Below are 64,993 nucleotides of genomic sequence, written 5' to 3'. Positions count from 1 at the left end.
GTGGTAAACACCACCTTGGCCTGTTGGCCATTATTGGAGGCAATAAGTGCCCTTTTTAGCCATCCATTATGATCCATATACTGTTATTGTTAGTAGGCTAATTGCAACATAAAAAATAACACCTCAAAAAAGACAAAAAAGCTGAAAAAATCAAAAAAATAAAAAAAATAATGAAAAAATCAAAAAAATCATCGATTTTTTATTTTTTTTTATTTTTTTTTTAAAGTCAAAAAAATCGCCAACCCTGGCATTTAGATTACCTTGGCACTGAGATCAGACTTGAGACGTTTCATGGCGTCAAGGTTGTGAAGGGAAAGTGTAACAAGGCCTTCGTTTGAGTGAATGATGTTCGTGGGGAAGCTGCTGTTTGCAGGCTGGTCCAACTCAGCCATCAATTCCGAGATCTGCTCCTTGAGCGTGCGGAATGTGTGTAGACGATGTTTCTGTGGAAGTGATTATGATATCATTCCACTGAATTCAATGAAATATCATTAAGTCTCCAATATTTTCTAAGAAAATAAATAAAGTGAAATAAGAAAATTCGAAAATAATTCATATGTAAGAAACAAGATATTATTTTGCAGTAATTGAAAAATAGAATTAGAACATTGCAATAAGTATATAAATCTTTCTACCAGTGCAATAATACATTAATTTAGTTTACCTGAAATTGTAATGGCAACTTTGTTCAAATTCAATGGCAAACTTGCAAAACCACTTTGGGATAATTTCAAATCAATCACGGCACCTTTGAAAGCAATGAAAATATTTCCAATCAAAGTTCTTGTTTACCACTTGCAGCCCTCACCTTCTCCTGCGTCAGAGTGTTGATTCTGCGCTGTACGCTGGCAATTTCCTCTTTGCTTGGCACCGTGCCAGCACAAGGAGACGAGACCTCTTCCAGCAACTCAGAACACAATTCCTTTAAGCAAAGTACAGATGAAGTTCTAGACCAAAACTCAATTTGATTGTTTTACACTATTGTAACATGAGAAAAATTTAGTTGAGCTTATTAAATTTATGCAGAATTAGTTACTTATCAATTTAGAACAGGAACAATTTTAATCAGACTAGAGTTGATGGCAAGGACAACTAAACCATAAGAATCATAAAAACAAATATGAATGTGGCTGTATACAGCAATGTCAGAAATTGAAACATGTTAATTTGGGTAAAAAAGTCTTTAGAATATTTCTGATAATAAAAATGTTATGTGACAATTAGTTACCTAATTAATAATTTATTAAAAAATAATCACCTCTTCTTCTTTGAGCAGCTTTTGTAGATGTTTGCGTCTGCTGGAGACCTCCTGCCTGAGGGACTGGAGGCGATGGCTCAGGTGCTGATCCATTTGCAGGAGGGAGAGGCTGTCATTGGTGTAAAGCTCGTCTGCATATACTCCCAGTTCCTGTAGGGAAAACAAATGCTAATGACAGTGTATATAGCATTGATTGAAAAACAATCCATATCTTGGCATGGGAATAGAAAGAACTGAATTTCCCATGGAAATCCACGAGAAATTTTAATTATAATTTTATTATTTTCAGAGATTATATCCACTTAAGGCTCATCACCTGTGGATGGCATTATTGAGTAGACTTCCAAATGAAGAGTATGATTCAAGCAAACATGTCATATATAGGTTTTAAATTACAAAAAAACTAAATACAAATAATGAATATTAGCAAGGTAATAAAATTACTAGTGTTGTTAATGTAATCTAAAACATTTAGACCCCTTTTTATTTAGCTTAGCAAAAAAAAATAATTATAACATAGTAAAAATACTCAACATGAATCACACAATTTGAGAATGTTATCAAACATACCTTTGATAATGTGAAGACTTCTTTTGATTTTTCTTCAACTTCATCAATGAGCATCTTCTTGTGAGCCTTCTCCTCAGCATAAAACTCTCTAACGCGATTCTGTTAAAAGTAGAAAAAATCAATAATAACATATGCAAAGATGAGTGTACAAGTTAAATTTTTAATACATACGTATTATAACAAGAATTCAAATTTAGAAATGTTCAATGAAAAGCTACCACTGTTTAATTAATTGAAGTCTGTTGGAAATTAGTATTGTTAGTTGAAAAGACAAGTTAGTCCCTTGATCACAAAAACTTTCAATGCACACACAGTAATGAATAAACTGTAGTTCAGTCAGAAGACACACACACACAGCTGAAAGCTAAATTCTGTACCTTGAGATCAGCAATTCGTTTGAGCTGATCCGATGTAGAAAATCCAACTTCATTCCATAGCTGATGTAGCTTGGTAAGCAGGCACTGCATATCCTCCATGTAGGATGCCTGCTGTTCCAACAGGGACTCATTGAGTCCTTCATCCCCAACCCTACTGAATGATGCTGACATTTTCTTACATTAATTCCAATTGATTCACTCCAAATATTTCAAACCTCAAATAGCTTGTCCTTTTAAGTTTATTTCCTTAGGAAAGAAAAATAACATTGTCATATTCAATGGGGAATTTGTCTACTTATCATATTAAGTGGTTATTAGCATAATGAAAGTGACACCTTTCAAGTCAGGATAAAGCAATTTGAAGCCACATATGTGTGATATGTTTTATGAATTCTGAATTTAATTTTTGTACAAATATCTAATGTAAAATCATTACAGTGATGATTAAATTGCAGTCATTTTGAATGCAAAAAGTCAAAAGTAAAAAATAACCAGCCTTCAGGGTTGGCATATACCGTGAACCGGGGCTACTCGGGACGGGCGGAGTAACTCGGGACAGTCCTCCAACATGGCGTAAAACTGTTTTAGTAGCAAAACTAATTGGAATATTGTATAACTAAATATAGTGGCATAAACATCAACATTTTTCCTATCTATGTAGTATAAAGGAAGTTCAAAATTACTACATTTACTAGCTTTGCAAAATTCCTGAAAAAAATGGTAAAAAACAATATTTTTAAAAGTTACTTCTGCTAAGGTCTGTAGTAAAAAAAATATTTTGTGCACCAGGCATCATAGAATGAAAAGTAATTGACCTAAACTATGATTTATTTCTCCAAAACATGATGGTTGTCACTAAAACATTGCTTTCTGTTTCAGGTATGTTTTTCATGATCTTTTTTTATAGTAAATTCACTTAACCCAATTAAAATGATGTGAAATTACAAGCCGTTCTGTAAGCTTACAGATACAGAAAAAATGCTATAAGGCTGCTGATATGAAGCTTGCAGTGGACAAGGTAGTTGAAATGCTCAATGGCCTGTTCTTGGATACGGTAATATCGCATCAATAATAGGGTAGGTAATTAATGTATATGGTAATTTCTTATCAATAAGGGAAAAACAAGTAAAAATCACAGAAAATTTCATTTATTCTACCTCTACATCATCTACAATGAAAGAGGAGGACTTCAGAGTACTGTTAGTAATGTATGAGTACACTCTGCATGCTTCAAATGTTTTAAAATTAAGTTTTATTCCAAGTGTCCCAAGTAGCCCCATTTGACGGGGCTACTCGGGACACTTTTTTTGCTAATGGCACCTTACGAATAGCATATGGATTTTTTTTGGAGAAGCCATGCCATAGCCCTTGCAAAGAGTTTTGAAATGAGCCTAAACTTGTTTATGAAATGTTTCATGGTAAGAAGTTATGAATGAAAAATGTTCGAAATTGTCCCGAGTAGCCCCAGTTGACAGTACCATCCAACAGGTAAAAAATTGATGATTTGGAGTGTTTTTTGTTAATAAATGAAACATTTCATAAACGTATTTGGGCTCATTTTGAAGGTCTTTGTGAAGGCTGAAAAAATTTTCTTCTCTGAAAAAATTTTATATGCCATTTGTAAGGTGCCAGACACAAATAAAAGCATCCTGAATTACCCCTGGGAATCTAGGGTGCAGAGGGTGGAGGCAGCGTTGCCAATATATGGGTTTCTAAGCCCAAAGTGTTGCCAACCATTTTCAAGATGCATCACCAGGTAATTTTTAATGAAAAGCCATTTACTCTGAGTAATGAAAAACTATTTACAAGCCACGAACTTATTTACAAGGTTGCATGCACGTGTTACCCCAAATAACTAATTTTACCCTAAAAACAGTCTGATTGTACAGCAAGTGTCAACTGAACATGTGATAAATGATAATGCAGTCTGACCGCTCTAATGTGACTGCAACTATGCAATTGTAAACTTGTTGTTTACATTTGCCTAGGGTATTTTGGCGGGAACTCATCGCAACTGATTTCCGGGCAAGCTTCACTGCATCCTGATCTATCCAACGTACCAGAAAACTTACTTTTTTCTAAATAGTTGGCTGAAGACTGACAAATATATTAAAAGCAAGAATTTCAATCTAAATATGTTGGCAAGATCTTCTGAAGGCATAAATTGTGCTACTGAAGCATTGCCAAAGATCTTGCAAAGTTGCAATATTCATCCACTCTCTGCACAGTGGCTGGAAATGGGGTAATTCAAAACACTTGAAATAAAACTTAATTTAAAATGTTTGAAGCATGCAAAGTGTACTGGTTCATTAGTAACAGTACTCCAACGCCCTCCTCTTCCTTTGTAGACAATGTAGGCCTTGTTGTAGAATAAAGGACATTTTCTGCAATTTCTACTTTTTTTTCCTTTATCGATATGAAATTACTATATCAATCCATTACTGTATTATTGATGTGATATTACCATATCACTGTCCATATGTCCATATCCATCAACATACCATTGAGCATTGACAATGACCTTGTCCATTGCAAGCTAAAGCCTCATATCAGCAGCCATATACTATAGCATTTCTTCTGCATCTGTAAGCTAAAAGGAGTGGGCTTGTAATTTAATGCCATTTTAATTGGGTCAAGTGAATTCACTATAACAAATATTTTTTTCAATATTAAAAGAATTGAAAAAATAATTTTTGTCAGCTACAAATCTTATAACTGATATTTGACACACTTATACCTGTCTAATTGATCTGAAATTTTGCACACATGTGCGAAGTCAGAGGTAATGCACGAATAAGTTAATAGAATAAATAATTTTGAAAAAATCAATATATTAAAAAAATTTATATATTAAAAAATTGAAAAGTAATTTTTTAATATTCAAAAATTAAATGAGAAATTCATTGTACGCACATCTGTAAGATTGGAGACATTGGATTCTTTGGAAGTGTTGTCTTTCAAAAGTAATTTTTAAACGTATATTATTTTAGTTATACTATCATATTTCTTATTATCTTTTGATAGTTAATGTGAGTGACAGAGCGCGCATTTTCTCATCAACAAAAACATGAAGTCACAAACGGAGAGACAGACTGACAGACGGAGACGGATGGACACGACAAAGGCAATTCAGAGGAAATAAATTTTTTTGTGCACATAGTGATAGTTATATTTTGGAACTAAACTGAGCAAGTTAATACAGTGGAATTGAAATTACTTGATTGATCTTCAACACACGAACCATCTATTACTTATTAGCCTATTCAAGTCCCATTCTGAATTTATTAGGGTAAATGCGGTATATTCCGACATCATGGGTAATTCCGACACCTCTCTAGTTTTTCCTTTATATTAAGCTTTGTCTTAGTTCCACGCATTCGTTGATGGTTGAAATAGTGACGTCATACCTTTGCGCACCAAACTATTGCCAAAACACTAGGTTTGGGCCTTCTGGAAGGAAAATATTGAGATCCAAAGAGAGACAGTGCATGCCACCCAGTGAGATCATCGAAAAATGTGTCAAAGTTGATAGTTACCTTGCTCTACCAAATAGTGATAAACTGTTGTGTGTAGAAAGAATATTATGGTTTGATACTTTTAAATACGTCTGTGAATATATTAGGAATCCTTTAAGTATACTTGTATTTGCTGATTTGAAGTGGTTAAATAAATTAATAGATGATTAAGTTAAGAAACGGATTTAGACACATAAAAACTAATTCCGACACAACTTGAATTGGACACACACAGCTCGTTCCAAGCTGTGTGCAAAAATTAAAATTTTCTTAATTAAAAGCAGCTTAATAGCTGTTAATTAAAAGCATAATTAAGTATTGTTCAATATTCAATAGTACACAATAGTGTTCTAATTCAAAGCCCTGTATTATTCCAAATTTCCAATACAGCTCACACAGCAATCGGAATTCGAACACAAGGATGTCGGAATTACGTATTAGTACTTAGTAGAGTTTGAAGCGCGGCCGGAATTCGTCTCACAACGTGCCGACTGCCGAATTTAGTCACACACAGCGTTGGAATATAGGGATTTGGTAGGTTTGCATTCTAAAGGCTTTTAAATAAATATGGCAACACTTTGTGACGTTTCATTGTTGCTGGCGCGTAGTGCGGTGTTGCGAGAGTCACATAAAGCGAAGAGAACTTGAGTAACGCATACAGTTATTTTTTTACAGTTTTTCATTATTCGATGTGTCCTTAATGTGTCGGAATATAGTACCACGTTTACCCTACTTAATGAATCCAATGGTAAGGCAACACAAATTTCAGAATTTATTGCAATTTCTTGCAATTAATGACTCAATGTAGTAAACCTAGAGTGCAGTCTGCATTCTGCAATACTGTCTGAGACACTGTGACAGACTGACAGTCTGTGTAGTGTCAACTGTCTAGTTGAAAACTTGAAGCATTTGTGATTTGATTGAGTGTTAATTGCTTGGTATTTTTTTGCTTATAATAGGTTCTAAATACATTGGGATGCATTCCAGAGGCCAGCATTGCCCAAGACCAGCATATCTTTCATCCTCCTTTCCGTGCGTAAGCCTGCTAAAGGGCAGAGTAGACTAAGGGATTATATGTTAAAAGCCAATAGTACAAATCCCCTTCATGGAAATTAACCAGCAAGCTAATGAGAAGTAAGCCACCAATACAATCGCTCTACGCCGTATTGAAAACCGTCCAACAGCTCTATCCCATGCCGTCTAACCTAATCAAGATTTTCGGTAAGAAACTCCCTACGCCATACTGCTGTTGATACACAGCCAGCACTCCAGCCCGTCCATTCGTCGCAGCTGTTTTCCCCTGGCATAACTCTACCTCCACGCATACCCCATCTCCCCGCCTTTTTTCACTGACTGCCGGACAGCTTTTCTTAGTTTCTGCTCACTTAATTGCATTACGCTATGAAAAGAGGATCTATAGGAGTTGTAAACTAACCTAACCTAACTTAACCTAACCTAATTCCCATGGTCAGGAAGATGTGCCAGGTGCACGGGAATTTATTTTGTCATTTTAACGACCTGCGCGGTGCGCCGTACTACGTTGGTAAAAAAATGCGCCATGCGCCGTACTTTAGAAAGCTAAAATAGTTCTACTATTTTAGTCGACAGACGACAATATACGCGAGTATATTGACTACGCGAGTTGAACTGACAATAATAAAATGTAAGACATGTCCGGGTTACTTCGGACTCTTCCGGTTGTCCGCCTTGTCGGATACGGAACGTACAGTAATCATAAACTGCGGCTGTTATACATACGAAATGTAAACAGACGGTGTTCAGTGTTGCCATATGACTTTGGAAAAAATTTCTTCTAAAATAAAGATGGCCAGGATTGCGCAAACAGGTGCACAAAGATAATCAATTTTCATTACATTGCGCCAACTGTGCACACGGCTGTGCACTGCACAGCAATAGCTTAAAAAAAGTGAAAATGCCCGGAACAATTCACCGAAAACATACATCATTCTGAGTGTGGCCTAATTCGGATAAGCATCAAAGGACTGCGAGAAAAGCCTCCAGTTAGTCAGGGGATAATGGTGGAGAGTCGGGGTAAGTGTGGGGGGAAGAAGATGCTGGGGGATAGTAAGGCAGGGAAACAGTGACGCTCAGAAAATGTTTCCATCACCATAAGATTGATAAACTTATGGGCGGGCAGTTATGGCTTTAAAAAACTGCTACGTTATCTAGCTAGTCCTAGTACCTAGTAGAAACTGAAAGGCGATATTTAAATGTACCGTACAATGCAATTGAATGGCAGATAATGAGATAGGCTACCTAAATTTCTGGAACCTAAGATTTCAATTTGTGAAATTATACAGTATATAGCTATTTTTGAATGATTGAACAGACACAACAAGATGTAAGAGACTTTGTAGCACGCCGTTCACAGTTCACACAAATAAATTTCCACACCCAGAAAACCGCCATACAATTTATACCTGCCTCGTAATACCAACGAACAAACTCTGAGGTACGATTGGTTATTGCTGTGAGGTCACGTCTTTCAGACACGAATAGTAGTGAAGAAGACGTTGACCGTGTTTGATTATAGAGAACAAAATAAATTCTTCCTTACTAGCAAATATCACTAGTAGTTATATGCGTTTTCATTTTTTATGTGAGTTTTATCTGTACCTGATGTTTATTCCATTTTCAATTAATATTATCATGTATCGTGCAGATAGTTGCAAACAAATTTGTTAGAACAAAGTTAATTTAATTTATTTAAATTGCACAAAGCTATTTCAGCATGTATGTAGGATAATGCTGGTATCCATGATTGGGTTCAAAGGTCTCAAAAAGTACGAGTCTAAGAGAGTCTGTTCAGCCACTACGATTGTGCATTACTGTGAATATCGCAACAAAAGTTTAATTATTAAATAAATATTTGAAACAATCGATAATATTAAAGTTGTCCTGTAACCATAATAGACCTAAAGCGGCACACTTGCCGCATTATAAAAATTATAGCATGCATTGAGTTCGCGATTCACTTCCAGATTCTCATGAGTTGCAATGCAGTTTATTTTACCTGGCATACGTGAGACCTGACGAGATCGAGGAATAAACTAATGCTTTTAATAAGCAAATTTCTGACATTTAAATGTTCGTTGACAGCCTTGGCATTTTCAATTGCAGATGAGTTTGAACCAGTTAACCAATCCTACCTGCAATCCGATGAACCTGTGAAGGTTAAAACTAGTGTGGAGTTGAAATATGAAATATCGCATCGCGGACCTTTTCAAGATTATGTTCTGACATCCTCATAAAATTTCTCATAAGCTGCTCCAATCATTGAGCCGTGAAACACGCATCTTTCGCACAAATATAAAAAGAAAAACAATTCAATTCCATTTCGAAATGGGGCAAATCAAAAACTTAGAGATGATGTTCTTTAGAAGTCTTGTTTATTACAAGAGTTNAAATACAATTTTAATCATCCAAGTAAAGTTGCATGAGTACTACCACTGAATTAGTTTAGATTCGAACCCCCGATGCAGTCAAATCTCTCTTATTCAACCAGCCTGAATCATCTTACTGCACAGATTTGAATCCTATTTCTGAAGCGATCTGATGTTATACTGGAGTAATTTGAACTCTCCTACTGTATCGGTTTGAATCATACTCCTAAACCAGTATAAATCTTCATTACAAACTTTTTTGAACGCTATAGTGAAGCAGTTGATATCCACTAGCTGAAGTTCGGGTTTGTCTCGAGAGTAAACGTTGAACTTGGTGAGGCCATCAACACGAGTCCATGTGCGAACTAATCATCAGTTGGGATCAGTAAATTCCAAATATTAAAGTTGCAATCAAACATAGTAATTTATTTAATGTGAATACAATTTCAATTTGTTTTTCGTAGTCAATAAAAAAAGATCCTGCTGATAAATCGAAGTACTCGATATCAACACTCTGTCTCTTATACACATCTAGATGTGTATAAGAGACAGATATATTTAGGTCTCCCATCGTTTGATCGTGTTCACAAGCAGAAATTGCTTGTGTTCAGTTCAAGACTATAGTAATATGCCCGGTAATTTTTAATTTCTTCTAGGGAATAATATATTCAAGTCTCCTATCGTTTGATCACGTTAACTAGAAGAAATCGTTTGTGTTCAGTTTAAGATTATAGTATCAAGCTCAGTAACTTTCTTACGAGACTTCTCTGTAACTTCACTTCTTGCTTGTATGTTAATTTGGCACACTTGTGTAAAATTGGAGACCATGCATGATTCAATTGACAGAATAAATAATTTTATAAATTAAAAATAAACAATTTTTTTCATTATTAAAAAAAGTAAAAAAATAATTTCGTCTGCTACAAATGTTATAATCCATATATGACACAATTTGACCTGTCTGTTCAATTGATCTGAAATTTTGCACAATGGCAAAGTCAGAGACAATGCATGAATCAATTGACAGAACAAATAATTTTGAAAATTTACAAAATTTTGATATCTTAAAAAATGTTGAAAAATAATTTCAATATTCAAATATATAACTCAGTACTCACTGCAGTGAGTGACAGAGAGCGCATTTTCTCGTCGACAAAATAGCGCCTTTTTTCCACAAATGAGAAAATGCGCTAAAAAATAATATATGATGTTCATCCTCGCGTCTGATTTCGATTGAAGTAATTGATTGTATGAAAGTAATAGGATCACATTCATCAAGTGATCCTTCAAGTGTGTGCTTGCGCCTCAAATAAAAATAAGTTGTAATTTAATTACTGGTTTATAGCTCTAGTAAATTGTTGGAAGAGACTTAATGAACCCTATTTATCGTCACTCACCATCTTTCATCTCAAAACAATTCTTGCAATAGTGCTGCGAAATGCGAAGGACGCTGAACTAGAACATGTCGAGCTGAGAAAGAATAATTCGATGGGAAACTAGAGTTGAATTGATTTTGGATTGGTCCAACGAAATAAACTTGAGAATTCTAACATAAACCACAATTTCTGGTGGCAATGTCCTGAAGCAGCAAAGGTGAACGCAAATTATATTTAGCAACGAGTCTGAAGCTGCCTTGCCACCCAAAAATTACATTGCCGCCGCCGTATTGCATAGTTGCTAACTAACATTTTAGTTTTCATTCCTTTTACAAGCGTGAAAATTTGCGATTTCATGAATGCCCGAGCCATGTATCATTTAAGTATGTTTACCTTGATACGGTACTGGATTTGTATAAATAAACTATAAACAAATTGCAAAATCTTTCATGTCGTTAGTAGGGCGAAAATTAATACTTTGAAATATATTTTGCTACGCCATCTAGGAAATGTTGAACTAATTCTTTTTCAGCCTGCATTGATCTTCTTGATCAATGTCTGCCAAAAAATAATCGAAAATTACCTTGTCGATTGAAGATCGATGCCCGACGTCTGTGATCGGCAGAAAACACAGCTAGGACGGTCGAGCGAGGCGGAGCGGTCGCTGAGGAGACAAGGAACTGCAAGGCATGCCAGCAGATCATCAAGGACGTTGCCATGATTTGTTCACTTGACATTTGAACACAACTATTTCAGGCCAGGGAACGGCCGAGGTCTTGTGGCGTGTGCGTCTCTTATTGCAGTTAAGGATATTTTTATGCCACTTGCAATTACGGTTGTTGTAAAGAACCTACGTCTAGCCGGTGCTGGCAATCTGCTTAATACTTAATTTATATAATTTATATTTAAAATATGAAAGGTTATAATTGCAGAAATTTTTTATTTTATAATATTTTCAAATAGAGGAGCTATTTTCATACACTAGTAGGTAGTATCAACGGTTCATCATTGTACGTAATTATTGTGATAAGTTGATGTCAAGCTTTCCATTAAACCGTTAATTTCGGTGGCGTTTTATAGTGAAATTGTGATTTGGATTACGACGGCACTGCCCAGCTATCATAAATGGCTGTTTGATCGTTGATGTTTGACTCGTGAGTCGTGGCCGTCTTCATAATCAAACAAATAATTAAATGCATTATACAAATGCTTGGAAGCTGAATAGCTGCAATTGATCCCTGATTAATCATGGACAACGGACAATAAAAATTGGACATTGTTGTCATATTACATGCAGGCACGCAATTTCACCACCGACTTATTTAGTTGAAATATTCCCATTCTATTACAATTATTCAGAACGACATTTAACTGTGAGAGCGAAATTCTCAAGTAAATCTATTGTAGTAATTAATAAGTTGATTAGGCTATTAAATAAAAACCTATTAGAGTTAACAGCACTGTGAAGCCCATGCCTAGGCTCTGTTTGATCACCAACGTGATAAACTCATTGAGAACACTTTGACACTTTGAAGGGTTTTGATGTCTTCTGATAGAGTTTTTGGCCAATATTACTTCTGGTTATGGTAAAAAATCACGCCAAATTTTTGGGAGCAAAAAATATGGGTGAGCTTATATATTTTGGCTGTTTAACAATAAAGACTCCAAAATCCACTATCAGACCTGGTGAATATGGTCCAATAGTGCGCGATTCGTATCCAGTATAAGACCTGTTGAACATGATCCAATAGACGTGCGGTGACCGTCTCCCTTATCAGACGTGATGAACATGGTCTAATAGACCTGCGGTGTTCGTCTCCACGATCAGACCTGATGAACATGGTCCAATAGACCTGCGCGATTCGTATCCAGTATCAGACCTGTTGAACATGATCCAATAGACGTGCGGTGACCGTCTCCACGATCAGACCTGATGAACATGGTCCAATAGACCTGTTCGTCTCCACGATCAGACCTGATGAACATGGTCCAATAGACCTGCGCGATTCGTATCCAGTATCAGACCTGTTGAACATGATCCAATAGACGTGCGGTGACCGTCTCCACGATCAGACCTGATGAACATGGTCCAATAGACCTGTGGTGATCGTATCCACGATCAGACCTGATGAACATGGTCCAATAGACCTGTGGTGACATGATCCAATAGACGTGCGGTGACCGTCTCCACGATCAGACCTGATGAACATGGTCCAATAGACCTGTGGTGATCGTATCCACGATCAGACCTGATGAACATGGTCCAATAGACCTGTGGTGATCGTATCCACGATCAGACCTGGCAAACGAACACGCAAGCGGAAACGTCTTCGCAAGATTGCCTCCATGACATTAGGTCCAAACGAATTTAGATAAGCAGCGAGGTCATCAGATGTCAGAAAAAGCCTTGTGGCTGAATCATGAAGCGATGTTCAAAAAAGTGTGCAACTAATAAAAAATTATTTATATTAAAGTTAGATAATGAGGAGTTTTATTAGATTGTAGAGAATATGTGTGATATAAGGTTAAAATATAAAAAAACATCGTATAACAATTTTCTTTGATACACAGTACAATAATTTGAATCGGGATTTATATTTGATTGCATTTGGACAACTGGGTTATACTTCAAATACATATTTTCACTTGATAAAATAATATTTTTATTGAAAATAAATATCTAATGATAAAGTTGCTCGTTGAAATAACTCGACGCGTGTTTTGGAAAATTTCTATGCTGGTGTATTATATTTAAATTTCCCAGTGAAATTTTTGTTAAACACCACTTCATTGATTTTTGAACCATTGCAACTCCTTTCTCTTAACCAGATTAGCCACATTTACCTACTAAACCAGTTTAACAATTTTACTTTACAATTTTAAACTGCTTAATGGGCTTGTTTTACTCCTCACACTCAACCAGTTTAGGCTTTTTTACTCCCATTCGCGCAGAACCAGTCTGAACCCTCCTTGTGAACCAGCTTTAAAACCCCCTTAATAGAACAAGTTTGCCCTCTCCCACTGAAGTTATTTATCCCATCATGAAATACAATTTTAATCATCCAAGTAAAGTTGCATGAGTACTACCACTTAATTAGTTTAGATTCGAACCCCCGATGCAGTCAAATCTCTCTTATTCAACCAGCCTGAATCATCTTACTGCACAGATTTGAATCCTATTTCTGAAGCGATCTGATGTTATACTGGAGTAATTTGAACTCTCCTACTGTATCGGTTTGAATCATACTACTAAACCAGTATAAATCTTCATTACAAACTTTTTTGAACGCTATAGTGAAGCAGTTGATATCCACTAGCTGAAGTTCGGGTTTGTCTCGAGAGTAAACGTTGAACTTGGTGAGGCCATCAACACGAGTCCATGTGCGAACTAATCATCAGTTGGGATCAGTAAGTTCCAATTAATAAATTATTATTATTAAAGTTGCAATCAAACATAGTAATTTATATAGTGTGAATACAATTTCAATTTGTTTTTCGTAGTCAATAAAAAAAGATCCTGCTGATAAATCGAAGTACTCGATATCAACACTCACGCACATATGCATGTGTGACAGTCAAACGGTAATCGTTAACAATAACGAATTTTAACTTGTCACCTGCTGATAACATAGGCAAAAATGACAGACATTACCCCACATTGGCTAAAAACACTCACAAAAATAATGGACCTCCACCTCTCATTGTTGAAACTACAAAAAATTCTTATTTTAGAAATTACAGTCCACTAGATCAAATTCGACTACGTGACCTACGACAGAACCTTGCCAATTCAACTCGGAATGTTGTACCATTCTAATTTTCGTTGTATTTTCGGAACACAAAACTAATAATAGAGAAAAAGACATAAGGTCCTAACTCGTGTAACCAACCAGCATGGTGCAATTCAAGTAGGTCGGACTGACCGAAAACTCAGGTATGCAAAACTATGGGTTTTCCTTAGACTATACTAAGTTTATTTCTGTACGACTCATCATAATTGCGCAAGACATAAAAAAAAGTAACGCCCGTGCCTGCAAAAGAACGACCTTCGATGGCAGCTCGTCTGGGACTTTTGACCTATCGGACTACGGCATGGAACAACTCGTCGTTTATTTTACAAGTGATGGAGAAAAACCAACGCGCGACACAAGCATGAATTAATGTGCAGCTGAATGGTCCTTGGATCAGGCTTGACCAGGAAGGATCGGGCACCCTATGTACGGCTCACGGCGTCGAAATTTCCGTGGTGGATAGATTGAACTACACGCGACCTTACTGTTTGTTTGAAAGTAAACCGATGTAAGGGAGCTGGTAAGGCGAGCACCTATGGAACTTTCACTACATGGTGTTCTAGTACGCAGAGAAGTAAATAAATATTTTATTCATACTAGAGAAATAAAATTATTTTCGTGCGGGACAGTGAGAAATTTTTGGTGAGCAATGAAAGCGTGGGGAGTAGCTACGCAAAATCTGCACCTGTAACGCCTCGCGCTGCGGCCTTGGCATTCGCGGCACAGGCGCCGAGATGCCTTCTGAAAAACTTTGCCTTTTGAAACCCTCCATCGCTCCAAATAATGCGTCTATTGACTCATTTTCTGGGCCATTCTCAGCTGAATCTATTGCACTTATTACCTTTTAAGCTGAGAAGACTGTTAAGGGGTTTGAAAACCTTGCCGATTCTAAACACATTCAAATAGTTGGCGTATAAGTCCGCCATTTACCTTCACAATAAAGGGAGGCTGGAATTTATCCGGAAACGCTCATGAAGCCACATTGATGGGACTTAATATGAAGGTTGTAACCTTGCATGGCGTCGCAGCTGCGCATTCCACATTCAACAACCGAACTTCAAGAGGCACATAAAAAGCAAGAATTTTTGACGCAACTCCAATCACGCTGTCATGTTTGTTTTTTGGATCAACCTTCGCCATTCGTGACGCTCATCCAGTTCAGCCTTCACACTGAAATTCATAGGAAAATCATGCGATGACGATCAGTTCTTGGAACCCGGAGTCCATCGCATAATTGGGGAAGTGTTTTGGTAAAATATATTTATTTTCACAGCTCCCGCAACTTATTATACGAATTCCACGCCGCGAGTTTTGTCGACAGTTGCTAACTAAACAACATATTTCGAAGAAATTAGAAAGAATCACAAAGAATGCCAAAAAATCGCAGATCTTGCTCCTATATTGACCATCCTTTAGCGTCATAAAAATCAATTACATCAATAATACACGTTTTTTTATTGAAGGTTCAGTACCCTGAGTTTTAATTTGTTCATGTGTTGTGAGATAATACCGACAGTCAATCGCATATAAAATAAAAGTTATTGCTGGTGTTCCATGAGTGTCGACCAAAATTTGGTTATAAGCGCATGAGCAAATGAATGTCGCCATGTTGTTTTAACAATCCACTGAGATCATTTAATAACATTGAATATACATAGAGATTTAAAAAATGTATTGAAGGGGTTAAGGTTATGAAGTTTATTGAAAGTGAACGTCCAGAAACAATGCATCGAATCACACATTTTTGTTAAATTTAATGAACTAAGTGGCAACGATGTGTGTCAGAATTGCGCAATTAACACTGAATATAGTGAATGCAAATAAATGTGATATGACATACATATGAAAATACATTCATTTCTTCGAAATACTGAACAAAGTGAAACTGTTGTAAAATGAAATTATTCAGCAAAATTAATTGTTTCCAGCAACAGTATGGCTTAATGTATGAGGTGAAATTTCGTTCATGTCTATGGTATAGCTGAGTCTATGGAATAGCATTTCACTAATATTAATAATAGCTGATAGTGGGGGTGGCATTTCACTAACATAATTACGGAAGCATATCATATAAACCAGTAATCAGGCATAAAAAAATTCCATCATTCTAACCGCAGCGGCATTCCAGGAGCGCGGGAGGCAGGCAGACATATAGAACAACCCCAGTAAAATGTCAATTTCTTTTACAAAAAATTACTCGGTTTCCCGAACGTTCCAGAACAGGATTTCACCACAGCTAGTTCGCAATTGATTTTAATTTCGTCAAAACTATTGCATATGATTTATACAAATTTTTAATGAATATTTGTGTTAAATATTATGAGGAAAATAGTTTTTTTATTCCTTTATTAGTGGATTTCGGTGACTTGGCCATCAGACACTAAATCCCTTTCAAGGCACCCATGCTACGGCCACTTCCGCACGCGCTGGTTACGCTATATAAGCCACTGCGCCCGTTGCAGTGGCCAGTTCTCTACAGTGTCGAGTCCAGCAACATACAGCATCATGATCAAATTTTTGGTAAGACATTAAGCTCGTTTACTATGCATGTATACATATGCCATGTAAGGCAATATGGCATATAAAGAAGTGTGCTGCACAAGGTTATATTTCATTATTTATCAACAAATTATGTAATTCAATAAGCAGCGGTTGTATTTAAATAATCGACAAATTTTACATGTTATTGAAGGTTATTAAATTTGCGGTTTTCTTGCATATTACGTACATAAAATAGTTACTATTATGCAATATGGAAATCAAAAAGATCGTTCCATTGCGGAAGAACATAGCAGTATGATCGGAGGCCTCGCTCGAAGGCCAATAACGGTTCAAATCTCAAAGAAATAATGAAACCCAGAGTAGTTGGCCGAACCGTAGAAAATATAACTCAGTACTAACTGAAGTGAGTGACAGAGAGCGCATTTTCTCGTCGACGAAAACGTGAAGTCACGGACGGACGGACGGACGGACGGACGGACAGCCGGACGGACAGCCGGACGGACAGACGGACATGGCGAGTACAATATAGTGATTTTTTTTCATAAATGAGAAAATGCTCTAAAAATTATTGGGCCTATATGTAAATTTTCAATCTCCTGTTTTTGAACTCTCGAGAGAAAAAATTTTCAAAATGTGTTGAGACCGTCTCATATTTTGAGCGTTTTCATCATTAGGTATGAACTTCAAGAACAACACCAACATCGACATCATATTTGATGATTACAGATATGAATGAAAATGATGAAATATTTTGATGCTTTTCCATCTTCAAGACTCAATAATACGAACAAGTTTCAAGATCGATCAAAGATGGAACGGGTAAATTTTTCTGCATAAAAAACGTGACAATATCAACAACACACGCAAATACAAGGAAAGCTGACTGACAAGCTATAGGAAATAAGTGTTAATTAGCTCGAAACAGATTCGAGGCAGTGACGAATCGCGTGTACCAAGTAAGGATAAAGTGTTAACATAACAAATGTGAAAGCAATTTAGTTTATTATTAACAATCTGTCTTCAATGATGTGCAGGTTGCTCTCTGTTTGGTGTCAGCCTGCGTGGCGAGACCCCAGTTCGTTTTCTTGGTCGCCGACCAACAGGGCGGACTATCACCAATTCAACCATCAGCTGATCAGATCCAGGCTCTCCTGTCCAATCTCCAGTCTCAGTCCACTTCTGCTGCTGCTGCTGCTCCTGCCACTGCCACTGACTCTGCTGCTGCCCCAGCTGCCGCTGAAGCTGCACCTGCTGCTGCTGTCGAAGCTGCACCTGCTGCCGCTGCTGCTCCAGCTGCTGAAGTCGTTCCTACTGCAAACCCCGCTGCCAACGCCGTGGATCCTCAGTTCCAGTCCTTCATCTTCCCCGATGACGAACCCGCTGTCGTTGCCGCTAAACAAGCTCATTTCGCCGCCGTTATGAAGGCCCGGGGTGGTGCCGCGGCTGTTGAGGCCAACGGGGCTGAGGCCAATGGAGCAGAAGCTAACGGGGCTGAGGCCAATGGAGCAGAAGCTAACGGTAAAGCCAACGGGGCTGAGGCCAACGGCGAGGCCAATGGAGCTGAGGCAGAGGCCGCTGAGGCCGAGGCTGAAGCTGGGGAAGCCGCAGAGGCGGAAGCTGGAGCTGAAGCTGAAGCCGGAGCTGAAGCTGAAGCCGGAGAAGCAGGTGAAGCCGGAGAAGCCGCAGAAGCTGGAGAGGCTGAAGCCGAAGCTGAAGCCGGTGCTGCATGATTCGACATACCTGTGATATTATTTAACAACGAATTGTAGATAAAAATAGCTGTAAGTAGCCACGGCTTTTTTGTAAATGTTGCTTAAAAAGCGACGCTCCAAAGACGCAACACTCCCTGTATTAATTTTTAATTCAGCAGCTCACAGGCGCCATTAAAAACTTGAACATTCAATTCTAGGTGTGAACATTCAGCTCGTGTCTGCGCAATGTAAAATCAAACGTCCTTCAGCTCATTGTGCCTGAGCAGACCTATCCTTCCTCTGTATGTAAGCCTTGTTAAAAGTCGTGTGCTTTCTGGCATTATGCGATCGAATAAATTATGTAGAGACTTTTGTTCTATTTTTGCTCCCGCTTCTTGAGTTCACAACTTGGAACTTGCTCGGATAGCTCATGAACGCTCTGGGATGAGGCTATGCATTCTGAACACTCAATATGAAATAAAAATACTGCACGCGAATTAGAGTTCTGAATTCATGAACGCAATTTGACTGCGTTTATGACAACGAGTTCCGCCTAACTCTAATTCAGGCCGAGTCTTTCAAACACTCGGATTTCCTAGTTAACCGCGATTTAACTCAAATCTTTCGATTCAGTTTTTTTTTTACAATCGACGAATTTTGTTTTTAGTTTTGCCTCTTGAGTTTGAAAATGAAACTTTCTGCAATCTTTCATTATCTGAGAAAATGTTAATTTTTAAAAGGAATTTATTTTAAATTTTTCGAACGTTAAAGGCATTTAAAAGCCAATATCCCCATATATTTGATTGTGGGTGTACATGTATCTGGATTGATGAATGGATAAAATATGCGTATACGATCGATTACTTCAATATTATTTAAGCGATGACAAAATGGCATGGAATAAGTTAGAGGACTGATTGAAATGCGCAACTGAGGCGAGTATCGCGATAATCATATGCATATATTTCAATAAATATTTCAGCTCTAAGCCAAAGACGAGGGTGCGACCTCGAGCTTTGACATTTGGGAGCTGGAGCACAAAATTCTTGGCATTATCCCAAATGTTTCCTTCTTGGCCTCAAGTCTATTGTTGAACTTTACTTCAATCTTTTACCCGTTGACTGGCATTCACTCGACCGATGGCAATAGTTCTGGACCAGCTCATATGCACTGGACACCAATGATTTCCCCACTACACTGAGCTATTGAAAAATAAACAACTGCTATTGCTTACAGCCACTCATTTCTCTCACCGATTTACTGAAAATGAAACAACTGCTATTGTTGACAGACAATAGTTTCCCCCCGCCGATGTACTAAGAATGAAATAACTGCTATTTCTGACAGCCAGTAATATCCAGATTGATCTACCGAGAAAATGAAACATCAACTACTGAAACGAACATACTAAATATCTTTCAAGATCGTGCATACGCGAAAATAAAAACTCGTTCTTAAATCATGCATTCATTTATAGAAGCGATGAATTTGGAAAATGTCCCTGTTCTAATGTTACCATTAGATATCTTACCATTAATAACTTAATATTGATATTTATTTTGAATTAAGGTGTGAAATTCACGTTGGAAGTAATGTTGAAAATCTACATATACAATTGGATTTGGATCTAAAATCAAATTCAAGTTCTGAAACTCGTGGACCTGATAACACTTTATGGCCATTTTGCCAGATAATGAAATTTTGCAAGACATCTACCAAGAATTAGAGAAGCTCTGCAGTAATTGAGCTCTGCACAATTCCTTCATTCATCGTAGATATAATTGCATAGTATTACTCGTATTATAATGGAGGAAAAACCAAATTTATTTTGTTTGGACGTACGCACTACGCAGGTAGTTGAACAGTCCAAGGCCATCTTAACTTAATTTTGGCCCTCAATTACGATTCAGTTGAAGAAGGCTGATTTCATTATTAAATTTATAACAGGAATAATAATGCTTATTTGACGTACATTTTAGCCTTCAATTTACTGTTTCAGACCCGCAAAAACTTGCTTGGCAGCCTCACTCCGGAGCTCAAGGCTGAGATGACATAAGCGTGGGCATCCACGTGCGATTCAACAATTATACTATGAACATGTAAACAATTTCGCGCCCGACCTAAGCCATATCTTGATACCTAATTCCCAGTATCTGAATGACACTAATTTTTTAACGACATTTATCTACATATTTTGGGTAGGATGACATTTTTAGCTGCAACTCATATATTGAAATATTTAGATTCCTAATAAAATTAGACAATGACACATTGATACTTAATTTTTTATTTTGAGAAAAGGGTCGTTGATAAAACAAAACATTACGCGATCAGATGTAATGCCATGTATATACATATAGAGGTATAGCGGTGTCAGCGTTTATTAGGCCGTAGGCCTGTCGCCGATTCTTAACATCGCAGAACATTCACAGCATTTTGCGGTCTCGAACTCGCAACTTACTGCTTGAATTCTTCAGTGCTTTAACCGCCCGGCCTCCTCGCCGATTCTGACCAGAAACTGGCGCACGGAGCTGGTATCAAACAGCGCCTCTCTGCTCCAATCTTGGAACTCTGAACTTTAAACACGGGTCCACCATATGAACTGAATAATATTACCAAAATTTATCACTGTTAGGGAAAATTTTTGAGTTTATATACGTGAAACAAATTTAAATGAAGTACATCGTTAATGCATTGTTTGGAGTAATGCAATTTAATAAACGAGTGAATCATACGTTAGCTGGTGGACTAAAGCTTGTTCGGGAAACGAAATTTCATCATCTACGTAGGTGCCAGAAAATGCTAACCGCTTCCATTCAAGTTGCATGTGTTTGTGTACACTAAATACCAATCCCCTCCAAAAACAAACATACTTATACACAAGCAAACCATCAGCTTTATGGCTGACCTAAAACCTGGAAAATACAGAAAAAAGGCATAAAAATGCATAGCGAATGAATGGAAATTGTAAATTGTACGTACCTATTTATCGTACCATTACGAAAGCTCTCAATAATTGTGATCAGATCTCAAAGGAGCATAAAAGAGCGACACGTATCCACGCTACGCAGGTTAGACTCCGGCACATATAATCATTAATTTAAACACTTAGAAAAATAATTCGAGCTAATAAATTAACCTGTAAATGCACCAGGAACACCAGACTGTACTGCCGAAGAGCTTGTATGTGACCCGAACTCATATCTCGCACTGTCCTTGCTGTTGAATGTCTTAATTTATTGTATAAAACCTTCAAACTCGTTGATCATAAATCTCTGAGGTATATGTAATCGAATTATCCTGAATTCGCCTACTCATTTCGGACGTCATCAATTTCACTATTAAATGATTATAAAAAAATTCAGTCGGTAATTCAACAATTCTCAAGCACCAATAACATTCGTGCTATTTTCTGAATGATAAAAATTTAGTAAATGGCAAAAACACTTTTATGTTTGAATCGTGCCATCAAATATTGTGAATTTTGTTTAGAATGCCCAGGGGGTAACCATTAACCAATCACGCCCTAGCGTCGTATTCTGGACAACGTCGTGGGGCGAAAATCTGCTAAGGAGTAATTGCTGCCAAGTTCTTCTATAGAAATCGATTCGTATAATGTAATCAATATTTCACAGTGTAACTTTAGAAACTTTAAAACCGAATTATCGTTTACTCACAATATTATTTTGATNAAGTAGACATCCATGTAGGGAAGGTGAAACATAAAAATAACTGTGTAAAAATAACTGTAAGCAAACTGAAACATGAAAAAATACCTGTAAGTGGCAACTGGTAACAACTTAACAAGAAACAACTAACATGTTGACACTAGTAACAGGCTGAGGTTGACAACATTACACCGAAATATTTCGTACAGTTTTATTCTGTAATTTATATTATGTATGTATCATGCTGGTTTTTATATAATATTTAATAAAATTATAATAAAATAATAGTAAAGATTTTACTTAATTACTGTTAAGTAAAATCTAAAGGCTTTATCTATAAATGTAGCGGTAGCGCTGTAGCGGCAAAACCTCGTATCGCTACTTAAATATGTAGCATGCGCTACCGCTACCGCTACATTGCCTTACATGTAGCGCCGCTACCGCTACATGTAGCGCGCTACTGCCCACCTCTGCCGGCAGGGTGGCAGTTTTTTTACGTAGAATAGATTGTAGAAACTGAATAGAAAATTCAAAATTGTCCCCGTTAGTAATGTTGAATTTAATCAGCATTATTTTCATAATAGAGGCATATAAGTTGAAAGAATTTTAATGCCTTAACAAAAATGAAACAAAGTGACCAACAACGCTGTCATGCATCGGTGCGCCGGTGGTGGCATTTACAAGTGTGCAGTGATTTCGGTCATGCCATTCGCGGGAAAATGTGTAGAAATTTTTGGAATGGAGCATTTTTTTAAATCTCAAAATCCAATATATCAATAGCAAAACATCCGTACATTCATGCTGCATTACAGGACAAAAATTTCGATATATATGTAGGTTTAGGCGAGCCACTATAGCGCTTATACACGAGGCCATATCACCATAATCAGCGGTGGTAATAAAGTATTTGGGAGCTGACCGCCACTATACTGGTCCACAACAGCAGAGCCTTGTGTAATAATCTGATGAAAATAATCCAGCTTTTCAAACCAATTCATTATGAAATGTGGTAATTTAGAATGTTATTTATGAGTATCAATTTTATTTATTAAAATAAACCTCGAATATTTGAATCTCACATCGATAGATATTGAATAGATCTAGAGAGGGTAAATAGATATTGGATTTCATACTTTTTTCACCAATGCAAAGTTTCCCTGGCGGGACCTCGCGGTTCCGACCCGCCGAGCCTCGTTATGGCGACACACAGAGACGGTCCTTGAACTTCTCGGGTTTGATCGACGTTGTCGCAGTTTCCGTCTTATAAGCCATGCTTTTGTGCATCATGTATAAATAGAATTTATTTATACGCGTGCGATTAACGACCAGAGAATTCGTTGATTTAAATTATCAAAGAGTCGGACAATTCTTCAGATGACATTGGTAGATCGAAAGGCATATATCGGGAAGTAGTTTTAGTTTATTAACGACGTTTCGAATGTAACGAACATTCATTTTCAAGTTACAAAGTAAAAAATATAACTCAGTACTCACTGCAGTGAGTGACAGAGAGCGCATTTTCTCGTCGACGAAAACTTGAGGTCACGGACGAACGGACAGACGGACATGGCGAGCACAATAGTGCATTTTTTCCATAAATGAGAAAATGCGCTAAAAAGCATACAAATACATATAGAATGAATGAAAATTGTAAATTGTACCTATTTATCGTACCATTACGAAAGCTCTCAATAATTGTGATCATATCTCAAAGGAACATAAAAGAGCGACACGTATCCATGCTACGCAGGTGAGACTCCGGCACATATAATCATTAATTTAAACACTTAGAAAAATAATTCGAGCTAATAAATTAACCTGTAACTTTGATATTATGCACCAGGAACACCAGACTGTAACTTTGATATTATGCACCAGGAACACCAGACTGTAACTTTGATATTATGCACCAGGAACACCAGACTGTGTACTGCTGAAGAGCTTGTAGAGACTCGAACTTATTTCTCGCACTGTCCTTATTTTTGAATGTCTTAATTAATTTTATAAAAACTTCAAACTCGTTGATCATAAATCTCTGAGGTATATGTAACCGAATTATCCTGAATTCGCTTACTCATTTCGGACGTCATCAATTTCACTATTAAATGATTATAAAAATATTCAGTCGGTAATTCAACAATTCTCAAGCACGAATAACATTCGCGCTATTTTCTGAATGATAAAAAATTTAGTAAATGGCAAAAACACTTGTATGTTTGAATCGTGCCATCAAATATTGTGAATTTTGTTTAGAATGCCCAGGGGGTAACCATTAACCAATCACGCCCTAGCGTCGTATTCTGGACAACGTCGTGGGGGCGAAAATCTGCTAAGGAGTAATTGCTGCCAAGTTCTTCTATAGAATTCATTCGTATAATGTAATCAATATTTCACAGTGTAGCTTTAAAAACTTTAATAAAACTGAATTATCGTTTGCTCACAATATTGTTTTGATATTGTTGTATGCTATTTGTCATGCCAATGCTATACTACGTCATGTCATTGTTCAAACGACCATCACTGATACAGGTGTTGACCGGCGTCATCATTCTTCAACCCTCTATAAATTCGGTGAGCTTCCCAGTCTTTACTCCAATCTACACAAAACATATTCAAACAATTAATTAGGGAAGAGGGACGGCCGCGGCGAAATCCAACCAAAATCTCAACCACCATTAGAAAACCCCTCTTCCTCAAGCTCTACCCGGCACGCAGAGCTAAGCAGCGCTACTTTGAAATGTAGCGGTAGCTACCGCTACCGCTACAGTAAAATGTAGCACCGCTACATTAGCCGCTACAATGGCCAAAATTATTAGAAATCTTTAAATATTCATTGTTCTGCTATTGGGATTCACTCATAAACATTTAATGATAATAAAACATTTTCAGAACATATCAATGCAACTTTATCGCAATTAACCTAACCGAACTAGTACGGGTTAGACACAGTAAATAAAAGTTACATTTATTTTTATGTTTTACTTTCCCTACATGGATGACTACTTTAATCTACCAATCTAAAAAATTATCCACATATACTATAAAAATATAACTCAGTACTCACTGCAGTGAGTGGCAGAGAGCGCATTTTCTCGTCGACGAGAACATGAAGTCACGGACGGACAGACAGACGGACAGACGGACATGGCGAGCAAAACAGTGCATTTTTTCATAAACGAGAAAATGCGCTAAAAATCGGTCTTTTATTTGTATATATATGTGGATTATTTTTGAGATTGGTAGGTTAAAATAGACATCCATGTAGGGAAGGTGAAGCATAAAAATAACTGTGTAAAAATAACTGTAAGCAAACTGAAACATGAAAAATACCTGTAAGTGGTAACTGGTAACAACTTAACAAGTAACAACTAACATGTTGACACTAGTAACAGGCTGAGGTTGACAACATTACACCGAAATATTTCGTACAGTTTTATTTTTCGATCTACCAATGTCATCTGAAGAATTGTCCGACTCTTTGATAATTTAAATCAACGAATTCTCTGGTCGTTAATCGCACGCGTATAAATAAACTAATTCTGCCATCCAAAACTAAATAGAATTTACAGCCCCTTTCTCGATATCATGCAGGCAAAGAAGCTGCGGTAGAAATATTCTTCGCAAAACTCCCGCCTGTGTCAGTGTTGCAGTTAAGATGGATGTCACACTACAAGCGGAAGTTAATTTTATCTTCGTTATTCCCGCAAATGGTTAAAAAAACTTTAAAATCAGAACAGTTTGCTTCGTTGATGGTGCTCGTGTTCGGCTAGAATTTGGAAAAAAATGGGGGAACATTTCGAAGAACACTTTTTCACCTTGAAGAATGGAACACACATTTAACACAGAATTTCTAGTTATGTAAAGAATACTACATTGTAAAGTATAAACATTTTATACGTTATGAACCCACACAACTCTAAAGGATTTTCCTAAGATTCTATATGAAAAAATTTTCATTATTTTATTTGCTCTAATATTCCACCAACTGAAAGGATTCATTCTCATTCTGCGCTTTGCAGGCGACCTGATTGCCGCTGATCAAACAGAACCTGTGCCCAATAAAAATCATCACATTGATATGTTTATTATGGAACAAAATGTCCACAGCTATCGCCGACCCCAGTAAAATATGTCAGCCAGAACAAATGGATTTTTTAAGCCCGTAACAAAGACGCTATTTTATGACCTTTCCTTTTCTGTTAGCCAAGATCGCTGAGCCAACGAAATGCAGCTCCTAATGGGAGTCTTTTATCTTCCGTCACAGAGCGAACCTCGAGCTGCTCTGCTGCCAGATTTGCAAAGAGAGGACCAAAAGGTCAGCCTCGGGTCTGTACAAAGAGGTGCTGGAACGGTCAGGTCTCATACGGGTTATACATGTGGGGTGCCCGGACAGGTGCACTTACATGCCGCGGGTCCGTACAAAGAGGTGCTGGAGCGGTCAGCTCTCATACGGGTTATACATGTGGGGTGCCCGGACAGGTGCACTTACATGCCACGGGTCTAAACATACGGATGTTAGAGTGGTCAGGTCTCATACAGGTTATACATGTGGGGTGCCCGGACAGGTGCACCTACATACCGCGGGTCTGTACAAAGAGGTGCTGGTGAGGTCAGGTCTCACACAGGTTATACATGTGTGGTGCACTGGTGCCCGGACAGATGCACCTACATGCCACGGGTCTAAATAGACGGTGCTGGTGCGGTCAAGTCTCATACAGGTTATACATGTGTGGAGCTTTCGCTGGCGTACGAGCACTGCGGACCGGTACGTGTAAGACGCAACATTGGCTTAATTTTGCTGATGTGTAGAAAACGGAACGGAAATTACGTCATCTATGAGGATCTTGATGCAATGCAATTTGCTGTGCGGAGCTCAAAGGGGTCGTTTAGATTCAATTATTGCCATCTTCTTTCAGCGACTTGGCCTTTCTGGTAAATTAAGGAACATTGGCGGGAATAAGTGATGTCAACCTCTATGATCTATGAGGGTATGACTGAGAACTCGAAGTTTGTTCATAGCACGAAAAAATCAAATTCATTCTTGTCACACGTGAATTGAATGCTAAAGTTGATAAAAAAATGATTTTGTTTGCTGTAGTAAAACTGTAGGAAAATTTTTCATATAGTTTTTTTGGAGAAAGTAGAAATTCAAAAAGTGAAAATTTTTTCTGCTAAGTCCACTTTCCCCAGAAACTCTAAAAGGAAGATGCTACGTTTTTTTCGGAAACTCTTTTAATGGAAGCCTCATCGACCATCGTCGGTGATATGTAAGTCCCCTTCCCCCAGAAGGGGACTTATAGGGGACTTCCCGCAGAAGGGGACTTCCAGAAGGGGACTTCCAAAGTCCAGACAAGAGGTCCAGACAAGACAAAGTCCAGACAGAAGTCCAGACAAGAAGGGGACTTCCCCTTCCAGGGGACTTCCCCCAGAAGGGGACTTTCTCTGATAAGTCCCCTTCCTCCAGGAACTCTAAAAGGAAGATGCCACGTTTTTTTTCGGAAACTCTTTTAATGGAAGTCTCATCGACCATCGTCGATGCATGAGTCGGGTCCTTCATTTATTTTGGACGCTTGGAATATCTTATTTTAGGTGCTCGTGTGGGGCAGACGGTGGGGTATTGCACCTGCGCTTGACATTCAGAAACGAGACGCAGGGTCAAGGTCTATACGCTCACCATAACGATTGCATGGGCTTTGTTTAACTGGCATGGATATTCATAAATAATATATCCATCGATCCGACAAAAAATGTATGGGTATCAACGTTTTTTCACTTCACGGTGAAACCTCATGATCAGCCAGAAGTGTGATGATCCACACGTCATACAATTACGGAGTTTACGTTTGCATTCCCGTATATACAGTCTTTGGTAAAACAGAGTATGGGGAAATGTTCATTTTGCTTGCATCAATCTAAGCCTGAACTGCTGCGAGATTAAGGTAAGGCCTTTTTTCTCTTTTGCTTTCGGATGATTTAATTCATTTCGATACTTCCTAGATTTAAAGACTGCGTGTCAAACGCGCGACATCCCAGTTGAATCTCACACCCCTGTGACATTTCATTGAATTATTACCACGGTTGTATTGGTTGATACTGTATTATTCGATAGAAGAATTAAATTCATTTTAGAATGCAATGTTTACACTTGTCGGGACGTTTACCATAACACGACCATGTTAATCGTTTTTTACAAATTGCCGGCTCATTTGGACAGTATTTAGTGTTTCTTGAGTACCTTGGTTTATTCACATAAAATGAACCATGCAGCTTGCTAATAACAGTGCCTGGATTCTATACGATAAAGAAATTATCTACACGGATACTCTTCAGAAACTATAGCGCTTCCTGTTTACGCAGCGGCATCAATCTCAGGCCACGCTCTCAAGGAAACAACTTCCCTGATATAATCTCGAAGGTGTTGGTCGTGGCCTTCGAGGTCTACACCGAGAGGCGATCGAACAATGAAAAAAATCTTGTATATATAATTGATTTAACTTTGATTGATCTGCTTAACACGCATAGTACACTATAAATGCAAGGATTGCACTCAATCAATATGGATATTGAGCTCATTCAATACATTTTCATTGTGCAATCAATGCAAGCATAGCAATCAATCAGTACATATATAGCACTCAAGCGTTAATACAGTATATTTTTAGAAAATTCGGCTGTAATTGAGAATTTCAAATAACACTTTCTTTCTTGACGAGCTAGAACATATAATCCCCAACTCAAATTATTAGAAAGGCTATAACAGAATCTTGCTCAGTCACAAACTACTCACGCAAGTTTGAAGTAACTGAATCGACAAAATGAAGAGGCGAAAATTTACGAAAAAATAACGTTGAACTAGTCTTGCAAATGTATACACTATACGATGTATTTCATATGCGTTCAAAATATCAAATCTCAACTCAATATAAAGGAGTAAAAAGAGGCGATCGAGTGCTTCAAAGCTTGCTTCAGTCTCCCATCTTTATTCCTCTCTCATATGGAGCAATTGGGAATGTGAAGATATGCGAAAACCTCAACTAAGTTGGTTTCATGTTGTTACGGAGAGAAACATTTGAGTCTGTAACCTTCTGAGTAATTGTTCCATTAATATACCTCGCGCGCGGTCTAGATTTCAAAAGTGTCAATTTAAGATCAGTTTTTATCAATCGCATTAAAATTATTTAATGTGAATTGCTCAATGGATCCTCTAGAGAAAATTCTACTTGCGCAAACGGCAACTCAATCGTAGATTTAAGGTGTCCACACTCCTTCTTGTCATCGCTATCAGTTAACCTTTGTCATCAGCAAGTGCTTACATCATGTAGAGCCCCGTTAGATCCTCTCACTGAGGAAGATCAGTCATTTTTTAAACCCTGAAATATAGGTGGGGCTAAATCAAGTAAGCGTTCGTATGCAGAGATGCAGCCAGCAATTACATATTCACCTTCTCGACGATTCAAATTGGACAAGGATAATTAAAATGCATATTGTTATAATAAATTCATCCACCAACCTTCATAATGAACACATGCGTTCAAGATCAGTGGACGGTTCGTCGGTTCCTGTGATATAAAATGAACTTTGTACGCAAAGCTGAGGTTTTCCTTCAAGTTCTTCCTGCGTAAAGAAGACCTGCTGTTATGTTGAAATAATCACTTCAAGGAAATAGATCCGCAATAATGCCGGATATATCTTGGTGCTGCTTCATTGACTTCTTTTGCTCATTAAGATAGCAAATTCTACCATCAGACAAACTAAGCGTGACAGCACTGACGTGCATGGTTGAATTAATACATTATTTCAACCATGACTGACATGTACCTTTGACAGCTAACACATGACGACCAAAATTCACGATAAAATGTCTACCGTCCACTCATGACGCGTACTAAGATTCGGACGCTCGACGTTGCTGATAAAGCCGCCTGCAAAAACTAAAGCTTGGCACAATTGTAAGCCTTCGACGTTTTTGATCATTCAAATTTGACTCGCTTCCGTTTCCTAGTGTCTGTTTAGAGGTCGATGAACATTTTATGTGATGTCAATAAAGACATTAAAACGAAGTTAGTCTAGTCTGAAATCTGCATCCATGACAGAAATATGGAAAAAATGTTTTAATTAAACTTTTAGTGGGTTTGCCAGAATGAATGTTAACCTTACAATGTTGAGTTCTATGGTGAATCGACTAATAAAACAAGTATCTTATTTCCTGACAAACTTGTATCTTGCATCAAAAATGTATGTATTAGATGAAAATTATCTAGAATTCACGCATGTATGGTATATATTTATTTACAATATATCTGTCGATTGGTATTGTATAAATATTGATTACTCGTTAATCCAGTTCATTTGAAAGCCAAAATTTTCATATATCTAATTCACTGATAAAGAACCAGAAAGTAATACTTGAAAATATTAACACAATACCATTTTATTCATGATCTTTTTTATGAGCTCAATATAACCAGCGCTCATGCAGAGTTCGCGCGCTGCTAACCCATGGCATTTGTGTAGCAGGCGTGATGACATTAAAACTACAATCAAGGCGTTTTTTAGGATGTGTCGCTCTGACTCAGTTATTGATGAAGACAAAAATAAACACGGCTCGTATTGTTGCCCTACGTCGCTACACTCAGAAAATTAGTGATACTTGTTCAAATACCGATGCACTTTTTGCGCGTGCATGGGTTTTTCTGACCCAGTTCAGCACGGCTATAAAGTGCGTATACGTGCAACGTACAGAATGTCTGTCACTATTTGTACATGTTAATACTTTAATTTTCTGACAGATTATGATTCAGGACAGGATTAATATTCACCAAACGCTTAAGACGAGCTTAAAGCATTCGATCGTAGTCGCCTTCAAAAAGCGACAGTTATTGTTTTATGGGTCGAAAATAGTAAAAAAAAAAGAGTTCCTCTAGTGCCTCTTATTAGCTGCTATTCAATGCCGGAGATACATACGAGTATGAACATATTAAGAAATGTATAGAGCTAATCTGAATTTATGAAGCGGTTTCTTTCAAAAGATTATTAAATTGATGGCATCGGAGTGGTTATGTGTTTGAACGAAGATTGTCAGGTCTCGGTCTATGATATTTGGAATTAAGAGCTTCCGGTTAAAGTGCTTAATCTGAACAACACTAGTCATGAAGTGGACTCAAATCATAGATAGATTGTCATGCATGCACACATGTATGACTATCATAGTGAATCTGAAGCTTTTTATTAGCACACACGTGTATGACACACGTGTATGACTACGACTTTGAACGCATTCAAGAACTGACGATACAAGGTAATGAAGTCGTATCTTGAAATGCCTAGCACCTCACGGACCGAATAAAAGTCCAGTAGATATTTATATTTAACCAACGTAAGTTTTGAAAAGATCTGGTCACATGGCCGGTTAATAGATCTTTTGTGAACAAGTCACGAAAAGTACATGAATCGGCAACAGGCCATGAGCCTATTTCTTCTGCGCCGAAACATGTATGCTATACTATGCTATACTATGCAATACTATACTATACTATACTATACTATACTATACTATACTATACTATACTATACTATACTATACTATACTATACTATACTATACTATACTATACCATACTATACTGTACTATGACTAATTATCCGCTTATGATATTTTAATGCTTGTGCATCAGCCATTCTGATATTTTATATTAAAATCCTCCGTGGGCGGTTGACCGCTCGCCCCACAAGGTGCGGATGAGATCGTGGAGACGATGTCAAAATTCGGTGGGCTTTAAGATTAAGAAAAAATTGAGCGGATTAGAACTGCATGATAAATAAATCTTCATTGTGATTGTTCCAGGAAATTTGTTGTCCAACCGAAAGATTTTATATTGTATGAAGAGACCGGCCTCAAGGCAATAATAGCCTGGCAATACATATATGCTACAACGTATAGCATGGTGATATGGCATTTAAAAATTGCGTTTTTGCAATTTTTTGAGCAACTCGCAAGGGTCACAAATTTCTTGCTTTCATTAAATTTTTTCCTTCCATTAAATTTCTTGCTTCTATTAAATTTCTTGCTTCCATTAAATTTCTCGCTTTCAATAAATCACTTTCATTAAATTTCTTACTTAAATTTCTTGCTTTTATAAAATGTATCATTTTCTACCATTGAGACACCAAAATATTGAGCGGGTTCGGCTATACTAACATCTCATCTCAACATAATCACTACGACGATAAAAAGGGTAAACTTTTCACGACTGAATTTTTGATCGTTAACAAATGACCTGCCGAAAATGTAGAGATGACAATAAAAACGAAGAGAAATCGAGGCTCGAAACGCATGGCTGACCTGCGACACGTCCAGAACACGTCGCGTTTATTGGGACACTTCCGCTCAATCATATAATTGATTCTCCACTGAAAAATATGCTGATGAAGGCTGGCGGTTTAAATGAATTAGAAATACATTTCTAAAAACTTGAACTTTGTGTTAGAAAATTGAGAGAAAATATACCCGTTATTAAATTACAGCATAAAATAAAATAAATATTTTACTGAAAATCATGAGCGGACTCAAAACTGAAAAGAACTGCTACGATGGACCAAGTTATTCGTAATAAATATACTTAGAATGTTCATCTTTTTGCAGCTGGGTGCTTTTTATATATAGAGGCCATACGAACACATATTCACTATTGTTTTTATGAGATCTTGACTGAAATTTTATTTTAATTGGAGGAATAGAGTATGGTAAAAATTTGAAAATTTGGAGTGATAGGGTGAGCTCGGAAACAAATTTTACTTTAGCGTTTCTTGGTCATAAAGAAAAATTAAATTCTGAATATAGTTATAACAAATTTCCTTCAAACTTCGAAACTAGAGTTTAATGAGAGAGTTGTTCTATGAGTTGGTTCGAAAAAACTTTAATTTAATTAACATTACGCCTACTTAAAAACAGAAATTTTTAACGGGATTCAGAAAGCTGGGATTTTTATAGTATCCTTAACAGTGAACGATGCCAGATTTACCAGATGGATATTAGTGGAAAAACAAATCGAACCAATGCCTAGTTTCCAATTTAAAACTAAATATGTTGAACAACGTTCATAGTTAAATTATTAGGTTTACAATTAAAAACCCAGCCACAATCAGGATTGCTGCTGCAGAACTTCGAGAGTGCGGAGTTAATGAACTTCGAACTGGTTAATGTGAAGAAATGTCATGAATTCTACAAGTCACAAGTTTACCAATGGAAAATCCTGGAACTACTCCATTGACAGGAAAAGAAAGAAAAGACTCAACGCGGAAAATAAATAGGAGAATAAATGAAAGAACTATATAGATCAATAAAGATTGGGTTTTATTTTATCAACCATAAAATTGGCGCTCATAAGTTTTAGTAAGATTATTCGTTTATACGGAGAGTTCAAAAGTTTATTGGTCCATGTTAGTGATCAGGCGTTGAGATTGTTGGCAGCCAGTTTTTACGACTTGGCTGCAAGCCAACCTACAAAAAGAAGATACCGTCGATTATTTATTATAGCTGTATTTGAAATTATATTGAAATGAAGGCACTAGAAGATATGAATTCATAATCTTTTAATTTCGATTTTTCAATCGAATTAATTAACAAAAAACTTATGTTACAATAATAATTCGTAATGACTGTCACTGAGGCAGGCACAATACCAGGAATTATTTTGGCACACCTGGACCACATTAAATATATTAACTTGATTTTTAGTTTCACTACTCAAGCGACGTCTTTAACATTAAAATTATCGTACTTGTACGGCTATCAGTGACAAAATCTCGCACATATAATCACAAGTATTGAATTTAACGGCCTCTGCGCAGGCTATCGACATTGAAACGCTTTTAAAAAATTCAACCGAGCGAAAAGGGATGAAATTGTACGAATTAAGCATTTTGAGTGAACCCAAGTCTTTTTGCTTTTATGTGTGTCATTCTGACGCAGTTTGGACCTGCGCAATTGGTTTTTTCCTTGTTCGTTGCTTAATTGGTTTCCTTTTTTGGCCATTTTTTCCCGTTCTTTTTTCGGGTTTTTTTTTCCCCGTTCCCGGTTGTTCGTGTCAATTAAAAAATCCTTCACTTCCTGAATTTTTTCATTAGACATCGACCACCGTACGGCTTCAGATTGTGTCCGTAACGGTAGCGCCTTGGATAACAATTGAAAACAAGCCTCAATGAAGCTGTTATTCGGTAACGAGTCAAGGCTGCTTCAACTGACTTCTGGTCATGAAGAATTAAATGCTTTTTATGAATAATTTATGTTGAAATCGTATAGATAAGCAGAGCGAATTCTATGTTATACTGAAAATATATCATGACTTAAACGAAATCATGATAAAAATTGGTCCAATAAAATTGGACTAATATGATGCGAAATAATTGCGCAATAAATATTAATTGCGAAGTGGACAGTGCATGATGAAAACAAATTACATTATTAAATTCAAATGTTTCTAAAAGTCACACTGTTTTTTTAAAGCATTATTCAGTTAAAGGCATGACAACGAAGAACCGCGGGCGACCAATTGTCAGAAAATGACGTCACTGCGGCAAGCCAGTCGCTGGTTTCTGCACCTGCCTCAGTAATGGCATACGGAGCCAGATGAGCCGGAGTGCATGAGCCGGAGTGCATGAGCCGGAGTGCATGAGCCGGAGTGCATGAGCCGGAGTGCATGAGCCGGAGTGAATGAGCTCTATATTTACAGCGAAGACCTTTTAATGGACATTTCCTTTATCATCAGACTTGACGTATATTCTTTCTCACGATATTTCCACTCATCAGGTGACTCAGCCGAGAAAATGCCAGTACACTCAAAGAATTGAGAGAGATTTTGTCCAAATGGCGATGCATTATTTGCCCTTGTGATGGCCACACCAACCCAATTTAGCTTGCAAAATTGCTGTTTCTAAAAGTCACACTGTTTTTTTAAAGCATTATTCAGAAAGGCATGACAACGAAGAACCGCGGGCGACCAATTGTCAGAAAATGACGTCACTGCGGCAAGCCAGTCGCTGGTTTCTGCACCTGCCTCAGTAATGGCATACGGAGCCAGATGAGCCGGAGTGCATGAGCCGGAGTGCATGAGCCGGAGTGCATGAGCCGGAGTGCATGAGCCGGAGTGCATGAGCCGGAGTGAATGAGCTCTATATTTACAGCGAAGACCTTTTAATGGACATTTCCTTTATCATCAGACTTGACGTATATTCTTTCTCACGATATTTCCACTCATCAGGTGACTCAGCCGAGAAAATGCCAGTACACTCAAAGAATTGAGAGAGATTTTGTCCAAATGGCGATGCATTATTTGCCCTTGTGATGGCCACACCAACCCAATTTAGCTTGCAAAATTGCCCACCACTGCTGCTTCCACTGTCTGTTCGTGTTGTGTGTCAGAAAGTGTGTCACTATCGGGACATTATTTCATTAGATTTTAGTGTATGGAATCGTGACAATTTATATATTTTAATTAAAGTGAATAAATTTTGATCGTATCAAACAAGATAAAATTCCGGTGCCGTTAACAAGATGCGGTTATCCAGGATCCTGTTAATGAGCGATCAAAAGAATGAGGAAAAGTGGAATAAATTTATTAGATAATTATTGATAATCATTTAATATTTCTATGATTAGATAATTATTGAACAAAGTCTGCAAAATGTAACTGAAAACAATCTTATTTTAGCAGAGAAGTGTTGCAGAAGATAATTCTAGAAGACGATTTATGAATTTCATGTAATGATGCCTCAATGTGTAATAATTCGACGGATGCATCAAATTTCATTTTAATTCCACTTTTTCATAATTCCATCTCTGCTTGGATGATCCCATCATTTAAGTTCATACTCATTATTCACAAAAAAAAATCGGAAGCAAGTCTTGAGACAAACCGAAGCATAACCAAGAGGAGATTCCAAGTAAATCAGACACTATAGACCAAATTCCTGAAGGTATTCGTAAGCTCGAGCAGAACGGGCTACTGAAGAAGTCTTGCTTCCAGCGAATATATACGAGGACAATTATTAGAGGCAAGGATTCAAGGTTGCCTGAAACTCACATTATTAGTCATCGTATTTTTTTCGGTAGCGGCAAACTATTCTCCACGAAAAACGGGCTTTTGCTTCTGAGAAGGCTGACTCTTCGATGAAGTTGACTCTTTCCTGGAAATTAGCTATTTGTCTACGGAAAGATGATATAGAAGTCCGAATTTTTCTAGATGATTATTCAATAGATAAAAAACTATTCAAGTATATACAAATATGTAAGTACATTTAATTCAAGGTAAATTTTTAACTTGTCGTCTAAATTCTGCATGTTGTCTGATATAAAGACGCGTCAATAATGAATATAGAATCTGAAAGCGTTTTAATTATAGCACTTCTCTTTGACTTCACTCTTTGTTGTTTATTTGTTTGTTTGCTTGTTTGTTTGTCTGCTTCAATTCTTCTAATCGATATTTAACATACTTCTACCTGTCACATCGATATGAAAATTTGCACACTTGCGTAAAGTCGGAGACAATGCAAGAATCAATTGACAGAATGAATAATTTTACATTTTTTAACATAAGAAAAATATGAAAATAATTTTTCCTAATATCTAAAAATAAAATAAGAAATTCCTTGTACATGTGTAACATCGGAGACACTGTCCTCTTTAAAAATAAATATTTAAACGCATGTTATTTAGACATTAGGAGCGTTGTAAGAGCGTAGTGAAGGCGTGCAGGTGCAGAGAGCGATGCCATCTCAGGACCTCGTGGTATAGGGCAAGCCCACCTTGACACCCGGGGGGCCACAGCTCGCCTATATAAAGGAGCGCCACGCGGTACCCTTACTCATTGCTGGTCCAACTCAGCAAGGATGCAGTTCATGGTGCGTGCTACTCCAGGTCATTCATAACTATGATCACAGTAATTTAAATGAAATTGTATTTTTTGCGTAACATTTTGTTAAGTGCGAATCATGCCAAGGTAACGTTAAATAGTGATAGCTTCTACTTCAGGAATAATCAACAGATCGGTCATAATTAACACGACATCGATAATTCTGATACAAAAAAATATTTGTGAGTTGAGAATTAAAGCTGATGCCATTTTAGTATATGTTTCTGCATAAAATATGAAAGGCTTTTATGAACAGTTACAAGACTTTTTTCTATGAAACTCTGTTAAAAACTTAGTTCGTCTTTTTTTGCGTATTTTCAATAAGTTAAAAAATGATTTAAATACAATGGAAAATTGAAGAAGCAGGTCAGGCTGACGGGTTTCATTCATGAGTATCAAGTTTCTGTGATAGCCGAAACGTTTGCATGTATAATTTGTATTAAGTACAAAAGTCACATTAAAAACAGCCTTTTTTGCAGTAAGCCTTGTCATTAAATAATTAGGCTATGATAATTAATCAATCCTCAGAGTTTGAATTAGTATTATTATATAACAATATTAGCCATAGTTGATAATCATTGGTGCAGTGATGATGGTACAATGGCAGCAAACTGCACATGTAAATTTCTTACATCTTCCGGTGAAGCGGCAAATCGAAGTAACAAAGTCAGCAATAAAGTATTCAATTGTATAAATCAATTCATCTAGAATACCAAAACACAAGAAAACACTGATATTTAAATAAACTAGAACTTAAACTTCATGACCTGATTTCGTCTAAATTTTTCACATCGATGCACATTAGTTTTCAACAAATGCTTCAGGAAGAGAGGAAATTTATCCTGTTACGAGTTCACGTATTTATTTGTTGACGTTGATGGCTCAATACCCCAATCAAATTTTTAATAAATAAAAATTTTTAAGTTATCCCAGGGAACCATGAAATTTTTCTCATTTATAGCATTCATTTTAAATGAATTGAAAAAGAACATTTTGTAGTAGGTAAACTTTTATCAACAAAAGAAAAATATTTCACGTCTGAGAAGCAATTCTCTAATTAAATGAACATCATAGAAAAGAGAATTTTGTTTAAAATTTTTCAGAAACTGTCTGACAATAACGGAGCGAAAGATATTAGATAGAAAATACTCAAAAACTTTCATTGCGCGCTTGGGAAAAAAATTGCTGTAATTCCGAAACAAGCATTTTAATGTTAGTTTTGATATGAATTAATTAGCAGAATATATCAGAATCCTAGTTTTAGGTTACAAGCCTGGGAAATTTGATCGCAACTTTTGAAAAGAATAAAAAACTAAAGTTCTGCGCTGTGAAATAGCGGTGCAGGTAATAGTTATCGTGAGTTCCGTCTTAAGCTTTACTTTCTCAGCCCGAACACAAACCGGCTATGGTATTGATATTTCGTTAATTTTTGATCGTATTTTTGTCGATTATTCGAAACACAATCCCTTACCCTCATCTCATATGCAAAATGCTTAAAACATCATTTTGAAGGAATATACAACGGTTTGCAATGAGTAATGATTACATAAATTTAAATTTCAAGAAAAATAAATAAATTCGGAAGCAATCGCATTAAAATAATTTCAAATTTGTCTTTCCGCTTTCCAGCTGTCAGTCGTGCTCGTTGCCGGAGCTTTGTCGGCACCCACGCCGCAATTATCCGTCATCGGCAGCTCCGGGTCTAGCATCACCCGCTTGGTCCCGTTATTCCTCAAGGACCCCCTAGCCGCTCCCAACACATTGGTTCCCGTGGTGGTGCCTGCCCCAGCCTCCTCCCCTCGGCAGCAGCATGAAGAACCTGCACCAGCAGTTTTAATACAAGACACAATTAAAGTCGAAGAGAAAGCAATCGTTCCGGTGACAGAAGAACAAAAACTCACGGGAGACGTAGCCGAAATCATTCAATTTGTAGAATCCGAGAAGAAGGTCGAAGAAGCAATAAAATCAGAAGTTGTCGAAGCTGCGGAGGCCGCGGAAGCTTTGGACGCTTTTATTGCAGAAGTTAAGGTTGAAGCACCAGAGGATGTGGCGCAAGCTTCCTTAGTTGCAGCAGAAAAAGCTCAAGTTGCTCTCGCAGAAGCCATCAAGAGTGATATTAAAGCTGCTGTTGCTGTTGAACAAACTGTTGCTGAGGAAGTGGCAGATGTTGCAGCAGAATTAGAAAACGCAGCGATTACCGAGGAAAGATTGGCGAAGAAAATTGATTTAGACGACAGTCAGCTTCACACTCCACTGCCTGATGCCATGTCCACGGTGGTGGCCATGGTCCTCCAGGCTGCCGATCAAGCAAGTGATGCTGAAGTTACCGAAAGTCAGCCGAACACTGAAAAGACTTCTGCGCTCGAAGAGGTTCCGGAGACGTCCGTGGTATCGTCAACGTTGAACGCCGAAACCCACGCAGAAACTGGTAATGTTGAGCTTGACATTTTCCGAGATGAAATTACTGACGATTCTAATGCTGGAAAAAACACGATAGTTGTAGCACCAGAAAGCTCCGATTCTTTGTCAGGAACTTTGCTTGAACAGCCAGCGGTGGTGGATTTTGTTGACGTCCAACAATCGAATCAGCAAGAGGCCGATAATGCAAGAACAAACGAAAAGACAGAAGCAATTGTACATGTTGATGAAGTTTTAGTGCAAGCAGACGATTTACCAGCAGTGACTGTCGTTGAAAAGGACTTTTCGCAAACAAAAATTAACTCAAAACCCACGAAGAGCACGCCTGAATTACGCGGTAAGTCTCTCTCCGTAGCTACCAAAGTCGAAGAAGAGACAACCCAAGTGGCTAAAGGAGACGCTGCCGGGGTAGAGGCAAGTTCGTCAGATGCAGCAACCAAGGCTGCTGTCCAAGCCGCCCTCTCAGGACCAGTTCCTCCGAACGCAGCAATTGTTATTTTTCCAGCTTCGCCTGCAGTTGAGGAAACTCAAACTGAAGCCGATTTGCCTATTCAGGCGGCAGCAACTGTCAAAGTAGTCACTGAAGAAACTGATACCGAAGCTCCAGCTGTCCAGTCCATCAGTGCGTCGGTCACCGATTCGGCAAATACGGCAGTTGTAGATTCAGTTAGTGAGGCTGTAGTTGAATCCACTAGTGAGGCTGTAGTTGAATTCGATAGTGAGGCTGTAGTTAAATCCGCTAGTGAGACAGTTGTCGATTCCGCAAGCTCTCACTCTGATGTTTCGTCCGATTCTGCCGTTGACTCTCCCGTGAGTGCGCCCGTTGCTGAACTTGTCACAACTGTAGAAGCTGTTATCAATGAAGCCACAGCTACAACTCAACCTGAACTTGGATCGACTGCTTCCCAGGCTGCCACGCAGACGCTTGAATCTAACGACATTACTATAAAACGTCAGCCTCCATCAGCCCAAGGTAATTTGCTTGTAGATCCAGCAACCAAATCCACATTTTTCAGCACGTCGTCTTTCGGTTCCCCGATCTCAGCTGCAAACTTGATCTTGGGACAACCGGTTAGAGTTCCAGGCGCCTTCTCTTTCAATGGCCGAGCTACAGCACAGCAAACACCAGAGGCTTTTCAACCCAGAGACTTCGTCGACCCTCGCTTCAGGCAGTTCATTTTTGATAACGATTCTCCCGACGTCGTAGCAGCCAAAATAAACTTTTTCCGTATAAGAGCGGCAACTTTGGGAGCCCCAATCGCCATCAGTTTGGGCCCGGCACCGGGGGCTGCCACTGCTGCACAAGCCTCAACAACAGCAGCTTCCCCCAGTTCTTAAATGCCATCAAACATTAACAATGAATCGATATTGAAATAAGAGCTGAAAAAATCATGTGTTGGAATATTCAGTAAGAGAACGGTCAGTAGTACGCAGGACAAGTTTGGCATCACCTCTCGTTTTTTATGTTTAAAATGTAGGCTTTATTGTCGCTAAGAAATCTCTATTTTTCATTACTTTTCGTAGTAAATTATTTATTCAAGACGTTTAAGAACGAGTAAATATTTAGTATCCAATGAAGATATTGCTTGTTTCAACCCTTCATCACTCAAGGCCGGGTTCACGCCATACTGCCGGTCACGTGTCAGGCATATGCCAGTCCATTATTCTTTTAATATATTTCCATAGAAGCATTCACACCATGGGCATGGCAGGTGCCTTGCACGGCTGGTGTAAATGTTGCTATAGAAATGCATTAAAGAATGTTGGACTGGACATTGACCGGCATATGCCTGGTGCGCGCCCGACAGTATGGCGTGAACCCGGCCTTAACTGCCACTTCTTGATTAAATGAAACGATAGGTAGAATTTTTATCGACTTTCACTCCGGATTCTCATTAAATGCCTCATCATTTACGAGTAATATTAATCGAAGAATGAATAAAACCTGAATGATGCAAAATATAATGCGAGTTCATTGTTTAGACGTCAATGGGTAGGATGGAGTATGGACATACAATACAAAAGAGTCGAGTTGGTAACAATATACTTAATTAATTCGAACAATGTCATGATGTGGTGAAGGCAGCAACTGAAGAGCGAGATCTCCCTTAACTTGGCTCAGAATAAGAAGGCAGTAACCAACATTAACTTCTGATATTGTTATTTAAACTGACAGACCTCAATAACCGAAATATTGCACGAGTACAGTAACAAACCTTATATAATTAAGAATCATTAACTGACCTTAGATAATTAACATTTATTACAAAATCATGGATAAAAAAGATTCAGTAACAAACATTAGGTAACTACGCTTAACTGGCAAAAATAATTAAGATTTACAACGACAAAAGGAAGTCGATGACAAACAACGCAATCGCCTCAAGGAATGCCACGGAATGCCACATAACACACCCACGCATCAACAACAGTGAACATTCATTCACATATTCAATAACTTGTCACTCACCCCAATAAACTTTATCATTATAAAAACAACAGGAAACGTAGTTCATTATTTTAAAGACGTTTAACAATCAAAGAAATAAAGTGATAGATGGAAAATCATGGGAACATTGTTATTGTTCCATTTTGAACCATTAAGAGGATAATCCAAAGAAAAAATTGTATTTTTGACCATTGATAATGAATGTGAAGAGCAACTTATAACATTCAACTGAATCGTGATGGTCTCGACATGTAAACAAAATGAAACATCATAACAAATATCTTCAGTAGCTCCACATTAACATTATTTTTACTGCAACAGTTCAACAACTGAACTCAACATTAAAACTATTTAAATAAAAATATTTCAAGCGATAACAGTATACTGTACACCTGATTAATACAAGGAAGAACTACCAAACAAACGCACTAATTTAGCTTTACTAACTTAGTTTTGAGATAGAATTAAAAATTTAAAGGCTATAGATACGGAAAATAATTAACAGATGAAGTGTTTTCTGATTTCTACCATAAATTTGGCTCAACGTATTTGTCACTTACAAATAACCTCAAATATTCAAAAAAATATGGATTTACTCGTAAAAATATCATAAAAGTCGAGGAGTTCAATCATTAAGAATATTCTGCGATTGTCATTCATAAATTGACCCTAAAAACGGGCAGCAATTCTGACAAATATGGTCAGGATACAGGGATGCGGTAGGCAGGATACAGGGATGTGGTAGGCAGGATACAGGGACTCAAAGTTCAAAATTCAGCTGCCAGGGGATTTAAGTTTACAGCAAGTAGCATATATTCACTGCAATATGTTCCATGAACACGAGAGAAATAATGTAAGCTCCTTAAATAATAGAGCGAGTCGTTCGTTTTAATGCATAACAATAGACTCGAAAATCGTGACTAAGAAGATGGTTTGAGGTGAAAACGAGTCAATATTTGAGTTTATTCGATATAAGAAGATACGGATAGTGACGTCGTAATCAATACATGATATTGATAAGTGAAATCTGAACACAAGTATGAAATATGGTAAAAGAATTAAAAACGGTAGATTTAATTACTTCGATTTAACGCAAAAAATAAGTCTTCAAATTCAACTCCAAGGTAGTTAATTAATAAATTGTAGAAGTAAATTGAAAATACAGAAAAGTTTACAATACCGTCACACTACAGCACTCATTAAAGTTTTGACACGGGTATTGAAGAATACTTTAAAGTGAGGACACTGGTATTGATGAATACTTCACGATCAAGGCTGTCGTCATGACCTAATAAAAAGTGAATAAATGCTAATACCGACACACTTAAATTTGAACAAAATCATCGTTTTATTGATTCGTAAGCAAAATCTTCTGTATTTAGCACCGAGCCGGATTGATCGTTCATCACTCGCATGAATGGAGTCATTACAATACACGAACTTGTGCGCCATTAGCCATTTAGCCATGTTTTCGTGGCACTAACTAGTGCGTCACTAGTCATGTATTTGCGACACTTACTACTGCACCACTAGCCATGTACACTAACTAGTGTATCACTAGTCACGTAGTCGCTACACTAACTAGTGCGACACTAGCCATGTATTCGCTACACCAGCTAGTGGGAATTTATCTAGCGGCGAGTAACCTAGCATGTGTTCAGAGATGCGTGTTGCCAATGCAGAGATACTTGATCTCTGTGTAGTCGTCGATGCCGTGACTCGAGCCCTCTCTGCCAAGACCAGACTCCTTGATGCCACCAAATGCGGCCTCTGCGGCAGAGATCAGGCCTTCGTTGATGCCCACCATGCCCACCTCCAGCTGCCTCGCCACGCGCCAAACCTGATATTGTAAATTTTGATATTACATCTAAATTTGCAAGAATAACGCTTAATTGTCTAAATTTGCACCTGTTTATTGTATTATTATTCTTAGTCTAAGAAGCATTTATCGAGGCGTCTAGTTCAAACGAACTTCGAAGACACGTCACACATAAGAAAAGTAAAAGGTTAAGTATTCGACACTCAATTAATCGTACTTTTCCTCGTGTACTACTCACAGGATAAAAAATAAAGACAGTAGAAGAAAGAATTCTTCATGTAAATATGCTCAACAAATTGCATGTAATATAGAAAGTGTAATGAAAATTACTCAAAAAATTGCATCAAAAAACAGAATCTGCGATGAAAATTAGCGGTGGTGACACGTAGGGTGAACTGACCTGGGACACGTCTTGGGAAATAAAGTATCCTGCCAGGCCAGACTTGCAGTCGTTGGCGATCCTGAGAGCTTCTTCTTCAGTCTCAAACCTGATCGAGGACAGCCAACATCATACAAATATTCATAACAAAACCATTAACAACCATGAGATATGCAAGGGCAGGGTGGCCCAGTGGTTACAGTTCAGAGTGCCAGGATTGGCGCAGAGAGGCGCGGGTTCGATCCCAGCTCTGTGCGCCAGTTTCTGGTCAGAATCGGCGAGGAGGCCGGGCGGTTAAGCACAGCAGAATTGTAGCAGTGAGTTGCGAAGTTCGAGCCCGCAACCTGCTGTGGATGTTCTGCGATGTTAAGAATCGGCGACAGGCCTACGGCCTAATAAACGCTGAAACCGCTATTATTATATATAACACATTTCTGCTCCGTGAAATTCTGCAGCATACAATCAACTGGAGAAGTGAAAGCTTAGAAAAACAATTCATTGGTTGTTTACAATTATCATAATTTCTCCACAAAAAATAAATTCTTAGCTCGTAGTGCCTGAGTAGTTGAGATCACCAAGATTGTAGCAGTGAAATGTGGGTACGAAATTCGCAATTAGTAGTGAAAATTCTGGTCGCAGTCGGCAAGTTGGCCGGGTGGTTATGAATCGGCGTTAGGTCAACATGTCCTAATCTGAGCTGACCCCGTCTCAAGTTAATAATAATCACTATTGTTACAATTATTAATATGATAATGTAGCAAGTTATCAACGAGAAGGACGTACTTGGAGATAGCAACAACAGGTCCGAATATCTCGGTGGCGACGCATGGCATGTCAGGCGTGACGTCAGTGAGCAGCGTGGGCTGGTAGAAGAGCGCACCCGCAGTGTGCGGTGCGCCGCCAAGCAGGACGGTTGCTCCACCGTTCACGCTTATGGCGGCCATGAGACTCACCAGTGAAGGAGATGGCGGCCATGAGACTCACCAGTGAAAGAGATGGCGGCCATGAGACTCACCAGTGAAGGAGATGGCGGCCATGAGACTCACCAGTGAAGGAGATGGCGGCATGAGACTCACCAGTGAAAGATATGGCGGCCATGAGACTCACCAGTGAAGGAGATGGCGGCCACAAGTGGGCTGGTGCAGAGCAAATTGCCCACGGCTGCAGCATCAGACTTGAGGGATGTGATGACATTGAACACTCCTGCAGGAATTATTACCTCAAATGAGAAGGATATGACAGAAGGTGATCAAATGAATCAGTGCAGTCGTTTCACAGAAATAAAATAGTATATTTGATTAGAACTAAAAAAAAAAAAACAGATTGTTCAAAAATCAAAAGTCATCACTTAAAATGTTGTACATTATACAAAACCAGAATTGATGGTGCAATCGCTTACATTTCAGAGCAAATTGCCCACGGCTGCGGCATCAGACTTGAGGGATGTGATGACATTGAACACTCCTGCAGGAATTATTACCTCAAATGAGAAGGATATAAGAAAAAGTGATCTAATGAATCAGTGCAGTCGTTTCACGGAAATAAAATATTATTATTCATTAAAACTAAAAGAAATTGTTTAGGAATCAAAAGTCATGGCTTAAAATTTTGTACATTATAAGCCAGAATTGATGGTGCAATCGCTTACATTAACTAGAAGACTAACGCAAACCACTGACACGAATGATGCATGCAAATGCCCAAAACTGAAAAATACAGCCATAGAAAATTGCAGTAAATTTGATATAAAAGTGCATTTTAACATAGTAAATGCAAATAATATTTCAAAAGGTTGGAATAACAGCAATATAAAACACACTTTTCTTAGGAGTGTTTGAGTACACGTAAATTGTGTGTCATAGCATAAATAAGTCATGTATCTTATGGCTGACCGCTTACAGGAGCACGATAGTAGGTTTCTAAACTAAATATTAGTACACATAATTTGTGGGTCATAGTATAAATAAATAATGGATGTTATAGCTAATAGATTACCAAGTACGTGATAATATGTTCATTAACAAACTTGATGCAAATTACTAAATTGTGACACGTCCCGAAGGCAGACCTGGAGGAATGCCTGCCTTGTCGGCAAGGGCAGCGAGAGCGAGGGCTGAGAAGGGCGTGTCTTCAGCAGGCTTCACGACACACGTGCAGCCTGCTGCCAGGGCCGCCCCCGCCTTACGCGTGATCATAGCATTCGGGAAGTTCCACTTCAAAACAGAAATAACATTTCAGGTTCCTGGTCACGAGTGAGATTAACAGAAAATGTCACTTATATTTATATAAATTTCCATAGCAGTGTGTAATTATTAAATAACTAGTTTAGTACATAGCATTCTGGGTACCAGTAGAAAGAAGAGTGTATAGAAAGCGACTGATGCTCATTTGAAGAATACGATTGTACACTCAATAAAAAGTCAAAATCGTGTCTTGGAGTGGAAATATTTGGGGAGTGATAGGAACACATCCCAACTGTCATTAAGCAGCCTTAAGTTGTTGACAGCCTTTTTAGGAAATCCATGTGAATAGTCATTTTCACTGGAAAATTAAGTGTTTTGTTGAGGTCAATTCAATCCCGGTGACTACAACAGTTTCTCCGCCACTGAAACTGATAAAGTGAAAACTTATGACGAAAATAAGTTAATGATTCCAATAAGTTTGGAAGATAAGTTTAGCTGCGGACAAAATTCTTGAGTTCTGACATAATAAATAAACTCAGCTTACCACAGAGACCTATTTGCCAAGTGTTTACTATGGGTGAACATTGAAAATAGAAGAAAAACAAGTAAAACATTTAATTATATAGCCTCAAAAAAAGCCTTACAGGAGTGATGAGTCCAGCCACTCCCACAGGTTGACGGATTAATAACATTTCTCGGTTAGGCAAGGCTGGCTGCAAAACTTCACCCTGCAAACAGTATATCTTGTAAGCAATAAATACGTACAAACAATTGACACTATCTCAGGAGTCAAGTCTTGGTATTATAAAACAATTTAAAGTAGAAATTTCTGAAACACCCTCACTGTAAGGTGTTTGAGATACTGTATATAGATAGTTTGATAGGGATAGATTGGATCTTAGTTATGTCAAGAGATCTTCTACTTTGGGATCTTCAATTATGTAAAGAGGTAATTCAAGCTCACATGTATTCTTGTAGCCTCCTCTGCAAAGAATTCAAGGAACGAACTTCCATATGCCACTTCCCCACGAGACTCTGCAAGAGGCTTGCCTGCCTCAGCAGTTAGGATGATGGCAAGGTCTTCCTTGTGCTCCTCCAGCAGCGTGAACCACCGCCTCAACAGCTTGCTTCGTTCCTGCACCAAACATGCTGTTAAGTATACAAAATTTATGTTAAAAATAATTAAAGCAGGGTGTGATCTTTGGAGGATATTTCAATAACACAAATAATCAATTTTTGGCTTGTGGGTTATGAGTACTTAATTATAGTCAACAAATTATGAATTATCACAATAATTACGCCCCAAAAATATATGTTGCAAAGCTGTACAGCAAACAGTTTGAGACAATTGCAAGGGCAAGTCTTGAAGCATTACAATACAAAGACAAATATGAAGAGCAACACAGCTGTTTTGTATGGAAGTAAAGTAATATTGAATTCGGCCATTGACCTTTGCAGTAGTGTTCTTCCAGGTGGCGAAGGCAGCATGAGCAGCAGCAATGGCTTCCTTGGTGTCAGAAGCATCCATGGCAGGCACTTCACCAATAATCTGATGGTGTTAAATTGGTAACAAATAAAATAAAGAAATCCAATAAAATTGAAAAAAAATGAGATTTTAAACACTAATGCTACAACCTCAATAGAAGAGAATTTTACACCAAAACAATTTTCAGGACAAAATACAAGCCATTTACATCAAAAGAGGTGATGATGATACCATATAATATACAATATGATATATACAAGTTTCAGGTTTAATTATAAAAAATCCCAGAAAATTTTTCATGGCCTCTCACCTCATAGTTATAATTGAAATTTTATAGCTTAAAATTCATCCTTAAATAAATGTTTGTATTACAATAGAAATCATGTAGGTTTGAGAAAAATGTCCTATAATTTAATCAGATAAATTAGAATCTCTTTAATAAGAGATACCAATTTGTCATGATTTGAAGCCCAGAGCTATTTTTTACATGAGCAGTGTTAGTACTGGTATTGTGGATACCACCCAGTCCCACATGATTGCCTTATCAGTCATCATACACTCATTACTCATAGTAAATCATGGGATCTAGAATAAGACAAGTGATAAGACAACAAGAAAACTGTCATCTATTCTTTAGACACAAACACTTATTACTTACCTTTCCACTGGCTGGATTGTCTACTTCAAAAGTTTTTCCAGACTTGGCACCAACAAATTTGCCATTAATAAAAGCCAGATTTTTCATCAACCAAGGCTCTTGAAGTTTTCTGCCATGAAGCCCAGCTAGAGAACACATTGCTCTTCTTGAGTTCATCTGTAAATAATTATATTATGATCAAAGATAGAAAGACCCACTGATGGTGACGGACCCAAGTTTTCAGCTATAAGTATTGTAAAAATGCATTGGAAATAAATTCATAATTTAGCTGAGCGGTCTGCGGTTAGTATGACGAGCCTTTAAACAGCAACTACGATCAATAAGGTATAGGAAAGACATTAGACAAAGAAACTAAAGCTATAGTGTTATCAATTCAACAAACGGGCAGAGGTAGATAGAATTCAAGGTCATGGTGGGCTTGCTAAACTGCCATTTGTCTGACACTCAACTACTGTGAACTACACTGCTACAGTCACTGCAGCATAGTGGCAAACCAGTGAGTTTTTAGAATCAGTTCATTTTTAATTTCCTCATTTACTCAAGATTTTAACAGATTTCTTATGTATGATAATTCTGGTACGTATCTAAGATACTTTACTGGTATACTTATAGGACTCAAAAAGGAACTTGAGGAAGAGTCTAAAAAAATCTCTGCTTTGCCACTATCGGGCATCGGCACACATATCGAGTTATTGACAAACCAGATATTTTTTAGAATCAGTTCATTTTTATTACAACACTTCTCTTTATTTTTTTCAACGTTAAAAAATTGAAAAAATAATTTTGTCAGCTACAAATCTTATAACTGATATTTGACACACTTTTACCTGTCCAATTGATCTGAAATTTTGCACACTTGTGTGAAGTCAGAGGCAATGCATGAATCAATTGTCCAATTGACAGAATAAATAATTTTGAAAAAAAATTATATATCAAAAAATATGATAAACTAATTTTTTTAATAATTGAAAGTAAAATGAGAAATTCATTGTACATCTTTACGACTGAAGACACTGGATTCTTTAGAAGTGTTGTCTTTAAAAAGTAATTTTTAAACGTAGGCCTATATTATTTAATTTCCTCATTTACCAAGATTTAAACTAATTTCTTAAGTATGATAATGCTGGTATCCAGGATACTTCACTGGTCTACTTACAGGACTCAAAAATGAACTTGAGGGAGAGTCTAGAAAACTCTCTGCTCAGCCACTATATTAGTATATAGCAGGTTAGCAGCAAGCAAGTAAAGCTAGTATAGCCACGTTGCCCACGTTGTTTGTAATCTGTAGACGATCTAACTACGATCAATAAGGTATAGGAAGGACATTAGACAAAGAAACTAAAGCTATAGTGTTATCAATTCAACAAACGGGCAGAGGTAGATAGAATTCAAGGTCATGGTGGGTGCTGAACTGCCATTTGTCTGACACTCAAGTAACTCAACTACGGTGAACTACACTACTAGCAGTGACACTGCAGCAAGCAAGTAAAGCTAGTATAGCCTACGTTGTTTGTAATCTGTAGATGTACAAACATACATTTTAAGGTAAATAATATCCATGTTTACTCTTACCATTATTTCCAAGCAGTTTGAGCTTTTCAGAAACAAAGATCTTGTGAAAATGAGCATTATCTACAAGACGCAGGAGGGCACTTAGCAAATACGATGCGCTACAACCGACCTCAGCGCCGGCTTGGACAACACTGACTGTATGACTTTCTGAAGTTCTGAACTCTCATATTACCCATGCTTGCGCTATTGGTGATAGCTTCATATCATTTTTAAATACCGTACTCTGGAGTCTGGAGGCTATTTGGATGTTTTTTTTTTTGCTTAAATATCCCGTGGCACTTGAAAAAAATCAATATGTTTGATGCAAGATCACAAGAAAAAAAAATAATTGTTGAATATTTTTATTCGAATTCTCAAGAGACTAAAGCAATCGAACATTGTTCGTTCGTGTTAACTCATGTCGAGCTCATACTACGGAGCTGTAGGAAGTCAAACGTGGCGCCAGTTCTCGCCTCCACCCGGAATTGGATTCCATTCTACTACACCTCTGTGACCTCTCAGTCTCTGCTCAGTCAGCAGTGAGCAGTGTGTGTCAGGGTTGACACTTGACAGGTTAACCGGATCGCCTACCAGCTTGAGTCCTAGTGTATTTCGAATATTGGATACACAAACTCATAATTTGCTTAGTTATAAGGGTGCTTATATTGTTAAATATGTGTGGAATATATGCCAGCATTTCAAAGTGTTACTGTAAAATAAAATGTTCCGTTCAACTCCAAGAGATGCAGGTGAGAACCAATTTCGATTACGGTAGCCGGTAGGAAGTTCATTTAGGTATCGTATATATATTGCACATAGTTATAACGGTAACACCATAGCTTATTTCTTGAGAAAACTTTACACTGTCATTTTTAAAGAAATTGATTAGCCTACCTGCTCAGTTTTTAAATGAAAAAATGAGAAATATAAATTGAGATGTCTAAATTTTCATTTCATCTACTGGTATAATAAAATCAAGTGTTGTGTACTCTAAAAATTCAAATTCATTCACTTGTTTTAATTGCTCCAAAGTCCAAATTATTCAAGACTTGAAAGAAGGGTTACCTACCATCCAAGCTACCATGAGTACCATCAGTACCACTGTACCATGCGGCATGCTTTGTCACCGTTACAATGCTATGCTCCTGAGCCGGGAGCCCTGATTCCATTACATGTTTGAAATTTTTCCTTAGCAAGCTGTGGTTGCTGTGCTTTACTTCAAATTATTGAAGTGCACATAATGAATTTGAACATTGGTTGATGGCTGATGTCATGCAGTATTTCAGTACACTAAAACAATTTAGGTGTTTATTTTCTAGGTATGCTCAAGGATTAAAGCAGCAAAATGAGTAATCTTTTATAGACGAAATTGAGATGTTAGTCGTTTAAATGATGAATTGTGAAAACAGCAATTCCGTAAGAATGTTCAAGATCTCTTACAAATTCTGTGCAATGGCGGTTCGGTGTAATTCCGTGAGAATTTTGAAATACATTAGGCCTACTCCTGATCATTACCTTAAATTTCCAATCGGGGCTGATGGGAGACTGGGAGTCATGGGACAGTAGAACTGTCAGTAGTATAGTATAGTACTATAGTACCAGTAGTAGGTATAGTATAGTATCTTCTGCATTGAAGAATATGCCTGGATAGGTACAATGGATAGGCCTGTCGCCGATTCTTGTACTTTTCTTGGCTAGACTGGCATTGGCTATGGCTAGACTGGTAAGAGTAAGTATATGTAATTTCCAAGCTGCCAGGTCAAAAAAGACAATTTAATTGTTAATCTTGCTCAAAATGGCAATAATAGAATATTTTAATTGTCTGTTTATAATTAATTTCTTGATTTACCCTAAAATTGCATTCAATCATTTCAATATCTCCCAATCTTGGATTGTTGTATAGTGTATACTGAAGGATATTAAGGATCGTAATTAAGGATATTACATGGATAATTACACTTGAACAAAGTTTTCCAAAGACCACAGCCTGGCACAGGCAAAAAATATAATTTTCATGGGTGAATTGTGAAAATTTCTGGTTAATGACTTAATTTAATTTGGCCATCTAAAAAAATTAGAGTAAATATTATGAATTAAAAGATGGACATGTTTTATAATATCCAAAGGTGTGTAATTATGTTTTACTTTATATTTAGCTAATATTTGTAACTGATCATGCTACTAGGCTGAATCAATCGTGAATATATGAACCTACATTTCCATAATTCCACCCTGCCCAGCTGCGGGTGTTATTGCCAAGTATATTTTAGATGCCTTCCATCTTACATATACTGTACTGTGATTATTTTACCAGGCATTAACCCTAATCTGCATGGGTTTGTTGGGAAAACACCCTTCATTTCTAATAAAATGAGATCTATTCTTGGTGTTGAATCAATAATATTTTAGCTATTTTGATCTATAATAATTAGGTAGGTCATTTAGCAAACTACATATAAACTTTTACAACCAAGTGAGCAGCTTTGCATGGCAGCAGCTGCTTTTGTCAAACTTATGGCATTAGTGTTCAGCAAGCAACAGAGGTGGGAGGCTCTTGAGCATTCTGCTGCTCTCAAATCTATCATTTCATGTACTTTTTGCAATATCAGGCTATTAACTCACAGATAATGAGATCAAATAGACGAATGGAACAAATAAAGTGATAAAGAAACCAGCAATGAAGATGCACATGCTCCAGCAATAAAGATGAACATGTTTTCAGGTGCACGCACACGTGAATGAATTACAGTCTCCTCACCACTGGTAACATCACCACAATATTGACTATCAAGCGGTCAGAATTGTTGTAAATGGAAATGGCTCTGAATAAAAAAAGCCTCTGATTGGGACCTGAAATTCAGTTGTTTCATTCTCATAATTTTTAAAAATGGATTAGAGTTCATAATTGTGAGTTTGAATACTGCATTTGATAGAAAACAATCTATATTAATGTTTAGTAAAATATTTGTTGCGTATGTTTGGAAAGAATCTAAAAAATACTTGACAGAATGAAGGGCCAAAATCATTTGCAGCCCGGGTTGTAACATAACACAAAAATGCAGGGTGCTTAGGGTTAATCTTGTCTTCAAATGCACAATCCTGAATTCATAACCAATTGAATTTCTGGTCTCAAGTTGGGACATTTCTGTGTATAACTCTGACTGCTTGATATTGTGGTGTTACCGATGGTGAGGTGACTGAAGATAATTTACATGTGCATGTGCCTTAGAACATGTGCATCTTTATTGCTAGTTTCTTTTTCAAAGTTAATGTAGCAATAGTTTTTTTTATCTCATTGTCCATCAGGTCATTGCCCATCATTGCAAAAACAATGTGAAATGAGACATTGCAGCTGAAAGCTTGAGTACCTCCTGCCTCTGTAGCTCATGGAACACTGATGTAAGTTTGACAGGAGCACAGTTTGCTGCCGACGTGCAGAGCAGCTAACGTGGTGGTAAAAGTTTTTACATAGTTTGCTAAATGACCTACCTAATTATTACCTATAGATAAAAATAGCTAGAATATTATTGATCCAACATCAGGAATACAGTAAATCTCAGTTAGAGAGTATCTTTTAAGTACTTAAGTAGAGACTTTTTTTAATTACTTTCTTTTTGGGGGGCGGGTGGGGGAGTTCTTTAAGTAATTAGATAGGAACTAATTAGCTGCTGAGCTCTTTAAATATAGTGTCTACTTGAGTTGTGCTGCACTTACGTGTTTAGTCTCATCTTAAAGCTGACATTCTGGCCTATCCAATGGTACCACTACCATCTCTGTACGTCGATTTTCACGTACACGACACTTCATGAAAGGGGGGCGTGGGGGGAGTTCTTTCAGTAATTAGATACGAGATAATTTGCTGTCCACTACTACAAATATAGTGTTTTTATGAGGTCTGACTCAGTGTGCCCCTGGGCTTTGTAGGGAGAGATGCGCATGTAGTTGCTCCCATCATCCTTGAGTGGAATCAAGCTCCAGAAACATTTAGATTTAGTTTGGAATCTATGCTACATTGAGCGCATATTGTGGTGCGTGCGGGACTTTGTCGCGCTCTCCTCAACATTCACACTTACATGTATTGTCACGGAAAACCTATCTCCTCCTACAGTTTTCAAGCTACAGCATTGAGAGATATACCATTCGATTTGCAAAGGAGAGATCTACAGAATTGCGTATGGATTTTTGTTATTTCGTTATAGTTTGAGAAATATTTGGCAAAAAGGGGGGGGGGAAGGGGGGAAAAATAAAAAATTTTACGAAAAATGACCCCACATCCACAAAAATTAGAATTTCGAAAAACGTATACGCAATTTTATAGATATGGTCTTTTGCGCATCGAATGATATGTCTCTCAATGTTGTAGCTTGAAAATCCTAGGAGGAGATAGATTTCTTGAGGACCCCCTTTTTTGCCGTTTCATATGAATTTCATGTTTTCTATCAATTTTTTTGGAAAATTGACACGAACAAAAAAGTCTTAGATTTTTGTTTTACATATGTGTACCAAGTTTCAAAGAAATCCGTCCGTAAATGAAAAAGTTAGTTTTTGACCCAGACACTCCCCTTAAACTAGTTCAGGGAATTAAAAATGAACTGGTTCATAGAAAGTCTCTCATTTGCCGCAATTGGTAATGTATGATAAGGCTGATAGTCATTATAATTACCAGTCTACTAGATGTAACTGACTCAAAAAAGAAGGGCAACAAAAAAGTCTCTTGTTTTCCTCAAATCTCAATGATTTGAAATTCTCTAATAAGATTTTTAATAAAACTGTACTTTTTATATGTATGTACCTAGGCCAAAAATGAATGCTTTCAGAGTTTTTATTATTCCAGTCCACTTATTTTAGTTTTTTGTTGAATATTCAAATGTTATCAGTTTTGAGTAATGATGAAGTATGCTAAACTTAGCAAGGATTAAACATATTTATTGCCATTTCTTCATGAATGTCCTCATGAATATCTTTCTAGAATTTGAATTTACAGAAATGCCTAGTAGATCCATTGTATATCAATGTAATAATGGTTATTCAAATTGGAATTTTTTATTATAAATCTTGTTTATTTTTGTGATCAAGGCCAATTAATGACATATTTTCTGTCTGTACAGGCTGAACAAGAGCTACTCAAGCATCGAGGTCCTGATGTTTCTTCTGGTGTCACCATTCACATTGGCAATGTATGTATGTCTATTATTGTCTAAAATTAATTTAGGTGCAATATATATATCTATCACTCACTTTTTCTTATTTTTGGCCCATTTGAAGTTGTTCATACTGGAATAAATTTATTACAAGTTTTGTTAAGGATGAGAGAGTATTTATTGTTAACAATTTTCTTGTTGTTCATCGCAATTTGGCTAAGCAGGCTTTTTGTAGGATGAGATAGTTTGAATATCAGGTTTTCAAGAGACATTTTGTTTTGATTTTAATTTACAATGTTTTGAATATTCAACATAGATTATCCAGTAAGTGAAGAGTTATAAACACTTGTAATTTAAATTTTGGAATGACATTAGTACATACAAGGTGTATTGTGGAAATGCCTTGTATCAAAGCTGAAAATTAATCAGAGATTACTGCAAAAACATTTACTAAAATAACTACGTACTTCTAAAGCCTGATTTAGTTGAATTGAGAAAAACAATAAGAAAATTGTTAATAATAAATACTCTCTGATCTTCAACAAAACTTGTATTAAAGAACAGCTTTTTGCCTACTTCACTAAGAATTTATGTACCTATATGCAACTATATACAGTACCTATATCAAAATTGGTGCAATTTGGCAAAAGTTTTTCTTTTATGCTAGTTTGATTGAAAACCAGAGCATACTTTTTCTTAATAATCATCTTATTTGTTTTTTCAATGAGTCAAACAAAATTTCTTGCTGGGGCCAGAATATCAAAAAGACAGTTACTAAATGACATATTAATGGATTTAAGCCTGATTTAGTTGAATTGAGAAAAACAATAAGAAAATTGTTAGTAATAAATACTCTCTGAGCTTCAACAAAACTTGTATTAAAGAACAGCTTTTTGCCTACTTTACTAAGAATTTATGTATATGCACCTATATACAGTATATCAAAATTGGTGCGATTCGGCAAAAGCTTTTCTTTCATGCTAGTTTGATTGAAAACCAGAGCATACTTTTTCTTAGTAATCATCTTATTTGTTTTTTCAATGAGTCAAACAAAATTTCTTGCTGGGGCCAGAAGATAGAAAAGCAAGTTACTAAATGACATGTTAATGGATTGCAATGTTTTGAAAATACAATTTTCATAAGCAAGCAGGTGAAGGTTTTGCAACACTTGAAATTGAACTGTGGAAATAATTTTGATAATATTTTTTGTCCAGAAGTGTTAGTTAATTTGATTTGCTTGCAGCTGAGTGTTGTGCTGAAGGCCACCGTACTCTGGCTGCAGGGCAGCAAGCCTGCCCCACAGCCTCTCTCAGATGATGACGGCAACATCTTGCTCTTCAATGGAGATGTCCTTGCTGGAGATCTGGTGTGTGCGGTGTTGCTTACTGATATACTTCAATGAAGGGGAGAGATGTGTATTGAATAATGCCAGTATTTGGTTTGCACTTATTTCAGAAGGTTTCCCTTATAGATAAATTATTTATAAATTATAGTTCTTCAATGCCATGTAAATGACTAAGACAAAACAACAGTTCCATTTAAGTAATGTATAGGTAGTGTTTTGTTATCCAATGTGTTGAATAGATTAAAGAAATTAATGTTACTTACCTCTAATTGATTTACTAATTTTCAGATGCCTCCACCAAATGAAAGTGACTCAACGCATTTGCTGAATCAGCTCTACTGCAGCGACGAGCAAGACTTGCCTGAATTGATAAGCAAGATTTTAGGTCCTTGGTCATTTATTTATTATCGGAAGAGCTCTCAGCGTTTATATTTTGGACGTGATGTTTTGGGCAGACACAGCTTACTCTGGTCTCATAAAGAACACTCTTCACTAAATCAGTATGGGAATGAAAAATGTACTGTAGAAGCTTCCCATAATGAAAAGGTGGAAATAATATCGCTGGTTGACAAATCCAATGAAAATCTTGGGCAGCAGAAATGTTCTCCAATCTTTGTATTGAGTTCTGTTTGTGGGTGTAGTGATTTGGAGGAAGTTCCTACTTACGGCATCTTTGTGCTAGATCTGAAGAACATGGATGAAGTAAATTCAAGTTATGATAAGTTTCCTGTATCTCTGATACCTTGGGACAGCAGTTCAAGCTATTCTTATTTTACTGACGTGCCCATTGCCAATGATAGCTTCATGATATCACCAATAAGAGAACAGTTCAATATGGTGCTTCCTGATCCCGACTCTCTCCTTGGAAGCCATACGCAGTGTGATGCAAAGTTGCCTGATGGTAGTGAGCCTTGTGAAATTTTCAGTGATAGTTCATATGTAAAATATTCCGACGTGTTATTGAATTTACTTTTGCAATCAGTGGAGAGGCGTGTTGCTGCATGCCCAAGTTATTGCCTGAACTGTTCTGTGTCCAATTCAAGTGGTGCTGATGAGTGTAATCAGGGAGGATTTTTCGTTCCTGATGCACTTAAATTAGAAGACATTAATGGTCATGGTTCTTTAGAAAGGAAATTTAATGTAAACCCAGTTGGAATTGCTGACACTGAAAATGGAATTTCTTTTAACCCAAAGATCAGTGGAAACGGTACAGCAACTCTAAGTTGTAAATTAAATGATCATAGACTGGCTAACAGTATGGAATCCTGTTCCATCAACCATGAAGTCACTAGTGAGAAGGCGCTGAAGAGTTTCAGTTCAAAAAGAGCTGACGAAGCTATGAATAAAAGTGATAGATCCATGGACTGTTGCGGTCACTGCCGTGTGGCTGTGCTTTTTTCTGGTGGTTTAGACTCGGCTGTGATTGCTCTTTTACTTGACAAATGTTTGCCAGTGGGAGAATCGATTGATCTTATTAATGTTGCTTTTCCCACTCACGGGGAAATTGCTCCTCAAAAGAGCAAGAAAAGAACTAAAAATATTCAACATCAGAAACTAAGGAAAGTAAGTTGCCCAGTTGATGAGAACATTCCAAAGAAACCCACAGTTAGTGACACTCAATCGCGCAACAACATGAAAACATTGAATTTATTGAGTGTGGAACATCAAAGGAAGCTTTCCCTCTGTTCTGAGGACAACGGTGTCAACAAAAGTACTTCTGAAGAGTTGAAAGATAATTGCAACATTGAACCAATGTCTCAAGAGACCGAAGGCAACAGCCCTGACATAAGAATATCTTCACAAGATTTAGGCAAAAATTCAAATTTGTCCTTCGAAGTACCAGATCGCGTCACAGGACGCTTGTGCCTGCAACAGCTACAGACTCTCTGCCCTGATAGGTCATGGAATTTTGTTGAGGTGGGAGTTAGTAATATTAATTAAATGCTTTAGTTTTTCATTAATTCCATAGCTCCAATCGAATTTTATAAAGGGACAAAGTACATCAGAATTTAATGTTATTGGCTGACAGTGTTATTTTGTGATGCCACTTTCTGCGCTTAGTGTATCAAATCTCGAGCTGAAAATATTTTTCATATTTCCACGTTGATTAGAGGTACAATTATTTTGAATCCAGACAAGAAAAATCCAGTTAATTTTACATTCAAAAATATTTATGAAAATTTCTTTTATAGTAGGTATAGATGCAAATGTTTTTACCCATGATATGCTATTTTGAGTTATCCTTAATGAAAGTGTTGATTTATGAAAATGTGATTGCGGTGAATTTTTATTTTTGGAAAAAGTTAAAAGAACTTTAACACAATACATTGGTCACAGCACCACAAGATCACAACTCACCACAGCACCATAAGGCCACCACTCATCACAGCACCACGAGACCACCACTCACCACAGCACCACAAGACCATGTAACACCTCATAACTCCACATCTTCCTGGAGACACTACAGCGCCATATTGTGCTGCGCAGGTGAACGTGTCACGCGAGGAGCTGGAAGCATGTCGCGCCTCTCACATAAGGCCGCTACTGAGGCCCCACAACACCGTCCTCGACGACAGCATCGGCTGCGCCCTCTGGTTCGCTGGACGTGGCCAGGGTTTGGTCTCTGGCCAGCCATACGTCTCTCCTGCCAGAGTGAGTATCGGTCGCCTCAGGCACGTGGGTGTTTACTGAGTTAGTGGTTCAAGTAAATCATAATACTTGGAACATTAACCTTCGCTGGGGTTATGACTGGAAATCATGATTACACACAAACCTCCAAATTTAATCACCACATTGTTTTCCTATCAAAAGCCAGATAACGAAAGTTACTGTTATAAGGTACGTAGATAGTGTGATGGTGTTGTACTAACTTTCTGGGCTACATCACCTGGCCGTAAGTGAGGTGGTCATAAGTCATCTATGCAACTTGTATTAACTTCGATTATAGTAAGAATAGATGACAAAGAATAAATATTTTAAGTTATTGTTATCGGAATATTGTTTGTATAAGTGCTAGATCTGTTTTTTTTTCTTCAAAATAATCCTTTTAAGCTCAGCTGTAACGATCTTTGATAATTACCATAGGGCAAATTATTTACAGGGCCTTATATCCTATTCTGAGTATCTACATGATCATCGTACTTTCTAACTGCGGTTATACTTTGAACATTTTCTCACATCGGTGTTATGTGTCCATATTTACCTACATGTTCATTTTACCACAAATAATCATCTCCCTACGAATTTGATGGCAAGGTCAGTGTTTTTATTTGCGATTAATTCTCAGGGCAGGTTTTCAAAAACAATTAAATTTGTAAATTATCTGATATTATATATACATGACGTATTTTTACCAGTAATCACTAATGACCTGAATTATTATTCATCAGAGTTGTATTGCAGTACTGCAACGAGTACTAAAATGCTTGTCGCGTCCCGAGATCCTCAAGAGTTGTACCTCTCAGGTGCTGCTGTGCGGGCACGGCGCGGACGAACAGCTGTGCGGATACTCGCGGCACCGCAGCGCGTTCCGCAGCGGCGGACACGCGGCGCTGCTGGCCGAGACACGCATGGACGTCGAGCGGCTGCCGTCGCGCAATCCGATTTGGCTGAAAGCTGACCTTCGGCTGCCGCGTGGCGTTGGTGAGAAGCTTTTGCTGCGAGTACTTGCCTACAGACAGGGACTAACTTATGCTGCTGGCCTGCCTAAACGAGCAATTCAGTTCGGCTCCAGGATAGCCAAGATGGATGACCGCAAAGAGAAAGGTGACCAAGTTTGTTGCAGGCTAGCTGCATGAAGGTCAATCAAATTGAAGGTCAAAAATAATTTTTTTTATTAGTAAAATTTTCACAATTTGTATTCAAGGCAGGGGATTGAGATCATTGTTGAAAAACACGCCTTACAACAAGTGAAGGTTCTTATTTATGTTAGGAGCATTTGATCTTAGTGAGACAAAACGATGCATATAATCCACATGTTTAAAAAATGGCTGATTTTTGAGTAGATGATTTTAGTTTTTCGTCGCTAGGTATTGAGATGAAATAAGTTTGTATAATTTTTATTTATTTAAGAGACATAGCAGGCTTTCAACGTCTGTCCTATCCAATTTTTAACATTTCTACGACCATGAAGCAGTATTTGTAAATGAAACGATAATATTTTGTAAATTAAATTACACTGTTCAACACAATCTAACACTAGGTTGTCCATCATCGATGCGATAATTTTTTGACAATCTGTCAAAGTCATCATTTGTATTAATTAAATATAATAAAATATAAATGAGACCAAATGCTATTAATCACATGAAGATACGAGTCAGTCGCACATGTGTTCATTGGTTTGCGTAAGACTAATTTTTATTACCTATGCGTTGATGAAAGTTAAACAATTTTGCTAAAATAATGTCAAAGGCCCACCAAATCATAGGTGGTCAGAATTAACTACCGTAACATAGGACGTGCAGTTGCATAAATTAATGGCAAGCCTTTGAACTCAAGCCTTGAAAAACAACCTCTACATAATAATTATAATCTCAATACGATAACTTGAATGTTCTGAAAAGCTAAGTCTTTCATGTACGAGTACCTATGAGAATATGATTCTTGGGAGAGCACGATGGAGGCACCATGAGATGCAGTTCAGTTGAGTATCCCAGCTGCTGAGCGTGCAGGAGTCTATCACCGTCCACGAGGCGCATGCAGAGTTGCCCTTGTGCCGTGGATGGATGATCTGCGCCATGTGTCTGGTCAGCTGCGTGGCATATCGTGAGGTAATCCATAATATCTGGTAAAAGTTCACAGAAGCGTTGACTGCGAGGATAGTGCACAGTTGGGTTAGGTTTTATGGACCCGTAACAGCATGGCGCACACACAAATGAGGCTTTTTGTTGGAAACATTTCTCTAATACCATATCAGTTGCCTGGCCACAAGCATGAAGACAAACGCCTACGTCAAATTCTCCTGTGAAATAATCCAGATTGCACTGGTAAAATTCCACGTTGTCGAGTTTCAAAAGATTTGCTCGCTTTTTAGCTCTTTCAAGGGAGCTGGATTTATTTTCCACCATTAAAATAGTGCATTTAGGAAGCATGTATGCTAGTAACAATGCTACATGACCGCCACCTGCACAAAAATCCACTATTTTGTGTCCTGGCTTGGCTATTCTTAGCACGGCGTGGATCATATTTTCCAGCTGCTGGCACTTGCGCTGCAATCGTGAGAGAGGCAGATTGCCTTCCTGAGGGTGCACAGCTTTTGGGTAGTCTGACCATGGAATCTGGAGCAACGCCGTGTTTGGACAGGCACTGTATTCTGTATTCAAGCTAGAAAGACTTTCAGTTACACGACTAATGTCTTGTTGACACGTCATCCTTCCACTCACATCAATTCTTGCTCGGTCTGGATCACTCTTGTACAAGCTTTCATCAATAACTTTAGGGATGGTAACATTTATACAGCAATTTTGTTCTCTATCACAACAAGAAGTTTCTATCAACTCGATAAGAGGTAAAGCTCTCTGTATTATTTCACTGGTCGACAGCGAGGACAACCATTTCATCACGAGAGGAGATATATTGGCGAAATCCATGTATGGCTCTCTAATGGTGATCAGTTTGAAGCAAACAAAAAGTACAACATCAGCTATAGTCATGTCCAAGCCCTCTGCAAAACAATGTTCTAATTCTGGTAGTTCATGTAGTTTCTTAGACAGCATGTTTTGTTTCTCTTCTTTTGTTTTCAGAGTTTTGACCAGATATTCTTGCTTCTTTTTCAATGCATTATGCAAGATAAGTGGTTTTGAAAGGTGATTGTTGAAGCGTAAAACAGTGCTAGGAAACTCTATTGTATTTGATACATTTTCCTCTATTCTCTTCTTGGAAAATGACTGGAAGAGTGCAAGTGGCGCTTCTACTTCACAAAATCTGGTCCAGCAGCTCACCTCAGAACAGGATTGTAAACAACCAAGTCTGAAGCCTAGTAATTTCTTAGCCAACACATCGTTATTCTTTTCAACTGCCTGCTTGAGCACAAAGCGCAGCGAGGCAGCTAGGCCAGCAACACACCATTTTTCTGCTGGACAAACAACTGCTGGCAGCGCACATCTCTTTAATAACTCTGAACATTCATCAGTGTGTAGCTGTGATATAGGAAAAGCAAGGCTTTTCTTATTTGTTCTGAAAATTAAATTTGTACACGAGTTTTCTTCATTTGCAACATTCAACCTATTAACATCACAGCAACTGTCTTTGATTTTAATTTTATGACCTCCATCTGATTGATGGAATCCATTTAACTGAGTTTGAGAAACTTCCTTGGTGCTCTCTTCTTTAGTCGAGTTTATACTATGCACCAATACAACGTGTACCGGTAGAGATGAACATGCCGCCTGCAAGCTGAAGAGCATCACGAGAGACTCGGCGGGAAGATGAATGATGTCTTCATTTTTAATGTCAACTGATCCTTGTAAGTAGAGAGTTCCATGCATCTGGGGTAGAAATAATTGGAGTTAAGATATGTTTTCTATGTGTTCAGTGAGAAAAAAAGTACTATTATTTTTATTGGAATGGCCAATAAATACAGAAAAAATTTTTGATGTGTATTAGCACATTGAGCTTCAGCTGTAGCCAATATTTAGGTGAAGATTTATCAGGTCAACAATTCTCTGCTAAATTATAATTCTAGAGATAGTTACTATTAAGTGAGATTTGGGTATATATTCAAAACAAATGTACATACACATCATGCAATTAATTTTTTCACATACTTCCAACGTGTGGTTGACACTGGTTGATGTGGGAAGAGTCAGCAACAGTTAACAATAATAGATTTTTTAAACCTGCAAATAATCAGTTAATTGTGCATTAATCAATGTCCATTTTGACAATGCTTATTCATATACCACATGTATGTAACTAATACACGGTTATATTCAAGAACCCTCATCCTGGGATACCTACATCACTGGGTTTATATGATATAGGTATATATATACCCAGTGATAGTCTGAGCCAGCTAGAGTTCAGATTCGACTAGCTCAAAACCTTACACTTTTTTATAAGATACCAAATCATTGTAATTTTTAATTAAAGTTACTACTTTATTTTCCACATTGAGATTTTTTGCTTGTATTCTTTGGGCTCTTAATTAAATTAGGTAAATATGTATCAGTCTATCACTCATTCTTCATTTTACATTTAACTCAAAAAAAATTTTTTCGCATAAATGCTTCACCTTCATTCTCTACATCTAGTGGTTTTTCTTGCATTTTCTGGGCTACTAGTATTTAAAATTAGATAAAGATAAAACAAATTTATAAGTTTCATTTTCTCAAGTGCCAGTTGCATTGAGAATTTAATGCCTCAATTGTAAAATTATAACTTTAGTCAGTAATGATAATTCCAGCACAACATAAAAATCTAGCTCAGGCTTAATGATGATGATGAGATTACTATTCAAAAAGCACTTGGCAAGATGTCACTGATACTTTCATTGATTTCATCATTTTCATACAGTCTAGGCTATAAGGCTCTAGCTATCTTCAGTTCTCAGTGTCAGATGGGGAAATCTCTTGTAAGCAGTCAGAAAGACTCCATCAAGGATTGGAATTTTCCTACTCATTTTAGAAATATCATGGCCCCCCCTCAAAAAAAAATCTTCAATACATTTGAAATCGTGTGTACCATAGTACACTTTCATTAACTGTCCAATAGGAGGTATTCATCTAGCAGGAATCTCATGGTTTAAAAAAATTGCAGGGAAGCTCTAGTTGTGGCTCTAAGGGTGGATATATTCTGTTTACCTGTCTCCATGATGGAGATGAGAGACTTCATCTAAAGCATTCAACTATTTGAAATTCCACATGGCTGTAAAGTAAGGCCTTTTACTGAGATATCACCGTCTTCTCAAGCTCTCCATCAGCCTTCTTGACCTTAAATTGGGCATCCATTATCAATCATTAACTGTGAATCAAGCAATGAACAATGCCACCATTGCGTGTAGCTTCCACTTGTTTTGACTTCTTGTATGTCACAGCATCACGATAAATCTTTGTCCATGTCAATCATCACAGATCACCTGTAACAATCATAACGCCAGTGCTGAATCATGAATTGCAATGCAGGATCTACCTGACATTAGTTTTGCAATTCTGGTGTTTGCTATGAGTAAAAATTTGTTGCTTGATTTGACTCCATACAATCTTGATGAAATAACTAGTCAGTTGCCAAGGATACCAAACCAATTTAAACTAACTATTTCCTTTATTTGCTTCAATTTTCTCAAGAACCCTGAAAGTTGACTATTTTTCACATGTTTGATATCAGTTTTGTCATTGTTTATTTCTATCTTTCACCATTGTGAAAATCTGTTATGAATCACATGAAGAGCTACTGGTGGTATACCTACTAGCTGTAGAAGTGCATTTAGAGCTTACAAACAATTTTTGGTTAGTAGACAAAAATACTTAAGATAAAATAGATAATGCAATCTCAAAATTGAT

At 37.4% G+C, this 64,993-nt stretch overlaps 6 protein-coding genes across 6 annotated transcripts in view; 3 read left to right on the top strand and 3 right to left on the bottom strand.

Annotated features, from left to right (window-relative positions):
- The window catches only part of LOC108679508, a 9,853-nt gene extending 7,407 nt beyond the window's left edge, over window positions 1-2,446 (bottom strand). The window contains exons 1-5 of the mRNA XM_047881586.1: window positions 2,206-2,446; window positions 1,829-1,927; window positions 1,259-1,408; window positions 809-922; window positions 261-443 (exon numbers count right to left, since the gene is read on the bottom strand). Coding sequence (XP_047737542.1) covers window positions 261-443; window positions 809-922; window positions 1,259-1,408; window positions 1,829-1,927; window positions 2,206-2,376 — 717 coding nt within the window. The 5' untranslated portion in view covers window positions 2,377-2,446. The remainder of the gene's footprint in view (window positions 1-260; window positions 444-808; window positions 923-1,258; window positions 1,409-1,828; window positions 1,928-2,205) is intronic.
- Window positions 2,447-16,762: 14,316 nt separating this feature from the next.
- Window positions 16,763-18,853, top strand: LOC108679512 (cytochrome c1). Its single transcript, XM_018168140.2, has 2 exons — window positions 16,763-16,811; window positions 17,828-18,853. The coding sequence occupies exons 1-2, from the start codon at window positions 16,797-16,799 to the stop codon at window positions 18,521-18,523; spliced, it is 711 nt and encodes a 236-aa protein (XP_018023629.1). The 5' UTR covers window positions 16,763-16,796; the 3' UTR covers window positions 18,524-18,853.
- Window positions 18,854-36,993: 18,140 nt separating this feature from the next.
- On the top strand, window positions 36,994-41,058 carry LOC108679511 (calphotin). Its single transcript, XM_018168139.2, has 2 exons — window positions 36,994-37,049; window positions 38,690-41,058. Exons 1-2 carry the CDS (start codon window positions 37,038-37,040, stop codon window positions 40,814-40,816), a joined length of 2,139 nt encoding a protein of 712 aa, XP_018023628.1. The 5' UTR covers window positions 36,994-37,037; the 3' UTR covers window positions 40,817-41,058.
- A 449-nt stretch (window positions 41,059-41,507) lies between these two features.
- LOC108679507 (succinate-semialdehyde dehydrogenase, mitochondrial) lies at window positions 41,508-50,279 on the bottom strand. The gene is made up of 10 exons (XM_018168135.2): window positions 50,025-50,279; window positions 48,453-48,608; window positions 47,759-47,857; window positions 47,273-47,443; window positions 46,953-47,036; window positions 46,194-46,338; window positions 45,233-45,328; window positions 44,909-45,104; window positions 44,147-44,234; window positions 41,508-43,767 (listed from the first exon to the last, which is right to left on the bottom strand). The coding sequence occupies exons 1-10, from the start codon at window positions 50,079-50,081 to the stop codon at window positions 43,585-43,587; spliced, it is 1,275 nt and encodes a 424-aa protein (XP_018023624.1). The 5' UTR covers window positions 50,082-50,279; the 3' UTR covers window positions 41,508-43,584.
- A 257-nt stretch (window positions 50,280-50,536) lies between these two features.
- Window positions 50,537-60,843, top strand: LOC108679506. The gene is given in 6 exon segments (XM_018168133.2): window positions 50,537-50,752; window positions 55,112-55,180; window positions 56,388-56,510; window positions 56,778-58,406; window positions 58,980-59,144; window positions 59,957-60,843. Coding segments are annotated over 6 exon segments (2,367 nt in total). The 5' UTR covers window positions 50,537-50,746; the 3' UTR covers window positions 60,332-60,843.
- On the bottom strand, window positions 60,309-63,529 carry LOC108679510 (glutathione S-transferase C-terminal domain-containing protein homolog). Its single transcript, XM_018168138.2, has 2 exons — window positions 63,260-63,529; window positions 60,309-62,980 (listed from the first exon to the last, which is right to left on the bottom strand). Exon 2 carries the CDS (start codon window positions 62,978-62,980, stop codon window positions 61,067-61,069), a length of 1,914 nt encoding a protein of 637 aa, XP_018023627.1. The 5' UTR covers window positions 63,260-63,529; the 3' UTR covers window positions 60,309-61,066.
- Window positions 63,530-64,993: the final 1,464 nt, after the last annotated feature.

The sequence above is a fragment of the Hyalella azteca genome, unplaced genomic scaffold (genome assembly GCF_000764305.2).
Source record: "Hyalella azteca isolate HAZT.00-mixed unplaced genomic scaffold, Hazt_2.0.2 contig1112, whole genome shotgun sequence".
Taxonomy (NCBI): domain Eukaryota; kingdom Metazoa; phylum Arthropoda; class Malacostraca; order Amphipoda; family Hyalellidae; genus Hyalella; species Hyalella azteca.
Note: the sequence above shows the minus strand (reverse complement) of the source record. Positions and strands in the feature narration are given on the sequence as shown.

What these genes read in the sequence shown, in the direction of transcription:
- LOC108679507 (XM_018168135.2), bottom strand. Translation starts at nt 50,081, where the DNA reads ATGCTCATTTTCACAAGATCTTTGTTTCTGAAAAGCTCAAACTGCTTG. An exon ending in CAAGGCAGGCATTCCTCCAG is followed by an intron (nt 45,329 to 46,193) that starts GTCTGCCTTCGG and finishes TAATTCCTGCAG; the next exon opens with GAGTGTTCAATGTCATCACA. An exon ending in TTTCCCAAGACGTGTCCCAG is followed by an intron (nt 43,768 to 44,146) that starts GTCAGTTCACCC and finishes TTACAATATCAG; the next exon opens with GTTTGGCGCGTGGCGAGGCA.
- LOC108679510 (XM_018168138.2), bottom strand. Translation starts at nt 62,980, where the DNA reads ATGCATGGAACTCTCTACTTACAAGGATCAGTTGACATTAAAAATGAA.